This window comes from Moschus berezovskii, chromosome 2 (assembly GCF_049115385.1).
Source record: "Moschus berezovskii isolate FMDL1 chromosome 2, NW_MosBer_1.0, whole genome shotgun sequence".
NCBI classification, from domain to species: Eukaryota; Metazoa; Chordata; class Mammalia; order Artiodactyla; family Moschidae; genus Moschus; species Moschus berezovskii.
This window is the reverse complement of record NC_142461.1, coordinates 67,869,940-67,942,028: the sequence shown is the minus strand read 5'-3', so window position 1 is coordinate 67,942,028 and position 72,089 is coordinate 67,869,940.

Here is a 72,089-nt window from a genome sequence, read left to right as displayed (position 1 = left end):
CAGTTCAGAATCCACCTGCCGATGCAGGAGACACAGGAAATGCTGGCCCGATCCTTGGGTCAGGAAGATCCTCCAGAGGAGGAAATGGCAAACCACTCTAGTATTCTTGACTGAAAATTCCCATGGAAAAAGGAACCTGGTGGGCTACAGTCCAAAGAGTCACAAACTGAGTGCAAGCACAAATCAACCCATGGGATGGTAGGACAATAATTGCAAAGTTCAAAAATATTTATGTTGAGTTTCTCATGGAAAAGAAGAAGATGAGCAACAAGGACTCTCATCCAGAAAAAGCCCACCTAGATCAGGGAGAGCAATAGGTCCCAGACCACCAGGAGAGAAAGTGACAGCAATAGGGCCCTACAAGAGAGACAAGCTCAAAGCAAGAAAAAAGAACACTTTAAATAACCTTTACCCATACTGGAACTCTCTTACTTTCTCTATGATCCAGTGGATGTTGGCAATTTGATCTCTGGTGCCTCTGCCTTTTCTAAAACCTGCTTGAACATCTGGAAGTTCACGATTCACATATTGCTGAAGCCTGGCTTGGAGAATTTTGAGCATGACTTTACTGGCGTGTGAGATGAGTGCAATTGTGCAGTAGTTTGATCATTCTTTGGCATTGCCTTTCTTTGGGATTGGAATGAAGACTGACCTTTTCCAGTCCTGTGGCCACTGCTGAGTTTTCCAAATCTGCTGGCATATTGAGTGCAGCACTTTCACAGCATCATCTTTCAAGACTTGAAATAGCTCAACTGGAATTCCATCACCTCCACTAGCTTTGTTCGTAGTGATGCTTTCTAAGGCCCACTTGACTTCACATTCCAAGATGTCTGGCTCCAGGTGAGTGATCACGCCATCATGATTATCTTCGTAGTGAAAAACTTTTTTGTACAGTTCTTCTGTGTATTCTTGCCACCTCTTCTTAATATCTTCTGCTTCTGTTAGGTCCATACCATTTCTGTCCTTTATCGAGCCCATCTTTGCATGAAATGTTCTCTTGATATCTTTAATTTTCTTGAAAAGATCTCTTGTTTTTCCTATTCTGTTGTTTTCCTCTATTTCTTTGCATTGATCGCTGAGGAAGGCTTTCTTATCTCTCCTTGCTATTCTTTGAAACTCTGCATTCAGATGCTTATATCTTTCCTTTTCTCCTTTGCTTTTCACTTCTCGTCTTTTCACAGCTATTTGTAAGGCCTCCTCAGACAGCCATTTTCCTTTTTTGCATTTCTTTCCCATGGGGATGATCTTGGTGCCTGTCTCCTGTAAAATGTCACGAACCTCCGTCCATAGTACATCGGGCACTCTATCTATCAGATCTAGTCCCTTAAATCTATTTCTCACTTCCACTGTATAATCATAAGGGATTTGATTTAGGCCATATCTGAATGGTCTAGTGGTTTTCCCTACTTTCTTCAATTTCAGTCTGAATTTAGCAATAAGGAGTTCATGATCTGAGCCACAGTCAGCTCCTGGTCTTGTTTTTGCTAACTGTATACAGTTTCTCCATCTTTGGCTGCAAAGAATATAATCAATCTGATTTCGGTGTTGACCATCTGGTGATGTCCATGTGTAGAGTCTTCTCTTGTGTAGTTGGAAGAGGGTGTTTGCTATGACCAGTGCGTTCTCATGGCAAAACTCTATTAGCCAACATCCGCTGGATCATGGAGAAAGCAAGAGAGTTTCAGAAAAACATCTATTTCTGCTTCATTGACTATGCCAAAGCCTTTGACTGTGTGGATCACAAAATACTGTGGAACATTCTGAAAGAGATGGGAATACCAGACCACCTGACCTGCCTCTTGAGAAATCTATATGCAGGTCAGGAAGCAACAGTTAGAATTGGACATGGAACAACAGACTGGTTCCAAATAGGAAAAGGAGTACGTCAAGGTTGTATATTGTCACCCTGCTTATTTAACTTTTATGCAGAGTACATCATGAGGAACGCTAGGCTGGAAGAAGCACAAGCTGGAATCAAGATTGCCGGGAGAAATGTCAATAACCTCTTATGCAAATGACACCACCCTTATGGCAGAAAGTGAAGAGGAACTCAAAAGCCTCTTGATGAAAGTGAAAGAGGAGAGTGAAAAGTTTGGCTTGAAGCTCAACATTCAGAAAACGAAGATCATGGCATCTGGTCCCATCACTTCATGGGAAATAGATGGGGAAACAGTGGAAGCAGCGTCAGACTTTATTTTGGGGGGCTCCAAAATCACTGCAGGTGCTGATTGCAGCCATGAAATTAAAGGACACTTACTCCTTGGAAGGAAAGTTATGATCAGCCTAGATAGCATATTAAAAAGCAGAGACATTACTTTCCCAACAAAGGTCCAGCTAGTCAAGGCTATGGTTTTTCCCATGGTCATGTATGGATGTGAGAGTTGGACTGTGAAGAAAGCTGATTGCCAAAGAATTGATGCTTTTGATCTGTGGTGCTGGAGAAGACTCTTGAGAGTCCCTTGGACTGCAAGGAGATCCAACCAGTCCATTCTAAAGGAGATCAATCCTGGGTGTTCATTGGAAGGACTGATGCTAAAGCTGAAACTGCAATACTTTGGCCACCTCATGTGATGAGTGGACTCACTGGAAAAGACTCTGATGCTGGGAAAGGTTGGGGGCGGGAGGAGACGGGGACGACAGAGAATGAGATGGCTGGATGGCATCACCGACTTGATGGACATGAGTTTGAGTGAACTCCAGGAGTTGGTGATGGACAGGGAGGCCTGGCGTGCTGTGATTCATGGGGTGGCAAAGAGTCGGACACGACTGAGCGACTGAACTGAACTGAACTACCCATACTGACAATTTTGTCAAGGACAGTATTGTAAATAATAATAAAATAATATATCAATGATTATTTGAGTACCTACTATGCACAAGAGGCTTCCTTGGTGGCTCAGATGGTAAAGTATCTGTATGCAACGCAGGAAATCCAGGTTCAATCCCTGAGTTGGGAATATCCCCTGGAGAAGGAAATGGCAGCCCACTCCAGCACTCTTGCCTGGAAAATCCCATGGACAAAGGAGCCTGCTAGGCTACAGTCCATGGGGTCGCAAAGAGTTGGACACGACTGAGTGACTTCACTTTCACTATGCACCAGCCTTTGTAGTTTTCATAAGTAAATATCAAACTTAATGATAGCTGGGCAAGGCACTAATGACTCCAAGGCTTTGAAGAATCTTCAGTGTACGGTCTTTAACATGTTATGGAATACCTTTACCTAGGGAGTGAGGAAAAGAGAAGATGGCAGACTAAGCCTTCAGAGCATCTTTAAAGGACAAAAAGAGAAGAGGGATCTGGTGGAGGGGAGGAGGAGGAGATCTAGGGGAAGTGGTGTCCTAGGAGCCTTGAGAAGAAAATGCTTTAAGAAGGAAGCTGTTTCAAATGATGCTGCTGCTGCTATTGCTGCTGCTAAGTCACTTCAGTCGTGTCCGACTCTGTGTGACCCCATAGACGAAAGCCCACCGGGCTCCCCCTTCCCTGGGATTCTCCAGGCAAGAACACTGGAGTGGGTTGCCATTTCCTTCTCCAATGTGTGAAAGTGAAAAGTGAAAGTGAAGTCACTCAGTTGTGTCTGACCCTTAGCGACCCCATGGACTGCAGCCTACCAGGCTCATCCATCCATGGGATTTTCCAGGCAAGAGTACTGGAGTGGCTTGATGCTGCAAAATTGGTTAAATATGACGAGGTGGAAAAAACTGAGCATTGGATTTGGGCATGTTTGAGTATCAGTGACCTTGATAAGATCAGCCTAAAGGAGCATCAAGGACAAAAAGCTGCTGTGAGTTATTTCACAAAAAGGGAGGAGCTGAGGAAGAATTAACTGCACCACTTTGAGAAATTGTGCTATAAAGAAAAATAGAGGAGAAGTTGGAAGAGATTGGAGATAAAAGAGGGTTATTTCAGATGGGGGATATTAAAGCAAGTTGTGAGTTCAAGGAAATGATATAAGAGAATAAAAATATTGAGCATAAAACAGAAGGACTCATTGGAACTGCCCCCTTGGGTAGGGAGGAAGGGATGAGACCATACATGAGGGAGGCAGAAGAGGAAATGGGTATCCTGGACAGCAAACATGGGGCCAAGGACCTTTCCTAAGAGGAATCTCATCTGGTAAGGAAACTGAATCCCCCTCAGGGATTTTCTAATCATACAGCTAGTTAACGGCAAATTCACTCCTAATCTCTGGTGAAATTATACCACCACATCTCTAGCCACTAGAAAAAATTTGTTACTCTTTCTAATTGGATTGTCCCTATCAGACTCATCTTTGTTGTTGTTTCATTGTTTATTTTCTTTAGTGATCCTAAAATTCTTTTAAACTCTGGTCAAATTCCAAGCACTAATATACTCAGAAGTATGGAATCATGCCCTGAATGCCCATGTAGAGAGATTTTATAGTCCCCCACTGACTATTTGAGAAAAAGATAGATATATTAAAAAAAAAAAAAAACTGAATCCACCTAGCACATCTTCACAATGGGATCAAAACTCCCCAAATTTGGACTGCAGTTCCTGCAGAGTGCCCTGCCTACAAAGGATGTTTGTGGAAATCTACTGATGAAATCAGTGAACCATTCATATATTACAAGTGTTGGAACTTCTTAATCTGAGCCAGTTCTTTCTCAATCCTGATAGCAATTCCAGAGTTTCCAGTGCAAAATCAACATACCTCAGTTCAATTCAGTTTCTCAATCATGTCTGACTCCATGACCCCATGAACTGCAGCATGCCAGGTGTCCCTGGCCATCACCAACAGCTGGAGCTTGCTCAAACTCATGTCCATTAAGTCAGTGGTGCCATCCAACCATCTCATCCTTTGTCATCCCCTTCTTCTCCTGCCTTCAATATTTCCCATCATCAGAGTCTTTTCCAGTGAGTCAGTTCTTAACATCAGGTGGCCAAATATTGGAGTTTCAGCTTCAGCATCAGTCTTTCCAATGAATATTCAGAACTGATTTCCTTTAGGATTGACTGGTTTGAACTCCTTGCTATCCCAAGGACTCCAAGAGTCTTCTCCAAAACCACAGTTCAAAAGCATCAATTCTTTGGCATTCAGCTTCCTTTATGGTCCAACTCTCACATCCATACATGACTACTGGGAAAACAATAGCTTTGACTAGATGAACCTTTGTTGGTAAAGTAATGTCTCTGCTTTTAAATGTGCTGTCTAGGTTGGTCATAACTTTTCTTCCAGGGAGCAAGTGTCTTTTACTTTCATGACTGCAGTCACCATCTATAGTGATTTTGGAGCCCAAGAAAATAAAGTCAGCCACTGTTTCCCCATCTATTTGGCATGAAGTGATGGGACCAGATGCCATGATCTTAGTTTTTTGAATATTGAGTTTGAAGCCAAATTTTTCACTGTCCTCTTTCACCTTCATCAAGAGGCTCTTTAGTTCCTTTTCACTTTCTGCCATATGGATGGTGTCATCTCTATATCTGAGGTTATTGATATTTCTCATGTTAATCTTGATTCCAGCTTGCGCTTCATGCAGACAGGCATTTCACATGATGTACTCTGCACATAAGTTAAATAAGCAGGGTGACAAGATATAGCCTTGATGTACTCCTTTCCCAATTTGGAGCCAGTCTGTTGTTCCAATCTCAATTGTTGCTCCTCTCTCAATTGTCCTGCTAGTCTTGTCTTAAAGTTTAAGTCCACAGGGAATGAATCTTCAATTGCTTTACCCAGTGTGGGGTGGGGGTGGGGGTGTTGGGGGGGTGGGGAGGGGTTTATCTACCTCCTGCCTCAGTTGTGTCACCCTGAGTCATTCATGTAAATATCAAATGATTCAGGCCCTGCTGTTTACCACTTACAAAATCAAACTCATAAAGACTGGTATTCTGTCTTTCATCAGAATACTGGCAATCTGGGGAGATGGTGTACTCTGTGTCCCCAAAGAACCACCTCCAAAAAGTATTATTGGCTGTGAAAGTTTTAAAGGAAAGGAGAGAAGTACTCTCAGTTAATCGCTGAGATGGGTGGGGAGGAGGGTCAGAGTCATCGCCATCCCTTCACTGTGTTCAGGCTTGTGCTGGCTTGTGGACTCCTCGTGATCTTCCTCCGGATGTTGTCTTGTTCACACAGTTTGTTTGGGAGATTACTAAAGGCAAAGCTAGGGAAGAGATTTGGTCATCTGCTAATTACTTGTTATTCTTTTCTACTTCTTTGAAAGAACTAACAAGTTAGGCAAGATATTGTGTGATTAAAAGATTTGAAAGGTGTACTCCAGCCAGAGATGAGTAGAGCTTGTGGGTGCCTGGTTATAAGTTAATTACAAGAGCTTTGCTAAAGTGTCAAGGAAAGTGCCTTCCTGCTGAGGGTGGTTTCCTGCAAAGAGTTGCTTACAATACAACCTCCCTGAGCCTCAAATTCCTTGAGTATAAAATAGTATTTCTCTTCCAAATTAGTTGGGAAGATTAAATAACATAAAATGTGCAAAGAGAGGAGCTTCGTACCTCTCTCCCATTTGTACATCTGAAGTCTCAGCAATCTTGAGTTCTTTCCTCCACACTGAAACATTTACTTATCCACAAGAAACTCTCAAGAAATGTCAAGAACTTTTAAAACCACCTACTGTGAATGCATATATGGCCAGCAATGTAACTGGTGAATTTACAGGTAAATGGATTTTCCTTACCTTCTTATTCCTTCACTTCTTTTTTTATTATTATTATTTTCATTGGAGGATAATCACTTTGCAATATTGTGCTGGTTTCTGCCATACATCAACACGAATTAGCCACAGGTATCCATACGTCCCTTCACTCCTTAATCCCCCTCCCATGTCTCTCCCCAGCCTATCCAGCTTGACAGGGAATATTAACAAAACAGCTAACTGTCACATAAACAAAGACTGGTGAATATCATTTCTGATGTACAACTGCTGAAAAAAATATTTGGGGCACATTCTGCTTTTCCCTTGACTAAAGCATTGAGTAAATTCAGTGTAGCTAATATTGGAATATCAATTGCCCTGGGAGTGCATGCTAATTAAAAATGGAGAGAAGCCAACAGGGGCAAGTGGCGTGCGGCACTCAAACATTTGGGTTTGGTAAAATACTGCAAATCTGATTGTTTGTATTGCAAATCCTTAGGACAGGAATGATGTTTTTTTTTGAATCTGTACAACCCCAAGGATCTGTTGTTGCTCTATAAACATGAAATGAAATAGTAATATTCATAGTTTGCTATGTACATTTGTCAAACCTCCCGAGTCTGATATATCCAGTTGGGTTTATTTCTAGCAGCTGCTTAGAAACTAATTTCTAGGAAGATGACAGAAAGTCCTCTCTTTCTTTCCAGAACTTGTTGCTTTAGTCATCCTCCAAGAATAAAGAAATCACTCATCATCAGAGAGCCTTTCTGAATTGAGAAGCTTTCTGAGAAGCTGATAGTACCCGAACCCCACTTTTCCTGACCATGTATCTCTCTTGATTGCTCTTATAAAAAATGGCCCAAATTAAAGCTTTACACTTATCCTTCATTTCTCATAAAATAAAATCAATCCTGGATCTTCATTGGAGGGACTGATGCTAAAGCTGAAACTGCAATACTTTGGCCACCTCATGCGACAAGTTGACTCACTGGAAAAGACTCTGATGCTGGGAAAGGTTGGGGGCGGGAGGAGAAGGGGACGACGGAGAATGAGATGGCTGGATGGCATCACCTACTCTGTGGACATGAGTTTGAGTGTACTCCGGGAGTTGGTGATGGACAGGGAGGCCTGGCGTGCTGTAATTCATGGGGTCGCGGAGAGTCGGACACGACTGAGCGACTCAACTGAACTGAACTGAACTGAACTGAATGTGTTATATAGTACAATTAATCTAATATGCAATATCCAATTACTAGACAATGCATTGGGCTTGCCGGGTGACTCAGATGGTATAAAGAATCCTCCTGTGATGGAGGAGACCTGGGTTTGATCCCCAGTTCTATCCCCTGGAGGAGAACAGGGAAATCCACTCCAGTATTCTTGCCTGGAGAATCCCCATGGACAGAGGAGCCTGGCGGGCTACAGTTCACAGGGCTGCAAAGGGTCAGACATGACTGAGCAACTAAGCACAGCCCACAGACAATGCATAACCTTAACAAAACTGCAAGAAGGTCAAACCAGTCCATTCTAAAGGAGATCAATCCTGGGTGTTCATTGGAAGGACTGATGCTAAAGCTGAAACTCCAATACTTTGGCCACCTCATGCGACGAGTTAACAAACTACTCAGGCTCAAATCACAGCTCTTTCATTTATTACTTGTATGATTTTGCACAATTCTTCTAACTCTCTGTGTCTCACTTCTTCATGCATAAAATTTGGACAATAATGTTACTTACTTAACAGAGTGGTTAGAAAGACTAAATGAATTAACATTTGTAAAATATTTAGAATAGTGTCTGGAACACAGTAAGAACTGCATAAAATAAATATTGGTTATTTTTATAAGCCACAAAAGGATGACTAATGTTCAGTGCAAAACAAAAGACAGCTAATGCCCATGTGCAACAGAAATAATTTAGTTAATTCCATTGGTCACAGAAAACCAATCAACACAATCCGTCCATTTGACTTCCTTATCTGCCAAGACCAATAGTAGCTGAAATAACCACCACCTAAAACAAATAGGTGTCAATTCTAACAGAAATTGTCCATTTAGAAACCTGCCTTACTCTGATTTGAAGGAGTTGAACATAAGCAATTTGTTGGGGAAAAGACATGAAATGGAACATCTGCAGGACTAACGTGAGGCCCGTCTCTTTTGGTGACGAACAATGAGGAGCTCAGAGCATTCAGCAGAAGGGATTTCACAGGAGCACTGCCGCTCCCTCCCTCACTCTCATCCTTAATCCCGGTCACATCTGACTACTCACTCTCCCCTAACACACCCCAGGTTTTGTGTCTGTGGCCCTCATGAGTCATCCTCCATCCACCTCAAATATTTCTCTCTCACCCACCACCTTTTCCTCAGAGTAAACTCTGTTCACCTTGACTGAATAGTCACAGATGTAGAAAACAAATCTGTGGTCACTAGGGATTACAGGAGGGAAGGGACAAGCTGGGAGATTAGGATTGACACATACACACCCAGCTTCACTCACTTCAGCTGCTCAGTCATGTCTGACTCTTTGCGACCCCATGGACTGTAGCACACCAAGCTTCCCTGTCCATCACCAACTCCTGGAGCTTACTCAAACTCAGGTCCATCAAGTTGGTGATGCCATCCAACCACCTCATCCTCTGTTGTCCCCTTCTCCTTCCACCTTCAGTCTTTCTCAGCATCAGGATCTTTTCCATTGAGTCAGGTATTCACATCAGACGGCCAAAATATTGGAGTTTCAGCTTCAGCATCAGTCCTTCCAATGAATATTCAGGATTGAATTCTTTTAGGATGGACTGGTTGGATCTCCTTGCAGTCCAAGGGACTCTCAAGAGTATTCTCCAACACCACAGTTCAAAACCATCAATTCTTTAGCATTCAGCTTTCTTTATGGTCCAGCTCTCACATCCATACATGACTACTGGAAGAACAATAGCTGTGACTAGGTGGACCTTTGTTGACAAAGTAATGTCTCTACTTTTTAATATGCTGTCTGGGTTGGTCATAGCTTTTCTTCCAAGGAGCAAGTATCTTTTAAATTCATGGCTGCAGTCACCATCTGCAGTGATTTTGGAGCCCAAAAAACAAAGTCTCTCACTGTTTCCATTGTTTCCCCATCTATTTGCCATGAAGTGATGGGACCGGATGCCATGATATTAGTTTTCTGAATGTTGAACTTTAAGCCATTTTCATTCTCCTTTTTCACTTTCATCAAGAGGCTCTTTAGTTCCTCTTCACTTTCTGCCATAAGGGTAGTGTCATCTGCATATCTGAGATTATTGATATTTCTCCCAGCTTTCTTGATTCTACCTTGTGTTTCCTTCAGCCCAGCGTTTCTCATGATGTACTCTGTATATAAGTTAAACAAACAGGCTGACAATATACAGCCTTGACATACTCCTTTTCCTATTTGGAACCAGTCTGTTGTTCCACATCCAGTTCTAACTGTTGCTTCTTGACCTATATACAGATTTCTCAGGAGGCAGGTCAGATTGTATGGTATTCCCATCACTTGAAGAATTTTCCACAGTTTGTTGTGATCCACATAGTCAAAGGCTTTGGCATCATCAATAAAGCAAAACTAAATATTTTTCTGGAACTCTTGCTTTTTCAATCATCCAACGGATGTTGGCAATTTGATCTTTGGTTCCTCTGCCTTTTCTAAATCCAGCTTGAACATCTGAAAGTTCACAGTTCATGCACTGTTGAAGCCTGGCCTGGAGAATTTTGAGCATTACTTTGATAGTATGTGAGATGAGTGCTATTGTGTGGTAGCTTGAACATTCTTTGGCATTGCCTTTTTTGGGACTGGAACTGTGTTCTAAATAGATAACTAATAGCCTAGTGTATAGCACAGGGAATGGTATCAATACTCTGTAATAACCTATACAGGAAAAAATCTAAAAAATAGATATATGTATAACTGTAATATGGAGTACTCAATATTCTGTAATAACCCATACAGAAAAAAATCTAGAAAATGAATATACATATAACTGACTCACTTTGCTGTACGCCTGAATCTAACACATTGTAAATCAACTATATATCATGCTTAGTTTCTCAAAAGTCATGTCCATATCCTTTGTGACCTCATGGACTGTAGCCCACCATGCTCCTCTGTCCATGGAATTTTCCAGGTAAGAATACTGGAGTGGGTTACCATTTCCTCCTCCAAGGGATCTACCCAACACAGATTGAGCCACTGTCTCCTGCATTGGCATTTGGATTCTTTACCACTGCACCACCAGAGAATAGTACTCCAATAGAATTAAAAAACAAAACAAACAAACAAAAAAACTTGACTCAATAAACTCTCTAAAACACTCCCAGATCCCCAAGCAAATGTGGCAGCTCTCTCCTTTACATTCCACACAAATGAAAGACTTAATTTTCCTTCTTGCAGTTCACTCACTTGCCTCTGATTTCGATTAAATGCAGAGACTCTTGAAGGCAAAGATTTGTCCCTGCAATTCTTTCTCTACACCACCAACCTCCAGAAAAATGAAACATACACACTATCGATACAAGAGCAATATCTGTGTAATAATTTAATTAACTCAACTGCTGATTAGGAGGAGAAACTGAGACAAAATAAGGAAATTAGCAGCAGTCTTATATGCAAAGAACACAGATCACTCCTTAGCAATTTCTTGAAGGTTATTCCCTGCCAAGGAATTTTAATTCCTCAAATTCCCAAATTGCTTTGTGAACAAAAAAGATAAGAAAAAACTCTTATAAAGTCAGACTTATAGAATTCTAATATGTTGAAATTTATCCTGATTCTAACTTAGGACTCCTTTTCAGAAAACCAATGACATCAGTTAAACACCGTTTGGACTCTCCCATTAGTGTCCTAATGAAGAAAACTTGTTCTGGAAGTGAATGCCTGCACACAGAAGTTCTTGCAGGATCAGAAGTTCTAGTTGGTGTGTATTGACGTGGGAAGGGCAAAAAAGAAATCAAGAAAACATTAACTGCCCCAAACTACTAATCTGTGAGGACTGAGGCAAAATATACGGAATAATTATGACATTTTATGCCACTCTGCACTGATATGTCCTTGCCCAAAGTGATTTCTTTGTCTCAAAACAGTAGAATATTCAATTAGATCAATTAGTTGCTTTAACTGTGCCAGGAAATCAGACTTAAGTACTATACTTATATGAAAAAAATACATGTATCACAAGAGTTAGTCAAAAGCACTCTATAAAATCCATTCTGGAAGCCCTTTCTCAGATTCAAGTCTGTCTAGAGCTTATTTCAGTAAGTGCATCTCAACAGTGACACCTATAGATGCAGGAGGATATATGTTTGTCATCTCACTGATAGGGAAGTCAATGAAGTTACCTTTTGATTCCAAAGAAAATACTCCTTTGTACTTTCATAATTTAAAGTAGTTATTTATCATTCATCTGCCCTTATTTAATCTAGCTGGTTTTTTCTTTTCTGAAGCTGAAGTTTGAAGTATTGCAGAAAGTCAAAGATACACAATGCATTTACATTTGGGTTAAACTCATTTTCATAAATAAAACAAATAGCAGAAAAAGAATCACTGTTTGTCCATTCTAACACAGGAAGGATAGACTATCTGACCAAAGTTAATCTGCCTTAAGATAAACACAATAAGGAAAATTGAGGCTGAAGCAAATTAATCAACTGTAAGGTGCTAGTGAAAACAGAAGATACCTGATGTGCATCCTTGCCAAAGTTAAAATAGTTATAAGGATAAAGCAAGGTGAAGATTGCTATCTAAACTGCTTACATTTTGTCACGCAAACTATAAGGATTTATTCAATTGAATTACAAAATAGAAACTGATTAATTTTATGTTATCCCTCGTCTCGGTACCTCCAAAAACAAAATCTGTGGACCTTAAGTTCTTTGAATAGATGTGATTATACTTATCCTTCCTTTTCAGGGCTCCTTTGTGACTTGAAGTCAATGACATTCACCTCTCACATCACACAAGTGCTACATTCAACCTCACAGTACAGTACAAATGGGATCGGAGTTTTGCACATAGATAGTGTCTACACAACAGCATAAACAGTTGCAAGTGGAAAATTCAAACAGCATTTTCCGTGAAATGACCCAGAGCCACAGTTTGGGATAATTTTTTTCACTGAACTGATTGAAATAAGCTTTTGTTTTTAAAATCAAACACAAAAACCCAGTTTTCATTCAAACCCATCAAAATCAAAACTAAAAGGAAAACTACTACCATGTGCTACCCCCAAGTGAAAAGAAAGAGAAATTCATTTTCTGGGACTAACTACCTAAGTTCACGCATGAGCATACAAAAACATTAAAGTTCTAAAAAAGGCTGGAATAAATACACTGAAACCTAATCGCTGTAGTTTCTGGCAGGCAAAGAAGCATTAACAGTAATATAACAATAATAGCATGGAGTAATGGAGAGAGAAACTAGAAATCTGAAGGTATGGGTTGTGGTTCATTTGCATCTGTGGTAGATGACCTTGGAAATTTAAATTCCACTGAATAAATATCTAAACTTGTGTTTCCATACATAAAATAGAAGTCATAGCTGACCCCATTTAACTCTACAGGAATTAGCAGCTTTCTAAAGTCATCATCATCATTACCATCAACATTTTTATCATAACCCCCTCCAACACTGCCTTTAGGGAGAGGATGCATGGGGGTACGTTCAGTCACCAAGTCAAGACAGACTCTACTAACCCATGGACTGTAGCCCACGAGGCTCCTCTGTCCATGGGATTCTCCAGGCAAGAATCCTCGAGTGGGTTGCCATTTCCTTCTCCAGGGGATCTTCCCTACCCAGGGGTCAAACCTGCCTCACCTGCACTGGCAGGCAGATTCTTTACCACTGAGCCACCTGGGAAGCCCTAGAGAGAGCACAATTTCCAGTTTCATTACCTGTTAATTAATTGAACACAAATGACAAAGATGTAAGGCCTATTTTCATCTTTTAAAAACAGTCTGCAGGAAATTAACAATGTTAACATTTTTAGTAATGAGCTAGAATTCTTATAAGAGTAGATACCTTGAATTGTCCAGTTGACCTCTGCACCAAATTTATATGAATAAATGTATTTGTTTATTTTTCTGATCACCAAAGTGGTAGGACATGCTTATGGTTAACGAATCTGGAAACCTTTGAAAGGTTTAAAGAATAATCTCCACCCCAACTAATAATACTGACCCCCCCCAAAAAAAGTACTATTAACAATTTAGTGTTTCTACTAAGAGATTTTATTTTTATGCAGCTTTAAGTGGGTTTTTTTGTAAGAATTATCTGTATTTCTAAAGAGCAAGTTTTTTGATTGTCCCATTCCATCTTGTTATTTTATTTTCTATTTCATTAAATTGTGCTCATTCGGCTATAAAAACTAAGCGGACTGAAGTGTTTCAATAAAGCCCTTAACAATGCAGATTACGTTCATTTCAAAAAAAATGAAGAGGCAAAGGATTCTAAATTACTATATCTGATTCCATGTTTCATCTTAGTAACAAGAAAAAAGCTACCTAGTATTAATAAAAGGGTATGCTTAGAAGTGAGGTAAGGGCCCAGTAAGATCTAATACAGTCTCTATCATATGAAAGCCCTCAAAACAAAAGTCACTATGGTCACAAAATGTTGAAAACTGTCCTTTTTTACTCTTATTTCCCTCCCATCAGCAGAGTTTATTGTTGTTCAGTGGCTAAGTCATGTCCCACTATTTGTGACCTCATGGACTGCAGCACGCCAGGCTTCTCTATCCTCCACTACCTCCCAGAGTTTCATTTCCATTGAGTCGGGGATGCTATCTAACCATCTCATCCTCTGTCATCCCATTCTCCTTTTACCTTCAATCTTTCCCACCAACAGGGTCTTTTCCAGTGAGTCGACTCTTCACATCTGGTGTCCAAAGTATTGGAGCATCAACTTCAGCATCAGTCCTTTCATTGAATCTTCAGGGTTGATTTCCTTTAGGACTGACTGGTTTGATTTCATGCAGCCCAAAGGACTCTCAAGAGTCTTCTCTAGCACCACAGTTCAAAGTCTTCAACTCTTTGGCATTCAGCCTTCTTTATAGTCCAACTCTCACATCCATACATGACTACTGGAAAAACCAGTTCAGTCAATCAGTTCAGTTGCTCAGTCGTGTCCGACTCTTTTGACCCCATGGACTGCAGCACGCCAGACTTCCCTGTCCATCACCAACTCCCGGAGCTTATTCAAACTCACATCCATTAAGTCGGTGATACCATCCAATCATCTCATCCTAAGCTTTGACTGTATGGGCCTTTGCCAGCAAAGTGATGTCTCTGCTTTTTAATACACTGAAAGTCATACAAAGCTGAACATTGAGCCCTCACAGGATGAGAGCAGGAACCAGGACAGGAGGTAGAGCACTGGCAGCCAATTGGAAACACCGAAGCATAAGCTCTAGCAAGCCTCGGGCAGGTTGACCTCTCAGAATTGTCAGAGCCCAGGACTCTGCTGAAGCCTTGTCTGATTGTCACATCAAGGGGACATGGCCTTTGCTCCTGTGCTCCCTTCTACTGAAGCACCTGCTGCACTGAACTGTGTTCACGTCCGCAATACTTGACTGTGAACCCCTGAGCAGCAGACTCTACATGCATCTTCTGTGTATCTCTAATTAAACACCTGGCACTCAAGGAAATTGGATAATTAAATTAATGAACAAATGAAGTTTTGCCATTTAAGGTTACACCATGGCCATTCACAAAAATCTCAGTTCTACAACCAAAAAATCATTGAAAAGCATATTAGATCTTCAAAGAAGCCCCTTGAAGAAATGAAAAGGGAAATTACATTGCAGATCTCATCAGCACCTGACTCCCTCAAAGCCCAACTATCACACCAGCCCCTTTCAAACCCTTTCTTTCTCTCTCCCTCTTCTTCTCCTCTGCTCACTCAAAACTCCTGACTGGGCATTATAGGAGTTGTCCCCTATTTATTCCTAATATTTGAACTTTTCTCAGCACCAATCTAAAATTACACTGATTATTTGCAGCATCAAAAGTCCAAGCTTGACAGCTTCCTAAGAGCAAAGTATCCTTTCTCCTCAGAAGCAGGCTTGAGGGAAGGCTATAAATACTTAAGCATTAATATTATTATCCTTGTCACAGAAAAAAAAAGAATTAATGATTTCCTGGGCCCTCTCTGGGGATGACCTCAATGCCTCCATCCCTTGATCCTTTCATCTCATTACCATTTCCTCCCCAACATCTTCCCTCCTTCCAGTCAGAAACTGTCATATGTAAGTAATGGGCCATGTACACAGATCCTATTCCTTCAGTGAACAGGGACTCTTTCCGCTCCCACCCCCATGTCTCCACAGGGTGCTCAATGCCTGTGTGTCATCCCTGAGCAATTTTCATCAACTTGCTCAGAACTTGCCTGAGGAGAAGGGGGGCTGGAGCGGAACCGTCTCTTTAATGGGATTTTAATGTGATCTTCAGCAAACTAATCTTATTTAGATATCATAGGAAGCCATGTAATCTCATCTGGGCACTCTTATTTCCTCCAGAAAAGGGAAAGCTTTGTAATTCATTTTCAGCAACAGGAACACTTTAATAAAAGCTGCTTCTGAAGGTTAAATGATCAGACAAACAGCTGCCGCCCTGAGACCCTATATTCATTTCATTGATTGGGACAAGCATGACAACAAAATGACCACTACAGAGGTTGTTTAAATAAAATTTATGCTGAGAGCTTAAGTCACTGTCATAGGTCTCGATTTTTTGCCAGTGTTTTCAGTGCTGAGGGAGGCAGGATGCAATGAGTCGGGGTCTGCAAGAATCAAGTCCTCAACATGGTTCTGCCACCTACTTGCCAGTTGCAACCCTGAGTCTTCTAAGCCTCATTTCTTTACTAGAAATGACATGCAATGGCCTGTTTTCAGACATTTGGCAACCATGACAGGCTCATAAAATAAGTGCTCCTTCAAAACTATATTTTTTAAAGGTTTGTCCAAGGCATAGTGATGGAAGGGGCTGGAGACCACAGTGAAGCAGAAGCGCAAAGGAGCTGATCTGAGACAGCAACACTCATTCAGTCTCTCCATCATCAACTCCTGTTGATGGGCCCAAGCACCTGAAACCCTCTATCCCTAGGAGGAGTTCCAGGAAATACAGTCTTCTCTCTCACCCAGGGATGTTTTAGTACTTCACAGATGGACTTCCTGGAAACCCATCTAAATACTATATGCATAATCCAGTCCTGCCTACTTCAAAAATCATAGGAAAATCTGAGCATTACTATCCATCAAGCTGAACAAAGGGCTAGACTGAATGTTTGTCTCCCCCAGATTCACACGTTGAAACCTAATCTCCAATGCGATGGTTTTGAAGGTGGAGTCTTTGGGAGGTGATCGGGTCATGATAGTGGAGTCCTCATGAAAGGGGTTAGTGTCCTTATAAGGAGACCTCAGGAAGAGTCTGGGGGAGAATGTGTATGCTAAGTTGTTTCAGTCATGTCTGACTCTCTGCGACACCATGGACTGTAGCCCACCCAGCTCCTCTGTCCATGAGACTCTCCGGGCAAGAATACTGGAGTGGGTTGCCATGCCTTCCTCCAGGGAATCTTCCTGACTCAGGGATCAAAACTGCATCTCTTATGTCTCCTGCACTGGTAGGCAGGTTCCTTACCACTAGTGCCACCTGGGAAGCCCTTGGGGAAGAATGGATACATGTATATGTATGGCTGAGTCCCTTTGCTGTCCATCTGAACCTATCACAACATTGTTAGTCAGCTACACTTCAATACAAAATAAACAATTTTTTAAAAGGAAGCTCCCTTTCCCCTTCTCCTGCGTGAGAACACAGCAAGAAGGCAGCTGTCTGTAAACAGGAAGTGGGATATCATCAGACAGTAAATCTGCTGCTGCTTTGATTTTGGACTTCCCAGCCTCCAGAACTATAAGAAATAAATTTCTGCTCTTTGTAAGTCACTCAGCCTATGGTTGGGCTTCTCTGGTGGCTCAGTCAGTAAAAAACCTGCCTGCAGTGCAGGAGAACCGGATTCAATCTCTGAGTCGGGAAGATCCCCTGGAGAAGGAAATGGCAACCTATTCCAGCATTCTTGCCTTGAGAATCCCATGGACAGAGGAGCCTGGTGGGCTACAGCCCATGGGATCACAAGAGTCAGACACAGCTTAGCAACTAAACCACCACCACCACCAGTCTATGGTGTTCTATTAGAGCAGCCCAAGTGGACTCAGACAATCTTTACTACAGTTCCTTCTTCTTTTTGTGTATGTCTCTTACCCCAAAGCGTGAACTCATTCAGTTAGGGACTGGACTTGTCCATTTGTCTACCCCCAGCACCTAACACAGCATCTGATACAAAACAAATGTTTGATGTTAACAAAGATTTGTGCTGAGTAAATACTTGCTGAATGAAAGGATGAGTCCATGTGTCATGCTTAACGGCCACAGATGTAAAGATTCTATAGACATTATCATCTTTAATTCTCACCAGAAAAACTATGATGTAAGTATAATTTCTTTCTTAGAAATTTAAAAAGCTACTGTTCAAAAAGGACCATCTGTAGATACCAGACCACCTGACCTGTCTCTTGAGAAACTTGTATGCAGGTCAGGAAGCAACAGTTAGAACTGGACATGGAACAACAGACTGGTTCCAAATAGAAAAAGGAGTACGTCAAGGTTGTATATTGTCACCCTGCTTATTTAACTTCTATGCAGAGTACATCATGAGAAACGCTGGGCTGGAAGAAGCACGAGCTGGAATCAAGATTGCCGGGAGAAATATCAATAACCTCAGATATGCAGATGACACTACCCTTATGGCAGAAAGTGGAGAGGAACTCAAAGGCCTCTTGATGAAAGTGAAAGAGGAGAGTGAAAAGGTTGGCTTGAAGCTCAACATTCAGAAAACAAAGATCATGGCATCTGGTCCCATCACTTTCATGGGAAATAGATGGGGAAACAGTGGAAACAGTGTCAGACTTTATTTTGGGGGGCTCCAAAATCACTGCAGATGCTGATTGCAGCCATGAAATTAAAAGACGCTTACTCCTTGGAAGGAAAGTTATGACCAACCTAGAGAGCATATTAAAAAGCAGAGACATTACTTTGTCAACAAAAGTCCATCTAGTCAAGGCTATGGTTTTTCCAGTGGTCATGTATGGATGTGAGATTTAGACTATAAAGAAAGCTGAGCACGAAGAATTGGTGCTTTTGAACTGTGGTGTTAGAGAAGACTCTTGAGAGTCCCTTGGACTGCAAGGAGATTCAACCAGTCCATCCTAAAGGAGAACAGTCCTGGGTGTTCATTGGCAGAACTGATGTTGAAGCTGAAACTCCAATATTTTGGCCACCTGATGTGAAGAGATGACTCATTTGAAAATATCCTGAGGCTGGGAAAGATTGAGGGCAGGAGGAGAAGGGGACGACAGAGAATGACATGGTTGGATGGTATCACCGACTCAATGAACATGGGTTTGGGTGGACTCCAGGAGTCGGTGATGGACAGGGAGGCCTGGCATGCTTCGGTTCATGGGGTTGCAAAGAGTCGGACACAACTGAGCAACTGAACTGAACTGTATAATATACATTTTGTAGACAATCAGTTGAAATTTAAATCCTGGTTTCTCTGATTCCAAGGTAGTTTTTTTTTTCCATTTTATCATGATTTCTCACCAACTTATATGCAAACTCTGAGTAAAAGTCGTCAATTTTTTTAAGGATTACTTATTAGCCCTTTGAACTTGATTAGATGACTCAAAGTAAACATAATCATGAAGACAGTTCCCATTTGCTGAGTCTTGTCTATAGAGATTTCTTCTCTCCTGAAACTTCATCTCCATTCTTGTAAGAAAAACCTTTCCCTAAGGGAGGGCCAACCCTATGTAAGGCAATGAGGAGCCATGACCTACATTTGTGACAAGATTTGAAGGAAACTTCTACTTGTTCTCAAAATATCCCTACCACTCTATCTTAACCCAGGTCGCAGTGAACAGATTCTCACGTAAAGATTTGTATGTAGGAGGTCTAGAGGGGGTGGTATATTCAGAAACAATGCACGTAAAGAGTATGAGGATGGATTGGGATAAAGGGAGGAGTTGAGCCACTGTTCAATTTCAATAGAAGCCTCAGCTGATTCTTCAGGGACCTTTGGGCCTGTATAGCTCTTCAGAGTTGTCCCTAATTTAGGTAAGAAAGCTAGACCTTTATATCCCAGCATTGACCAATATTTGAGGCAAAAAGCTCCCTGCAAGGGTACTTAACTTGGTTGAGTCAGCTTCAAAAAGATGGAGACAATGCCAGGAGAAGAACCATCAAAACTGTCATTCTCAGTAACTGAGGAATGAGTGTGTCCATCATAAGTGGATAGCAGAGTGGGATGGGGTGGAGGATGACACCTGGACAGTGTAGCATCCATTACATCACTGTGTTTGGATCTACTTGCTATTACCTTGGGAATAGCTTCTCCAGGACATATCTCCTACTGCTATACCTGCTTTCAAGGCCACAGGGGATACTCATTGTCTCTGTTTTCTGCAACTCATGTCAGGTTTCCATCTCCATTTGTTAGCATCTTGCTGGGCTACATGGCTTACATAGTGGAATGACTGAGACCCTCATCCTGAGAGGTCTGAGCCTTCTCAGTCTCTGCACATATTCATTTATGTCATGTTGGGAAAGAAGTTATCAAGAGGAATTCCCACATGATGAATCACCTGGGCAACAAACTATTTCTCTGTCCCTGTTGTGAAACAGCAGCCCCACCTCTTCCTGACTGTCAGGATCAATGATCATTGCCAGCTAGTGACTCCTCCCGCTGGCTTCCTGATATGAGTAGCCCAAGGGAGGTTAGTAGCAACAAGAGATTAACACTTAATGGACTCTTCCTGTCTCCCCTCATGGAGGTATTCCTTCTCTCAAAATCAAGACCTCTAGACTTACAAAGTGAGGAAACAGGAGGGACAAACTCTCCAATGGTTCATCACTCCTTTTTCTAACCTGTTTTCCTCGGACCTTTGTAACCTTTCTAACCAAGAGCTGTTGGTTTAGAATGTATACTGCATCCCCCAGCTCATGTTACAGCTGCAGCTTTCAAAAGCCATTTCATCATTCTATCAAGCTCACAGCCTTTGTGGTATGCTATATGATAGGGCCATAGGATTTCATGATCACATGCCCACTGCCTCATCGCCTTTGCTGTGGGACCCTTCATGTTGGATATTGAAAAATTCCTTTGCCATTGAATCACAATGGCCTATAAATCTCTGGATACTAGTGCTGGCTGAGGCACAGAGTACAGGGAAAGAAAAATCACACCCAGATATTCACTGACCCCACTCAAGACAAATCACTGTCCTTCAAGGGTAAGACGGATCCAATGTAATCAGCACACCACAAAATGTCCAGTTGCTCTCTTCAAGGGATGGTGCTACAGCAGGGACTCAGGATCCAACTCTGTTGCAGAAAGGTTGACCCCTCAGCAGCAGCACAGTCACATGAGCCTCAGTAAAAGAAAGCCCATGCTGCTGACCTTTGGCATAGCTTCCATCCCTACCGCCAGGGCACTCATTTGTGAGCTCCTGCAATAGAGAGTCTGATGGCAGAGGCTGGCTGACATGAACTGTCAGAGACTATCTCACTCTGGCTGTTTACTACCTCTCCCATGGTGGATGCTCGCTGATGGGCATCAACATGGCTTACAAAGATCACCCTTCATGCCCACTTCTCTGTGTCCATCCACATGACTTCATACTCCCAATCTAAATAGTTTTGATTCCAGACCCCTTACCAACTAGCCAAGACATTCATGAATATTTATGAGTTTATGTATGTTTGTGTGTGTGTGTGTGTGTGTGCGCACGCGCACTCACTTGATTCTTTGTGACCCCATGGACTGTTGCTCTCCAGGCTCCTCTCTCCATGAGATTTCCTAGGCAAGAATACTGGAGTGTGTTGTCATTTCCTCCTCCAGGGGTTCTTTCCAACCCAGAGATTGAACCCACATCCCCAGTGTCTCCTGCATTGTAGGCATTTTCTTCACCACTAAGCCATGAGAGAAGCCCATGTATGTTTTTACATAGTGTCAATTCTAGTTTCCCAAAAAGTGGGTAATTGATTACAGCACCCAAATCTTTGCCCCTGAACTGTTTCCCAGTGCTGTCGCTTTTTAAAGAATGCCTTAACTGGGACTGAAGTGTAACATTAGTTCCTTTTCGCCATATATCTCTTGCCCTTAGGGACACCATGTTCTATTAACTATCTCTAGAATTCTCTGTGGGTTGTACCCCAGGCTGCCATTCTAACCTTGCCACTCATTACAATTTTACCCATTTTGCTTTTGATAAAGTGTCACCAGCCAGCCTCTATTATTTCAGGATCTGACCATCCCCATTGCAATCAGGGAGCCTGGTTCTGTAACAGCACCTCCTACTGTCAGCCCTGGTTTAATCTCAGTGCTGCTGGGTCCCCTCTCACCAGGGCATCCCTAATTGCTCTGGTAAATGGAGTGTCCTGCAGGCCCTCCTAAAGAACAATCAGTTTTCCTCCTTTTCATTGCATATCCACACTAGCATGCCTTCTTTTTCTGAGAATTTTGTGCCTTTCTTCTATTGTCTGCCACAGTAGTTGTGGTATTTCTACTTCCCATTGCTTTCTCTAAGCTTCCAAGAATCATTCCAGCAGCTTGTTAGCACGGTCTCCCAGGGTCCTTTTCTGTATCGTGGGAGAGCTGAATCCTATGTCACAGGAGAGGGCTCTCATTTTCATCAATTCTCCCTTATCCAACTTTACTGTTTATCAGCCCTTGATTCAGCACCCTCAGGATCCAATCCCATAAATGCTATCTCAACTCTGCAGGTATGTAATGGTTATGTCCTACAGTACCTTTGGTTCAGAGTCTGTTTTTCCCTCAACAGACCTGGCACCTCACTGGCCAAGTTATGTCATGATTTGACAATATCTATGGGTCTGGTGGTCAAGAGAGGAGAGTAAAGTTTCATCATAAGGTCAGCACATAGCATCTTGCAAGCAGAGGTCTCTGCATTGTCTTCAAGCAAGGCAGGAAAGGCTAGTCTTTTCAAGGAAGGAGTGAGCCACTTCTGCAAGCCAGAGGGTACAGGGAGAGGGATGATCTCAAACTTCTTGAATACACAGACACAGGTGTCACTGTCTCAAGACTTCGAGTCCCACTCTATCTAAACTAGAGTCCTGTCTTTGTTATTGAAGACTTGCTGAGGCTTCAAATTTAACCTTCTCTGGATTTCAGTGACTCTGGGCCTGATCCTTAGCCAAACATTTTTAGTGACTCGAGTGAGAATTTCTGTAAGAGTAGGCGTACTGAATTGTCCAATTGACCTCTGTATCAAATTTATATAAATAGGATTTATTTATTTATTTATACAAGTACCAAAGTGGTAGGACATATTTATTTTTAGCAAATTTGGAAACTTTTGAAACATATAAAGAATAAAGTTAATATCAGCTTTGTCTGCTCTCCAGCTACAAAAAAATGAAGAGTCTCTCTTTTATTTTCCTAAGAGTCTCTTTTATATTATCAAGGAGGTTTTCTCACTGGCACAGTTTGCCCTAAATTGGTGATTAATCACCTTCAGCCTTCTGTTATCTCTTTCCAATGCACTGATAGCACTTAGCAAGTCGTCTCATTCCATATTCTTTAGATTCACTACTTTCCCTCTACCTTCAAAACATCTGAGATATTACACCTTCCACTGATACTTGTGGACTTAAAAAGTAATTGCAACTTAAAAGTTGACAGTTATGTTTTATTTGGTGGGAATTTTAGGATTTCAAGCCCTGGAGACAGCATCTCAAGTAACCCTGAGAGAACTGTTCTGAGAAAAAGAGGGGAGGATCCAGGTTATATAGAAGTTTTTCAAGAAAGGGAAGGTAGTCTAAACATCAAAAGATTATTATTATTGAAAGGAAACCATATATCCCAAGTTAAGGAATTGAGGACTTTTCTACGTATGGGTAGATGCAAGAATCTGGACTCATTGAAATTATTCCTTCATATGCACCTCAGCTATCTGGGACAGTAGCCTGTGTTTTCACATCCTGAGTTTCCTCACGGCTCACTATAGGGAGTGGTAACAGACTGATGGCTGCTAGATGGCAGATGAAGCACAAGCTGGAATCAAGATCGCCAGTACAAACAACAATAATCTCAGATATGCAGATGGCACCACCCAAATGGCAGAAAGCAAAAAGAAATTGAAGAGCCTCTTGATGAAAAGAGGAAAAGGTTAAAGAGGAAAGTGAAAAAGCTGGCTTCAAACTCAGCATTCAAAAACGAAGACCATGGCATCTGGTCCCATCACTTCATGGCAAATGGATGGGGAAAAGATGGAAACTGCGACAGACTTTATTTTCTTGGGCTCCAAAATCACTGCAGATGGTGATTGCAGCCATGAAATTAAAAGAGACTTGCTCCTTAGAAAGAAAGCTATGACAAACCTCGACAGTGTATTTATTAAAAAGCAGAGACATCACTTTGCTGACAGATTCGTATAATCAAAGCTATGGTTTTTCCAGTAGTCATGTATGGATGTGAGTGTTGGACCATCAAGAAGGCTGAGTGCCAGAGAATTGATGCTTTCAAATTGTGGTGCTGGAGAAGACTCTTGAGAGTCCCTTAGACTGCAAGGAGATCAAACCAATCAACCCTTAAGGAAATCAACATTGGATAATCATTGGAAGGACTGATGCTAAAGTTAAAACTCCAATACTTTGGCCACCTGATGCAAAGAGCCAACTCATTGGAAAAGACCCTGATGCTGGGAAAGATTGAGGGCAGGAGGAGTATGGGATGACAAAGGATGAGATGGTTGGGTGGCATCATCAACTCAATGGACAAGAATTTGAGCAAACTCCAGGAGATAATGAAGGACAGGGAAGCCTGGTGTGCTGCAGTCCATGGGGTAGTAAAGAGTCAGACACAACTGAGTGACTGAACAACAAGATGGCATGTATTCTCTCTTTCCTGAGTTCCCTCAGGGCTCATCTGCTCACCATTGCTGATGGCTGCAATTGCTGATGACTATGACATCCTCTGTTTACTGATATGGCAGGAAATATTCCATTTCTCATATTCTATCCCTGTTTTGATAACTGTATCTACTGCATACCTTGGGATCCTCCTTACCAGCCAGTCAGTGGAGGACCTAGTTCCAAAATCCCATTTGAAAGACTGCTCCCTATGATCACGCCTGGTACCCACAGTCTTAGGTACAAGATTTGCATACAGCAGTTTCGTGGAGGAGTATGCTTAGGAAAAAAAAAAAAAACCTCTGAGGAAATTAAGAAAGCCATTTGAGCAGAGAGAAGGTGAGATACAAACCATTAGTAACACCGACTTCAACCATGCCCATAGGAAGCTCTGCCACTAGGAGGGCCTTTCAGAGTTGTTTCCAAATGGAACAAGGGGAACTGGCCTTTGTACTCCTGTGTGACTAGCCATTGAATATGGCTGCTGTGCCTCTTTGGGCCAGGTAGCCCCTGTGATTCTTAGAGAGGAATGCACTGTAAATCATTAGCAGTCAACCCTGAACAGCTAGGGGAATGAGAACCTCTATGTAGAAGGAGGGACCGGGGTCCTGCACCACAGCATCCATCATACCTTTCTTTGCATTAAGGCATCAAAGGATATTTTTCATGTGCAAAAGATAATAATACAGACTTGCTAATTGATAACCATTAACATGCCAGATCACAGGATCACAGCAGTTTATGGGATTAAACCCAACAAAGAGTAAGTGACTAAGAAACAGAAGATAAGTCTGGCAAATATTGATGAGACTACAGATAAGAACATAGTGGGCCTTGCAGAGTCCTTTTAAGACACTCCAGCTTGGACAGTCCCACAGCCAGGGGATAGGAGAAAAGCTCAAGTTTCCTAGTGTTAACTTCAAAAATATTCACAACCTAAAAGTTGAGAGTATGTTTTATTCAGTGGGAATTTTTAGGATTTCAAACTCAGATAATATCTCAAGTAACCCTGAGCAAACTGCTCTGAAGAGGCAAAGGGAGAAGCAGATTATATAGAAGTTTTGCAACAAAGTACAGGTAGTCTGAACATCAAAGATTATTATTAATGAAAGAAAACCAGATAGCTCAAGTTAAGGAATTTAGCGCTTTTCTGTACATGAAGATGTAAGCATATGCACTCACTGAAATCATTCCTTTCATATGCACCTCACCTGTCTGGGGCCAGAATCCTGTGTTTTCACATCCTGAGCTTCCTTGGGGCTCACCTCAGGGAGTAGCCGTAGTCTGATGGCTGCTAGATAGCAAGTATTCTTCTCCTTCCTGAGTTCCCTTAAGGGCTCACTGGCTCACATCAAAGGGCTGCAATCACTGTTTACTGCAACATGCTTGTTTACTGATATGGCAGGAAATAATTCCATTTCTTATCAGGAAAAAAGAAGACAAGGAGGAAAGAGAGAAGAAGGAACAAAGAATGGAAGGCAAACTTCTGTCAACTACAAAATGGCACAAATGCCAAGAGATTTTTCCAGCAACTGAACAATGACAAGGGCATTTGCCATCTGCCCATGCTGCTGCAGCTGATGACCTTCAACACTGTCCGAAGGGAATTCAGACTGGAGTGAGGCACTCTGCTCCAGGTAATCTGATGGGGCAGGTCTTTAGTTAGATATCTTCAGGAACCGATTTCATGGTGCCAAACATTACATCACCTCATATCTAAAAAAACACTAAATCTCTTCCTGGTGATGTTAGCTCCTCATGACTAGCAGAAAACCTTTTGTAAAATGAGTGCTTGGTTGCACTGAACTCCCCTTTCACCAAAATCTTATATATTAACCTTCCTCTACAGCCTTTTTGGAGTAGTCTCTCAGAGCTATCTGAGGTGCTGTTTCCCAGGCTGCAGATCTCATTTTGTCCCCAAAAAAGCTTAACTGGAAAATCTCACATTGTGCATGTCCATGCCCAGTACGGAACTCCCTGCAACAGACTTGAAGTCTTTATCACATGTTCAGTTCAGTTCAGTCATTCCGTCGTATCCAACTCTTTGCGACCCCATGGACTGCAGCATGACAGGCTTCCCTGTCCATCATCAACTCTGTCTGTAACCAATGTTACCTATCCTCATTTGTGGGGGAAAAGAAAAGAATCAAGGTGAATGAATACCCATGAGTTCAATCTTCTCCCTCAAAAGAGTCAAAGAAACCAAAGTACATATTCCTTTGAGATATACATATTTATGTGAACTACCCCTTGATTTTCTGGGTCCAAACTTCCTTCAGATAGACATTTCTTTATTTTTAATATTCTTACGTGATTCTGCCATTCTTTCCATCTGTTCTTAAATCATTTTTTAGATCCTAGAGAGTGTCAGGCTCACGACTGGCACCCAGGCATGCAGTAATAAGGTTGCTACCCTCAAGGGTCTCACAGCCTCATGAGAAAAGCTTCCTATGAAAAAATAAATTACAGCAGGATTAAGTCCTCTGGGCTTCCATGATGGCTCAGCAGGTAAAGAATCCACCTGCAATGCAGGAGACGCAGGAGGTACTGGTTTGATCCCTGGGTTGGGAAAATCCCCTGGAGGAGGAAATGGCAACCCATTCCAGTATTCTTGCCTGGAAAATCCCATGGACAGAGGAGCCTGGTGGGCTACGGTCCAAAGAGTTGCAAAGAGTCATATACAACTGAGGTCATAAGTCTTCTACTGGTCAAATACACATCACCTTGGGAGCAGAGAGAAAGAGCAACCTGGACAGCTGCACAAGGTAATTCAAGAAACATCTCTGAGCCACCTTGAGTGTGTTGACTAAACCAACCAAGTTCACAAAATATCTTTGTCATCTCATCTTCTGTTTTATTTTCCGCTCTGTCACTTTGAGACAGTTCAAGAACTAGTACGCTTCAGATGCTGTCTCTGAATTTTTATTTCCAATATGGGAACAGGAACTTCTGAAAAGTACAATAATCCTTGCCATATACAGATAACCTTTACATAAAATTCTAATATAAATGGCTTATCTCTATGTATAGTTCTACAATGACAATAATAATTTTAAGTTAGTTATTTAGTTCAAATCAAACATCAGATATTTCAAGTTGAGAAAATGAGAAAGATAAAGGGAGAGAGAGAGAAGAGAGAAAGCATGCTAGAAATGTGAAATTAAAATTGAGGAAGGAAAAAATGGATGGCAATGCTAGAGTAGAAATTTATATATTATAGCCTTGGAAGAACTGGAACAAATTAAACTTGAATCATAGAGTTTCACTCCTATGCTCTTTAGGTTGGCTGGAGTTAAGATACACATGAGGACCTAACAGAGCCAGGTCCAAGTTCCACATTTAAATTCATTCTATAATGAAACTTGAGAAAAGTGTTATGGAAATTTATAAATATGTTATTCAAAGGATACTGTTTCTGTATCACTTAGGAAGTCTATTTGCAAGTGACAGAGATTGGACCACAATAATTCTAACAAATAGCGGTTTCTTTTTCTCTTAGCACATGGATATAAGATGACCATTGCAGCCTCCACAATCCAGTCCGTACTCAGAGAAGAAGGAGAGGAGCAAAGTGCTACAGCTAATCCATTCTTATTTTCAGTAAAGCAGATGATTCCCCTGAAGTGTCTTCAGCAGATTTCTGTGTAAGTTTGTGGCAAGATTTGTGTCCCACAGCCATCAGTCACACAAAAAGACTTAGATAAAGGAATATTTCAATGTTCAGACTCTATATTGAGAAGTACCAATTAAGAATGGGTTGGGGGAGCCAATTAAGAGTATTATTCTAATTTTCATGTGTGAAGTTAAGACATTTCACATTAGGGTAAAATTTTAAGAAACATCTATTCATTCATGGCAACTAAGATATCTAAATAAAGGTTATAAAATATTTTCTGTCTCAAACATTCGTTACTAAACATCTCTGGGAATATAGTGGGGTCTTCAGTTCAGTTCAGTTCAGTCACTCAATCGTGTCCGACTCTTTGCAACCCCATGAATCACAGCACGCCAGGCCTCCCTGTCCATCACCGACTCCCAGAGTTCACTCAAACTCATGTCCACAGAGTCGGTGATGCCATCCAGCCATCTCATTCTCCATCGTCCCCTTCTCCTCCTGCCCTCAATCCCTCCCAGCATCAGAGTCTTTTCCAGTGAGTCAATTCTTCTCATGAGGTGGCCAAAGTATTGCAGTTTCAGCTTTAGCATCTGTCCTTCCAATGAACACCCAAGATTGATCTCCTTTAGAATGGACTGGTTGGATCTCCTTGCAGTCCAAGGGACTCTCAAGAGTCTTCTCCAGCACCACAGTTCAAAAGCATCAATTCTTCGGCAATCAGCTTTCTTCACAGTCCAACTCTCACATCCGTACATGACCACCAGAAAAACCGTAGCCTTGACTAGACGGACCTTTGTTGGGAAAGTAATGTCTCTGCTTTTTAATATGCTGTCTAGGTGAGTATGGAATTTATAGGATAAACCATAGTTAAGGGGGAAAATTACCTGTCTGATGGATCTATATATTATACTAAAACAAAAATTAGATAGCCTAATGCTAAAATTTCCAAAGAGTAATGTCCTAAAAAACTTCTAGAAAAATACAGAAAACAAATGAAGTTAACTGTACTTAATCAAATAATGTCAGTTGTAGAATACTTTCTCACAGATCATTGGACCCTATCCTAATGTAACTGAATCCTTGAGGTATTATGTTTAAGTTATATAAACTTATTCTTCTGTTGCAGTTAAAATTTAGCTTTGAATATAATATTTTCATTGTAAGAAGAATAATTGACTTTTCATAATATATACATTGAAAGGACTGATTAAATCAGCATGTGCCTAGGCTGCTCCAATGCCTGTCTGCTGCCATTGCTAAGAACCATGACCATACTCAGGTTACCCCATGAAAGTGAAGCTCCTTTCATGATTCTCCAGGAAGTTTTTCCCATGATGCTTTTCAGATCAGCCTTAAATGATAAGACACATGCTCAGATCTATGAAGATGCTATCACACTTGTTAGAATCTGTAGCCAGAACTACTACTCTCTAACTGAATGGGGCTGACCGGCCACAGCAACTCAAGACATGCTTGCTGCTGTTGCTGCTAAGTCGCTTCAGTCGTGTCCGACTCTGTGTGACCCCACAGACGGCAGCCCACCAGACTTCCCCGTCCCTGGGATTCTCCAGGCAAGAACACTGGAATGGGTTGCCATTTCTTTCTCCAATGCATGAAAGTGAAAAATGAAAGTGAAGTCGCTCAGTCATGTCCGACTCAGATGATACCAACTATTTCCCTCCATTATCAGAGCTTGCATACATTGTCTGTATTTGTGAGAACTATAACATGTACCCTTCCCTGGACCAGGGGCTCCCATTTTCTTCCCTTCTCCACTTCTAAGGAGGCTGAAAGCGACATTAAAACTTTCTTTTGTTTACTCAGTAATACCCCTACTTGTTTAGAGAAAGCATCAAATATTCTCTGTGGATATGGATGGATTTTTTTGTATGCTTGTTTCAAATCCACCTTGAACTGATACATAGTCTTACTAAACATGGCTAAACAGGACACAATAGGAACTCATCAACATCTAAACTAGTGTACATTCTACAGTAAGACAAGTCTAGTGGTCATGCAATTGAATCCCACAAAAACACTGAATCACTGTAAGAGTTTCTAAGTAATCTCAACTTCTATACTCGTGTGAATGAAAATTTTCCACAATGGACACATGCAGTTTAGAGAATCTTGTTTAAAGAAAGGGAAGCTGCTCTTAGTTTCTTTTTGAAACTGGCATTTAGTGTTCACCCACATAATCATATTGAGATCATTGACATTCTCAATTTTATCTGCAGAATCCATTCTTTCATTTTATGAGCACTAAAACATTTATGAAGCTTTACTTCTTGAAATGCCTAAGTATTTTATGTTTTAATTCTCTTACTTAAGTATAACCCTTGAAGGTGGTGAAAGCATCCTCTAGTTTTATCTACACATAGAACATTCTGGAATCATGATTAACCACCAATCTACTGGGACTCCCTACTAGCTAACTGCTTCCAAAAGGGAAAAGAATCCTACATTAGACAATGAATGTGTTGCTACAAGCCAAAGGCTGACTGAACATTATGGGTGTATGAATCAATTCATACAGCTGTAAAAAATATTCTGATGCATGTTCTGTGGATACTGTGTAATTGAAAATCCATTAACAACATAAATGGAGATGAATAATGCTTAAATGTACTGACCAGGTGTGCCAAAATAAATGTGTGAAATGTATTCTAGAAGTGAGGTAAGATACTCCCCATAAAGCTGTCCAATTTTTCCTCCCTTTTACTAAAAAATCATTGAAGGTGATTTAGATTGTTCTGAGACAAATCTGTTGACAGGGACACTAATAAGATGAATGAGAGTAGAGAAGTATTTGGCATAACAAGAGGAGCTTTAAAAAATGTGAATTTGTAGGCTACAAACAAATATCTAATACATTTCAGAGACAATTTCAACCAGGACTCAAAAATTAGTAGAAACAAAGTGAATTGCTGATGTTTCAAAAATAAGCTAAGCAAGAGGAATGGACAAGAATAATAGTGTCACATTACCAGAATTAGAATTCATTCAGAAGGATATTGGGCTAAATTTTGTTTTCCTTCCAAAGCGCCTTATATAATTAGAATGAGAGCATGTTTTCCATGTCTGTAAGCATGATTGTTCTCCAGTGATCCAATCTAAGAGAAAAAAGATGCTGGATAGAATTGCAATATTGTGCATTAGGGAAGTGACATTCATACTACTTTCATTTCAATTCATTCTATAAGACTTACCATTCTGGGGATCTGATTTTCACATCATAAAATGAATATTCAAATACTAATTTACATATCACATATGGTTTGGATTTGAGTCATTTCTCCCGAAACTGGAGGGATTTCTCTCAAGCAAATCTATGTGCATTCTTTTAGATACTTTTATTTAAAAATAAAAATCTAGAAAGAACTTAAGTAATCCAAGAAAAAAATCTGAACTGCATATGAACAACATTTCTTAACTGTCTCAAATTTATAAAGTAGCCAGTCTAACTTTTTTTCAAACTTTTCAATACCAATTTACTTAAAATCCAAAGTCATTTAAAGGAGAATAAAACTTAAATGTTGAAATTAAGATTTGGAGATTAAAACATCAGAGAAAAGAAAATACAAGTGAAAATTACCAAAGTGATTAATACAAAGCCTATGGCAGGATATAATGTGTTATTAAAATAATGCTAAATATTCAGTTAACTGCATGAGACTCTAGTTAACTTAAATTTTCTAGATAATTGAGACTTTCCTTAAAAATTTTTTCCTTTTTTTTGTGTGTCCATCCCTTAAAGAACCTTGAAATCATAACTGGATATTAACGCAAATGGAACAACGATTTAAAAAGTAAAAGATTTGGGTTGAGCATGATGCTTTTCTGCAGGGTCATACCTGTGTATGTTTAAGTCTATCACATTGTGCAGTCTGAAATTATACTGGCAAGGTCAAGTAGGAAGAACCTACCATTTAGTTTATGCTTATGATGTGCTGGGCACCCTGACAGGTACTTGAACTCATTTATTACTCCAGATAATCTTTGAGAGAGAAATTATCCTCATTTTACAAATAAGAAAATCATACTCTGGTTTCTCTTCAGATCATATAAATCTTTCACCTTTTACAAATAAGAAAATCAAAGCTCAGAAAAGTTAATAAATTCTGCCCAAAATCACAGTGAGTAATAGGCAAGATGGCAATTCTAACTCAGGTCTGTCTAAGTCCATAGTCTTTCCATCATGTCACTATTACCTAGTTTCTACACCTAATTCTACCATGATTGGGCTATAACATCTGAGACCATATCTTTTACCTTTATTGACCTTAGTTTATGAATCTCTAAAATTGGAATATTCCTATCTATAGCAGAAACTACTAGTTGTCCCCTATCTTTTTTTCATTGTATTAGAACTCCAACATTCAGGTAAGCACATGGCCTAAATGTTAACTTTCCCATGTTCCTTTGCACCTAGGCACGGTTATGTGACTAAGACAACTGATTAATCACCAGTGGGTTGTGCAGAAGTGATAGGTATAAGGGCCAGTCACATTCTTTTTTTTTTATTTTTTATTTTTTATTGGAGGCAAATTATTTTACAATATTATATTGGTTGGTTTTGCCATACATTGATATGAATTTGCCCCGGGTTACATAAGTTCCCCCTCCTGAACCCCCCTCCCACCTCCCTCCTCCCTTTATCCTCCCTCTGGGTCATCCCCGCATGCCAGCCCCGAGCATCCTATAACATGCATTGACCCTGAACTAGTGATTCGTTTCACATATGACAACATACATGTTTCAATGCCATTCTCCCAAATCATCCCACCCTCACCCTCTCCCATAGAGTCCCAAAGACTGTTCTATACATCTGTGTCTCTTTTGCTGTCTCGTATACAGGGTTATCATTTGCATCTTTCTAAATTCCATATATATGTGTTAGTATACTGTATTGGTGTTTTTCTTTCTGGCTTACTTCACTCTGTATAATAGGCTCCAGTTTCATCCACCTCATTAGAACTGATTCAAATGTATTCTTTTTAATGGCTGAATAATACTCCATTGTGTATATGTACCAAAGCTTTCTTATCCATTCATCTGAAGATGGACATCTAGGTTGCTTCCATGTCCTGGCTATTATAAACAGTGCTGCAATGAACATTGGAGTACACGTGTCTCTTTGAATTCTGGTTTCCTCGGTGTGTATGCCAAGGAGTGCGATTGCTGGATCATATGGCAGCTCTATTTCCAATTTTTTGAGGAATCTCCACACTGTTCTCCATAGTGGCTGTACTAGTTTGCATTCCCACCAACAGTGTAAGAGGGTTCCTTTCTCTCCACATCCTCTCCAGCATTTATTGCATGTAGACTTTTGGATAGCAGCCATTCTGACTGGTGTGAAATGGTATCTCATTGTGGTTTTGATTTGCATCTCTCTGATTATGAGGGATGTTGAGCATTTTTTCATGTGTTTGTTAGCCATCTGTATATCTTCTTTGGAGAAATGTCTGTTTAGTTCTTTGGCCCATTTTTTGATTGGGTCATTTATTTTTCTGGAATTGAGCTGCAGGAGCTGCTTGTATAATTTGGAGATTAATCCTTTATCAGTTGCTTCATTTGCTATTATTTTCTCCCATTCTGAAGGCTGTCTTTTCACCTTACTTATAGTTTCCTTTGCTGTGCAGAAGCTTTTGATTTTAATTAGGTCCCATTTGTTTATTTTTGCTTTTATTTCCAATATTCTGGGAGGTGGGTCATGGAGGATCCTGCTGTGATTTATGTCAGAGAGTGTTTTGCCTACGTTCTCCTCTAGGAGTTTTATAGTTTCTGGTCTTACATTTAGCTCTCTAATCCATTTTGAGTTTATTTTCGTGTATGGTGTTAGGAAGTGTTCTAGTTTCATTTTTTTACAAGTGGCTGACCAGTTTTCCCAGCACCATTTGTTAAAGAGACTGTCTTTTCTCCATTTTATATTCTTGCCTCCTTTGTCAAAGATGAGGTGTCCATAGATGCGTGGATTTATCTCTGGGCTTTCTATTTTGTTCCATTGATCTATATTTCTGTCTTTATGCCAGTACCATACTGTCTTGATGACTGTGGCTTTGTAGTAGAGCCTGAAGTCCGGCAGGTTAATTCCCCCAGTTCCATTTTTCTTCCTCAAGATTGCTTTGGCTATTCGAGGTTTTTTGTATTTCCATACAAATTGTGAGATTATTTGTTCTAGTTCTGTGAAAAATATCTTTGGTAGCTTGATAGGGATTGCATTGAATGTATAAATTACTTTGGGTAGTATACTCATTTTTACAATATTTATTCTTCCAATCCATGAACATGGTATATTTCTCCATCTATTAGTGTCCTCTTTGATTGCTTTCAGTAGTGTTTTATAGTTTTCTATGTACAAGTCTTTTGTTTCCTTAGGTAGATATATTCCTAAGTATTTAATTCTTTTCGTTGCAACAGTGAATGGAATAGTTTCCTTAATTTCTCTTTCTATTTTCTCATTATTAGTGTATAGGAATGCAAGGGATTTCTGTGTGTTGATTTTATATCCTGCAACGTTACTGTAATCATTGATTAGCTCTAGAAGTTTTCTGGTAGAGTCTCTAGGGTTTTCTGTGTAGAGGATCATGTCATCAGCGAACAGTGAAAGTTTTACTTCTTCTTTTCCAATTTGTATTCCTTTTATGTCTTTTTCTGCTCTGATTGCTGTAGCCAAAACTTCCAGAACTATGTTGAAGAGTAGTGGTGAGAGTGGGCACCCTTGTCTTGTTCCTGACTTTAGGGGAAATGCTTTCAGTTTTTCACCATTGAGGATAATGTTTGCTGTGGGTTTGTCATATATAGCTTTTATTATGTTGAGGTATGTCCCTTCTATTCCCACTTTCTGGAGGGTTTTTATCATAAATGGATGTTGGATTTTGTCGAAGGCTTTCTCTGCATCTATTGAGATAATCATATGATTTTTATTTTTCAGTTTGTTAATGTGGTGTATTACGTTGACTGATTTGCGGATATTGAAGAATCCTTGCATTCCTGGGATAAAGCCCACTTGGTCATGATGTATGATCTTCTTAATATGCTGTTGGATTCTGATTGCTAGAATTTTGTTAAGGATTTTTGCATCTATGTTCATCAGTGATATTGGCCTGTAGTTTTCTTTTTTTGTGGGGTCTTTACCAGGTTTTGGGATTAGGGTGATGGTGGCCTCATAGAATGAGTTTGGAAGTTTCCCTTCCTCAGCAATTTTCTGGAAGAGTTTGAGTAGAATAGGTGTTAGCTCTTCTCTAAATTTTTGGTAGAATTCGGCTGTGAAGCCGTCTGGACCTGGGCTTTTGTTTGCTGGGAGATTTTTGATTACAGTTTCACTTTCCGTGCTTGTGATGGGTCTGTTCAGATTTTCTATTTCTTCCTGGTTCAGTTTTGGCAAGTTGTACTTTTCTAGGAATTTGTCCATTTCTTCCAAGTTATTCATTTTATTGCCATATAATTGCTGATAGTATTCTCTAATAATCTTTTGTATTTCTGTGTTGTCAGTTGTGATCTCTCCATTTTCATTTCTAATTTTATTGATTTGGTTCTTCTCCCTTTGTTTCTTGATGAGTCTGGCTAGTGGTTTGTCAATTTTATTTACCTTCTCAAAGAACCAGCTTTTGGCTTTGTTGATTTTTGCTATAGTCTCTTTTGTTTCTTTTGCATTTATCTCTGCCCTAATTTTTACAATTTCTTTCCTTCTACTGACCCTGGGGTTCTTCATTTCTTCCTTTTCTAGTTGCTTTAGATGTAGAGTTAGGTTATTTAGTTGACTTTTTTCTTGTTTCTTGAGGTGTGCCTGTATTGCTATGAACTTCCCCCTTAGCACTGCTTTTACAGTGTCCCAGAGGTTTTGGGTTGTTGTGTTTTCATTTTCATTCATTTCTATGCATATTTTGATTTCTCTTTTTATTTCTTCTATGATTTGTTCGTTGTTCAGCAGCGTGTTGTTCAGCCTCCATATGTTGGCATGTTTAATAGTTTTTCTCCCGTAATTGAGATCTAATTTTACTGCATTGTGGTCAGAAAAGATGCATGGAATGATTTCAACTTTTTTGAATTTACCAAGGCTAGATTTATGGCCCAGGATGTGATCTATCCTGGAAAAGGTTCCGTGTGCACTTGAGAAAAAGGTGAAATTCATTGTTTTGGGGTGAAATGTCCTATAGATATCAATTAGGTCTAACTGGTCTATTGTATCATTTAAAGATTGTGTTTCCTTGTTAATTTTCTGTTTAGTTGATCTATCCATAGATGTAAGTGGGGTATTAAAATCTCCCACTATTATTGCATTATTGTTAATTTCCCCTTTCATACTTGTTAGTAATTGTCTTACATATTGCGGTGCTCCTATGTTGGGTGCATAAATATTTATAATTGTTATATCTTCATCTTAGATTGATCCTTTGATCATTATGTAGTTTCCTTCTTTGTCTCTTTTCACAGCCTTTGTTTTAAAGTCTATTTTATCTGATATGAGTATTGCTACTCCTGCTTTCTTTTGGTCTCTATTTGCATGGAATATCTTTTTCCAGCCCTTCACTTTCAGTCTGTATGTGTCCCTCGTTTTGAGGTGGGTCTCTTGCAGACAACATATATGGGGGTCTTGTTTTTGTATCCATTCAGCCAGCCTTTGTCTTTTGGTTGGGGCATTCAACCCATTTACGTTTAAGGTAATTATTGATAAGTACGATCCCATAGCCATTTTCTTTATTGCTTTGGGTTTGAGTTTATACACCCTTTCTGTGTTTCCTGTCTAGAAAAGATCCTTTAGCATTTGTTGGAGAGCTGGTTTGGTAATGCTGAATTCTCTCAGCTTTTGCTTGTCTGTAAAGCTTTTGATTTCTCCTTCATATTTGAATGAGATCCTTGCTGGCTACAGTAGTCTGGGCTGTAGGTTATTTTCTTTCATCACTTTAAGTATGTCTTGCCATTCCCTCCTGGCCTGAAGAGTTTCTGTTGAAAGATCAGCTGTTATCCTTATGGGAATCCCCTTGTGTGTTATTTGCTGTTTTTCCCTTGCTGCTTTTAATATTTTTTCTTTGTGTTTGATCTTTGTTAATTTGATTAATATGTGTCTAGGAGTATTTCGCCTTGGGTTTATCCTGTTGGGGACTCTCTGGGTTTCTTGGACTTGGGTGATTATTTCTTTCCCTATTTTAGGGAAGTTTTCAACTATTATCTCCTCAAGTATTCTCTCATGGTCTTTCTTTTTGTCTTCTTCTTCTGGGATTCCTATGATTCGAATGTTGGAGCGTTTAACATTGTCCCAGAGGTCTCTAATATTGTTCTCATTTCTTTTAATTTGTTTTTCTTTTTTCCTCTCTGTTTCATTTATTTCTACAATTCTATCTTCTAGCTCGCTTATCCTGTCTTCTGCCTCTGTTATTCTACTGTTTGTTCCCTCCAGAGTGTTTCTGATCTCATCTATTGTATTATTCATTGTATATTGACTCTTTTTTATTTCCTCTAAGTCCTTATTAAACCTTTCTTCCATCTTCTCAATCCTTTTCTCCAGGTTATTTATCTGTAACTCCATTTTGCTTTCAAGATTTTGAATCATTTTCACCACCAAAACTCGAAATTCTTTTTCATGTAGATTCCCTATATCTTCCTCTTTTGTTTGTGTTGGTGGGCATTTATCTTGTTCCTTTACTTGTTGGGTATTTCTCTGCTTCTTCATCTTGCTTATAATGCTTTGCTTGGGGTGGCCTTTCCCTCTTCTGGCCGTTTGTGGAGTTCTCTTTATTATGTAGTTTCCTTGCTGTGTGTGGGGTTGGACAGGTGACTTGTCAAGGTTCCCTGGTTATGGAAGCCTGTGTCGGTGTTCTGGTGGGTGGAGCTGGATTTCTTCTCTCTGGAGTGCAATGAAGTGTCCAGTAATGAGTTATGAGATGTCAGTGGGTTTGGAGTGACTTTGGGCAGCCTGTATATTGAAGCTCAGGGCTAGTTTCCTGTGTTACTGGAGAATTTGCGTGGTATGTCTTGCTCTGGAACTTGTTGACCCTTGGGTTTAGCGTAGGTATGGAGACGTTTGATGAGCTCCTATCGATTAATGTTCCCTGGAGTCAGGACTTCTCTGGTGTTCTCAGGATTCGGGCTTAAGCCTCTTGCCTCTGGTTTTTGGTCTTATTCTTGGAGTAGTCTCTAGACTACTCTATCTGTCATTTCCAAGGTGGTTCCGTCTGTTTTAGCTTCTGTCTGCTGGTCTCTTCAGTGTCTAATTTCCGCCCTGATACTAGGGGGTGGGTGGACACTTTTTAAGGCTCAGTTGTTCAGTCCTGTTCTGGGAAGGGAGGAACGCTGCAGTCGAATATCTCTGGCGTCTGTGGGGAGTGCTCGCAGCGTCTCGGCCACACTGGGTTTGCTCCCGCTCACAGCACGTATGCTGTCCCAGTCTATACTGCACAGGCTCTAGGTTGCTCTGCCGGGAACTGTCCGAGGCCAGCACCGGGTTGTATGCACTTCCCAGGTCTGAGCGGCTCAAGTTCAGGTTCTCAGGTACTCCACAAAGGCGCAGACTTGGTTGGGCCTGCGTTTTGTGCCTTCCCTGGTCCGAGCAGCTCAGGGGACCAGGTGTTTGGCGAGCGCGGTCTCTGTGACTTATCGCCTCCCCAGTCCCCGCCACTCAGTTTTCTGGGTGTACGACCGGCGCACCTTCTCAGGGGGATATCGACCGGCCCGAGCCCAAGAAGTCCTGATTAGCAACAAGCCTGTCTGCAGTTTGTATCAGATGCCTTTCTGGGACCGCGGTTGCCCGCTCCGGCTCTGGCTGCGCTCCCTGCCTGTCTCGGCGGGGGATGGGGGATGGGCCGACCGCAGCCGGCTCGCTCTGCTCAGTCCTTTATTCTGTGAGCGGGGCTGGCCGAGTCATAGGTTAGAGCTTTCCGCCTTTTCGTGGGGAAGCTATCCCACAGTCTGCTTTGCTCTCCCCAGTTCTCTCAAATGGTTCTTGTGGCATTCAAGCCCAGTCCTCTCTCTAAGCAGTTCAGCCGGCTCCTCCCTGCCCAGCCCCCGCTTGCTAATGGCGTATGCAGGCGTCTGCGCTGCTTCTCCGCTGGGAGTTACCGTTTGGCAGGTAATCTGTGGGTTTTAAAAAAATCTTTAAAAAAAAAGAGGGTTATGTGGCCCTCTGAGCTTCCAAGGCTCGCCACAGATTCGCCAGTGAGAATGTTTCCTGGTGTTTGGAAACTTCTCTCTTTTTAAAGCCTCCCTTCCCGGGACAGAGCTCCGTCCTTACTTCTTTTGTCTCGCTTTTTATCTTTTATGTTTTTTCCTACCTCCTTTCGAAGACAATGGGCTGCTTTTCTGGGTGCCTGACGTCCTCTGCCAGCATTCAGAAGTTGTTTCGTGGACTTTACTCACTTTCAAATGTTCTTTTGATGAATTTGTGGAGGAGAGAGTGGTCTCACCGTCCTATTCCTCCGCCATCTTGTTCCTCCTGTCGCCAGTCACATTCTTAAAGAAGCTTGTATGATCTTCTTGGTCCTTTTACTCTTTGAAAGCTGGAATGCAGATATGATGGCAACAAATTCTGAATTTGACAGACAAGCCCAACAATTGAGAGTTGCTTTAAGCAGTAAAGGAGGAGAAACTTGGGTATCTGAAAGCATAGAATGCCAAAGATCTCCATGTTGCTTATCTTGAGAAACATCTCTGTTTTAAGTTTTTGTATGTGTGTTTGTTTGTTTTTTTTTTGGGGGGGTGCTCTTTATTACATCTAACTCTAATTCTGATCAATACTGTTCTCCTCCTATTCTAGATCTTATAATTGCAAATTTTTGATAGCAATTGCTTTATGAACAGGAAATATGGTATGTTTGATGATTAGATAAATGAGTAAGTGAGCAAGAATTATTTTTGTTGGTTGTGGAAGTCATTTGAATCCTCCTCTAAAAGTGGCAAATAGAAATAACATTTTGTGATTTACTTTCACTTAATCAAAACTTTACTATTTTATACAATTTTCTGGGAAGAATGATCAATTTTCTCTTGTCTTTAAAGGGAGTTTTTTCTCAAGTATTAAGTAATCTAATTACTGAATGCTTTCTTATAAGTCATTTATTAAAAGGCTCAGAAAGGGCAAGGGTTTCAGATATGGTCAGTCATATTGGAACCAGGATGAAAATGTAAATCAAAATTTTTGAACTACATCTAATTTTTTCCCAAATATTTTATATCAAAGTACAAAAATCTCTGCTCTAACTATTCTGTATATGGAAATTTAAGACATACACAAATATACATGCCATGAGGAAATAAAATGTTTCATAACCAGGAACTCCAAAACAAGACTTAAGGATCTAACTGGAAAGCAGAGCAACTCAATCTTCCATAATGGATCTGATAAAATAAGGAGAACTGGATGCAGTAGGGGGAGAATGACTAAATTACATGTGCAGCATTTGATTTGACCAAGATGAGGTTTGGAATGGTTGTATGATTGCAATTGAGTTCTCAAAGACAGAGAAGATTGAGCTGGAAATCATGCCAAGAAGAAATGATTGTCTTCCCTCTGTTAGCAGAAGAAACTCTGGGAGGGAATGAATTTCCCACAAAGCATAACTTGAACCAAACCATCAGTCAAGGTAAATGCAGAGCAAAATTCCAACTCAACAGTCCTATTGAAGCAGACTGGCTCTGCTGCCTTGCTTGGCTATAAGCTGCAGTTCTTATTGGGGAAGCATTTTGAATTAAATGTAGAACAATTGATAGCCCACTTCTCTGTAGGGGAGCTAAACCCTCACATTTTCATAATGCCACTATCAAGACAGATGATTATTCATTCATTAATTCAATAAGTATTTACTAAGTAACTACCCTATGCCATGCGCTGTTCTGGAAGCTGGAGATACAGCAGGAAACAAAGCAGACATGATCAGTGTCCTCATGAAACTTACATTATTGAAGGAGAAAAGGACAGATAAGAAACAAATAAAGAATGTCAGATGCCAATAAGTACAATGAAGAAAATTAAGCAAAGAAGAAAAATAAGAACATATTGTGAAGGAACAGTGGGGTTTCATATAAAGGGATCAAAGAACGCCTCCCTAAAAGATGACATTGATGCAATAACTGCATAAAGGTGTTTGGGGAAATGATGCATTGGGAAGAGGAAAGACATAATTCCCAGACCCTAAAGCTGTTGCACAACCACTGAGCTCAAGGAACAGTGAGATGGTGAGAGCATCTGGAACTGAGCAAAGAAGGTGGAGGAGGAGAGGCAAGAAGTGAAGCCAGAAAACAAAAGATGCCAAAGGCTCAGTGTAAGGACTGGACCCCAGGCTACTAGGAAGATCTTAGATGGCTTTGAACAGAGAAAAAAACGTGATCCCTGTTATTTCCCAGAAGGAATCCTCTGGCCATTGAGTGGAAAATAAAGTAAATGGACAGGGTCAAAACAGTAAGACCCAGTTAGGGGCTACCACCACAATCCAGGTGGGAGGTGATAACAAATGAAGTAGTGGAAATAGGAGCTGAGGGGATGAGCATGGCTGGATTCTGGACAGATTTCTTAGATAAAGCTAATTCTACATTGCATTATGGGCTTCGCAGGTGGCACTAGTGAACCTGCTTGCCAATGCAGGAAACAAAAGAGACGCGGGTTCCATCCCTGAGTCAGGAAGATCCCCTGGAGGAGGGCATAGCAACCCACTCCTGTAACCTTGCCCGGAAAATCCTGTGGACAAAGGATCACAAAGAGTGATCATAGGGTCACAAAGTGTCAGACACGACTGAAGTGACTTAGCACACACACAAATATTGCATTATGAGAGAAAGAAAACTACAGAGTTCTTTCTTGGCCTGAGTAATCTAGAGTTGCCATATCCTGAGATGGGGAAGTTGGTGAGGGAACACAGTTTAAAGGAAAGAAACACAAGTTCAGGTTTAGTTGTGTCATGCTTGAGATAGTTATTGGATTCCTGGTAGAGACATAAAGCAGATAACCAACTATTCAATTTTGAAATTGAAAGGAAAGATTAGGACTAGAGAGATAACTTGGGGAGGGAGGACTATAAATCTAGTGGATGAGAACACCTGGGGAGCTAGTGTAAATAGAGAAAAGAAGCAGTTTGAAGACTGAGTTTGACATGTCATAATAATGATGAATGGGCAGAGACTTCTAGTTGCCTTTCCAGTGTCACTTTACTCTTCTTCCTAATAAAAGAAACTTGATATTAATGAAAAGCTGCAATGTTCCAAACTTAAAAATAAAAACTGCATTTCCCAGATTTCCTTGTAGAAAAGTACAGAGTGTTAAGGTAACTTTGCAAAGAAGGTTGACTCAACTGGAAAGCATATCCTTTTATACTTCCTCTTTCCTTTTTTTTTCCTGCCTAGAAGTGGTTATGATGACAGGCACTGCAATAGCCAGTTTTCTTTCCTGAGGTAATGTGGAGAGTAGAAGCCATGTGCTCAGAGAAGTAGGGCAGATAGCAGGAGGCTGGAACACTGATGATGCATGAGCCACCTTACCAGCCTAGACTATCTACCTGCAGCACTCAAGTCACATAAGAGAAAGGCACATGTACCTTTCTTAAGCCACTGTTTTTCTGAGTTCTCTTATTAGCAGCCAGATATAAACTCTAATTAATACAAGGATCAACCAGCAAAAGAGGTTGAGGATTGGCTGGGTACAGCAGTACAGAAAGAGAGTGGGGTTTTAGTGGCTTAGTGTTTTCAAGAGAAAAACTATGTCACATTGTGATAACAGGCTGTAACAGGAGGATTGAGAAACATCCATTGGTTTTGGTGACACAGAGGCCATTGGTGAGCTTGACAAGAATGATCTTGTTAAGAAGTGACAGCAAAGGTCTGAATAGAGTTGGTACGAGAAAAAATAAGAGTGGAGGAAGTGGATGCAGACAACTCTTCAGCTTGCTATCAGGGAAATCCTGGAGGAAGGATGAGGGATTCAGAGGTTAACTTTAAGATTACAGTCTTTTGGATACTGATGGGAATGCTACTGTAGAAAGTGAGAAGAGGTGATGCAGAAAGGGAGCAAGAACAGCTAGTAGAGCGGTGTCCTTGATGAGGTGGTAAGGGTGGATCCACAGGCCAAGCCCTTGCTTGGTGATGAGGCTCATTCTCTTTTCTCACTCTGCTCCAATTGCTTAAGTTTTGTGCCTCTGACACACAGGCGAAATACGTGCTTATCACTACGTTTTCAGAACAGCCATTGTGCCCACCATTATACCCTAGATCCACAAAGTTTAGCAGACAAAATGACACAAGAAATATATGAGAAGTCTGAAGCCAGACAGACCTGGGTTTGAATACTTGCTCTGTGTCTGTGTCCTGAAATGAGTTCTTCACCTCCCCAAACTTTATCAGCTGTATAACTTTGCTAAGAGAAAGAAAGAATACATGTGCAAGAAACACATGGCAAGTTGTTCTGCAGGGTAGATACTACAGTCGTCGATTACTCTCCTTCACGTGCACTTTTAACTAGGTGACTTCTAGATGCAGTGTGCGATGAGGCAGGAGCAAAAGTGGGAAAGACCATTAGTGTCTATGAACACATGAAGTTTCCATGTACCAAAGAGATTTTTTTATGACTTCATGATTTTTTCAAGTGATCTGATCAGATGAAAAAATAACTGGCTCTTTCTCTATTCGACTTTAGAAAAAAACTAGAGCAGGGACTTTGCCCTTTTAAATGTTTCATTAAGCAAGATGAGTGCCTGCTCTACACAACTTCGAAAATAACCACCATGGCACTTTGATGGGAGAAGATTCTAGCCTACTTGAGCACACTTGAATCTATGTGCTTTCCCTAGGGCAAAGACATGTCTGATATATTCATCACCTGAACCTGCAGCAAAGATTTTCTCTACCTTTATCTTGTCATCTCCAAGCCCTGTAACACCATATGGTCTATTGTGTGAAAATGATTAAACAGATTTTCTGCCATGGGTAAAAGCTGTATTTCCCACTGGATACAGCAAAATCCCTGTAACTTTACCCCAGCAGAGAGAGTCTAGAATTCTAAGTGACCCACTGGGACAGGTCAAAGAGAAAGCCAGTATGCTGACAGGCCCATAATTTATCCTGGGTGTTCATTGGAAGGACTGATGCTAAAACTGAGACTCCAATACTTTGGCCACCTCATGCGACAAGTTGACTCACTGGAAAAGACTCTGATGCTGGGAGTGATTGGGGGCGGGAGGAGAAGGGGACGACGGAGAATGAGATGGATGGATGGCATCACCGACTCGATGGACATGAGTTTGAGTGAACTCCGGGAGTTGGTGATGGACAGGGAGGCCTGGCGTGCTGTGATTCATGGGTTTGCAAACAGTCGGACATGACTGAGCGACTGAACTGAACTGAACTGAACTGATTGGCATAAAGAAAAATACAGTTTGTGTGCTATTTCTCCTGGACAAATTGGAGGTCAGAGGCTGCATTCAGAAATAATCTTAAACATCAAAGACTTTGCACAGGTGATCTCTCTCCCTAGAACGCCCTTTCTCATCTATTCACCTAGGTTTCTTAAACTCTTATTTTATTGGCCGCATCATGTAGTATGTAGGATCTTACTGCCCTGACTAGGAATAGAACCCCCACACTCAGCAGTAGAAGCACAGTCTTATCCACTGGATTTCCAGGGAAGCCTCATATCCTCAACATTTGCTGCAGTACTGTCACATGCTCCAGTGAAGTTGTCTGCCTTGGCCCAGTCTCCCTGTGATTTCCAAACTCTCGGGGCTTATCACTATTATAACATTTATCACACTGCATAATAATATTGCATTTACTTGTCTACTTCACACACACACACACACACATACCATGTTTCCCTAAGGATTATTTTAATCTCAAATTTCAATGCCTGCGTGCATGTGTGCCAAGTCCTTTCAGTCATGTCTGACTCTTTGTGACCCTATGGATTGCAGTCTGCCAGGCTCCTCTGTCCATGGGATTCTCCAGGCAAGAATACAGGAGTGGGTGGCCATTACCTTCTCCAGGGGGTCTTCCCAACTCAGGGATGGAACCCCTGTCTCCTGCATTGGTAGGCAGGTTCTTTACCACTAGCACCACCCAGGAAGCTCATTAAATACATTTGAAATAAATATACTTCATAATTAACAGACATACACAAACACACACCAAAATGCACTAAAATGGTACAGTATTTCTAGGAGGTAGTGCTATTTTCTTTTTTTCTTTGATTTTTGTTGAATTTACCAAAAGTAAAACAATAAATATACTACATTCAATTTTTTTCAATAATAATAAAGTATTTTGTTCTATTTAATAATGATGATAAGCTACTAACTGACTGACCACTAGTAAGATACCTGCTTGGAGACATATTGTTTAGTGATTGTATGGCTTTTCACAATTTTCTAACCTCTTGAAGACTCTGTTTCATCCGTAAAATATGCGGATTAAATAGATTATTATATGACATATATATTTATATATGATACATAGTAGATGTTCAATTTTAAAAGGTGGTAGGTTGGACATACTGTTTTTAGAAATGCAGTTTATAGTCAGGAAACAAAAATTTCTCTTTAGTAAAAATAGAGAAACTGCTACAAACCACCATGATAACTTTAATTTCTCAAGTGTAATATGAGGCAGTTTTTGCTTCACAAATACCTGCAATCACTATCACCAGCTACCTGAGTCCTTGTCAATCCCCTCCATTCTCCATCCCTGCTGGGGCCTGGGAGCTACACATAGCAGCCACCTCAGGCCTCTGTGACCATGTGAGTGCAAGACACCAGCCTAGATCCCCATGACTGACACCCAATGTTACGCGAGCTGTCAGGGCTAGACACTCTGGCTGTGTACTTACATCCTACCAGCCTGATATCTGTCAGCAGCCTCCACCTCTGTGTGCTCATAGCAAGACCCAGTAGCCACCAGAGGACATACTGACAGCCAGAACCCTCACACTACCAGTGCTCTTGCTGTTGACCCCAGCCTTGCTAACTTCTCTGGCCCCACCACTATATGTGCGTGTTTGCAACTAGATCCTGCTATGACACAGGCATCTGAAGCTGGTACCTATAGCCAAATGTGTGCACACCACTAGCTCTGATCACTATTGCTGCTTTTCCTTGTCCCTAGCCACTAGACTGAAGGTACGGTTGAAGAACCCAACAGCCCTTGCAGCCTCTGGGAACACCCCTGCAGCACTCACCAAGGATTACGCAGTTGTGGAAGCTGTGAATCCTTGGGGGCCCCCAGTCCCAGAGTCACCATACACCTCCACGCTTGGCACCCTATGCCACTAGACCCAATAACACCATGCTCTAACATGTTTCCACCCACAGATGAAAGTCATCCCGTACCAAAGTTAGTCCATAACGTCTGGGAAAAGTGACTGCTTCTTCAAATGTGCTATAGGGAATGAAGAAGCAGGGAGAGATAAGGAACACAGTAAACCTCCAGTGTGTGTGTGCTCTGTTGCTCAGTCACGTCCGACTCTTTAGGACCCCAAGGATGGGAGCCCACTGAGCTCCTCTGTCTATGGGATTCTCCAGGCAAGAATACTGGAGTGGGTTGCCATTTCCTTCTCCAGGTGATCTTCCCAATGCAGGGATCGAACCCACATCTCCTGTGTCTCCTGAATTGCAGGTGGATTCTTTACCACTGAGCCACTGGGGAAGACCCTAAACCTCCAGTAACTGATCCCAAGGATAAGAAGATACAGGACTTATCCATTAAAGTATTCAGTCACTGTTTTAAAGAAGCTTAGAGAGCTACAAGAGAAGACAAACTCTTTTTTTGGAGTATAATTGCTTTACAATGTTGTGTTGGTTTCAGCTGTACAATAATGTGAATCAACTGTAAGTATACACATATCCCCTCCCTCTTGAGCCTCCCTCTTACCCCCTCATCCCACTCCTCTAGGTCATCATAAAGCACAGAGTTGAGCTTCCTCTATTATACAGCAGCTCCCCACTAGCTATCTATTTTACACATGGTACTGCATATATATCAATACTACTCTGGAAAATAAAATGAGACATTCAACAGAGAGATATAAAACATAAAAAAGAATCAAAAAAAAAGAAATTTTGGTGTTGCAGAATATAATGACTAAACTGAAGAATTCAATAATGAGCCTTAACAGTAGACCAAACTAAGCAGAAGAAAGAATCAGTGAGCTCAAAGACATGTCTTTTCAAATTACCAATCATAAGAAAAGGAATGAAAAAAGCCAGCACGTCTTATGTGTCATGATGAAAAGAAATAAAGCATCATTGGAGTCCTGGAAAGAGAAGAGAAGGAGAAAGGGCTGGAAAGTTTATTTAAAGAAATACCAACTGAGAACTTCCCAAACCTGAGGAGTTTTGGATATCCAAGTTTATAAAGCTAATAGGTTGTCCTAAAATTTTAATCCAAAACCATCTTATGCAAGGCACTTTATAATTTTTTTAAAAAAATGAAGACAGAAACATTTTAAAGCAACAAGGAAAAAAACTCTAATACAAGTAAATTCTGTAGGGCTGTCATTAGATTTCTCAGCACAGACCTTTCGGGGCAGGAGACAATGAAGTAATAAATTCAAAGTGTTGAAAGAAAGAAACTGCCAACCAAGAGTACTGTCCCAGCAAAGCTGTCCTTCAGAAATAAAGATGAGATACAGACTTTTTAAAACAAACTAAAGCCAAAAAAGTTTATCACTATTAGACCTCCCATACAAGAAATGCTTAAAGGACTTTTTCAAGCTAAAAGATTGCTTACTAACATAAAAATCTTATGAATAAACAAGACACTGGTAAAGGCAAGTACACAGTCAAATTCAGAATACTCTAATACTGTAATATAGAGGTTATTAACCATTTAACACTAGTATAAAGGTTGAAGGACAAAAGTATTAGGGACAGGTACAGCTACTACAATTTGCTAAAGTATACACAATATAAAAAGACGTAAAGTAAGACAGAAAAAACATAAATATGGGTGAAAGGAGAATAAAGCATAGTGTATGTAATCAAAGTTAAGTTATCAGCTCAAAGCAGACTGTTATAAGATGATTCAAGTAAGCCTCAGGGTAACCTCAAAACAAAAACCTAAACAAAATAGTCAACAATATATATACAAAACAAAATAGACATTAATACATACACAAAAGATAAAAAAGGCAATCAAAGTATACCAGTAAGGAAAATCATCAAATCACAAAGGGAAATAACAAAAGAACAAAAAGGAAAAGAACTACAAAACATCCAGAAAAATAGTTTATCAAAAGGGAAAGTCCTTAACTGTAAATAACTACTTCAGATGTAAATGGATTGAAAATTTCAATCAAAAGGCATAGAATGACTAACTGAATTTTTTAAAGACAACTATATTGAAAAAGAATATGTGTGTATAACTGAACCACTTTGATGTACATGCAAAATTAATACAATATTGTAAATCAACTATACTTAAATAAAAAATAAAATTATGAAAAAGCATGATTATATACTGCTAATAAAAGACTCACTTCAGCTTCAAGGACATAATAGGTTCAAACTGAAGAGGCAGACAAAGATACTCCTGCTGCTGCTGCTAAGTCGCTTCAGTCTTGTCCGACTCTGTGTGACCCCATAGACGGCAGCCGACCAGGCTCCGTCGTCCCTGGGATTCTCCAGGCAAGAACGCTGGAGTGGGTTGCCTTTTCCTTCTCCAATGTATGAAAGTGAAAAGTGAAAGTTAAGTTGCTCAGTCGTGTCCGACTCTTAGCGACCCCATAGACTGCAGCCTACCAGGCTCCTCCGTCCATGCGATTTTCTAGGCAAGAGTACTGGAGTGGCTTGCCACCGCCTTCTCCGAAAGATACTCCACACACACGTAAATTAAAAGATAAAAAGAGTAACTATATTAATGTCAGAAAAAAATATACACTCTGTCAAAAACTGAAACAAGACAAAGAAAATCATTATATAATGATAAAGCGGTCAATTCATTAAGAGGATATAGCAACTATAACTATACATGCACTCAACGTTGAAGCAGCTAAACATAATAAGTGAATACTAACAGATCTGAAGGGAGAAATTGGCAACAATACAATACAAATAGGAAAATTCCGTATCAACTTTCAACAGTGGATAAATCACGTAGACAGAAAATCAGTATGAACCCAACAGACATATAAAAAAAATTCCATCCAAAAGCAGCAGAATACATTCTTCTCAGCATACACAGAACATTTTGCAAGATAAATCATATATTAGTTCATAAAATGAGTCTCAGAAAAATTTAAAAGACTGAGATTATAACAAGTAATTTTTTTACTTCCCTGGTGGTACAGTGGATAAGAATCTGCCTGCCAATGCATGGGACACAGGTTCAATTCCTGGTCTGAGAGGATTCCACATGTCTCAGAGCAAGTGGGCCTGTGTACCACAACTACTGAGCCCGTGCTCTAGAGCCCACAAGCCACAGTGACTAAATCCCACATGCCTAAAACCTGTGCTCTGCAATAAAAGAAGCTACTGCAGTGAGAAGCCCATGAACCACAATGAAGCGTGGCCTTCACTTGACACAACTAGAGAAAAGCCCACACAGCAATGAAGACCCATCACAGCCAAATATAAATAAAATAAAATTTAAAAATTATAAAGAAATAACAAGTATTTTTTTCACAACAAAATAGTTTGAAACCAGAAATCATAATAGAAAGAAAACTGAAAATTTCACAAATACATGGAAATTAGACAACAAACTCTTGAACAACCAATGGGTCAAAGAAGAAATCAAAAAATAAAGAAAAAATACATTGAAACAAACACAAATGGAAACACCGCATACTAAAACTTAAGGCATACAGCAAAAGCAGCACTCACAGGGAAGTTTGGAGTACTAACTGCCTACATTATGAAAAAAGAAAAATCTCACATAAACAACCTAACTTTATACATTAAAAATTAGAAGAAAAGAAAAAAGAGCTAAGCAAAAAGCAGAAGGAAGGAGATTTAAAAAAATCAGAGCAGAAATAAGTGAAACAGAGATCATAAAAATAGAAAAGATCAGGAAGTTGAGTTGGTTTTTTGAAAAGATAAAATTGACAAACTACTAGCTAGATTGAATAAGAAAATAAAAAAGAAACAACTCAAATAAAATTATAAATTAAAGAGAAGACTTTACAATTGATACCACGAAATACAAAGGCTCTTAAGAGATGACTATGAACGATTATTTTGAGCAAGCTCCAGGAGATGGTGGAGGGCAGGGAAGACTGACCTCCTACAGTCCATGGGGTCCACAAACAGTCAGACACGACTGAGCGACTAAACAACAACAAATGAACAATTATAAGCCAACAATCAGACAACCTAGAAGAAATTAATAAATCCCTAGAAATATACATCCTATCAAGTATTATCTATAGGAAAAAAATAGAAAATCTGAAATAGAAAATCTGAACAAACAAATAACAAGTATTTTGAATTTGTAATCAAAGTCCCAGCAAAGAAAATCCCAAAACCAGATGGCTTCACTTGTGAATTCTACCAAACATTTAAAGAGTTAATGCCAATTCTTCTCAAACTCATCTAGAAAAATGAAGAGAAAGCAACACTTCCAAATATATTTTACAATTACCCTGATACTAAAGCCAGATAAGGACACTACAAGAAAAGAAAACTATAAGACAGTACCCCTGATGGACATAGATGTAAAAATCCTAAACAAAATACTAGTAAACTGAATTCATCAGCACATGAAGGGGATCATACACTATAATTGAGTGGGATTTATCCCTGAGATACAAAGATAGTTTGATATATGCAAATCAACAAATGTGATAAGACATGTTAATAAAATCTAAGGCAAAAACCATACAATCATCTCAACAGATGCAAAATTTAACATCCTTTCCTGATAAAAACTCTCAAAATATTGGATAAAGAAAGACTACCTCTCAACATAATAAAGGTCACATATGACCACCTCACAGCTTACATCATGCTCAAGGGTGAAAGGTTGAAAGCTTTCTTCATAAGAACCCGGGTAGTACTGTGGTTCATACTCTTACCATTCTTATTCAACATAGTACTGGAAGTCCTAATTAGAGTAATTAGACAAGAAAAAGAAATAAAATACATCTAATATGGAAAGAAAGAAGTGAAATTGTTTCTGTTTGCTGATGACATGACCTTGTACATAGAAAATCCTAAAGATTCCTCCAGAAATTGTTAGACGTAATAAATGAATTCTGGGACATTTCAGGATAAGAAAGTAACATACAAAAATCAGTTATATTTCTGTACACTAAAATCAACTACCCGAAAAAGAAATAAAGAAAACAATCCCTTAAGAATAATAGAAACAATAAAATACTCAAGAATAATTTATCCAAAGTTAAAGATCTATATACTGAAAACTATAACATTGATGAAAGAAATTGAAGAAGACCCAAATAAGTGGAAAAAAAATCTCATATTACCGATCAGGAGAGTTAATATTGCTAAAATGTCCATTCTACCTACCTATCTATATATTTAAATCAATTTTTATCAAGATTTCAATGGCATTTTTCACAGAAATAGACAAAGCAATCCTAAAAAGCAATCTTGATAAAAAACAAAGTGAAGGCATGCTTCCTGATTTCAAACTATATTAAAAATCTACAGTAATTAAAATGATATAGTAACTGCATAAAAACAGACACAAAACAATGGAACAGAACTGAAAGCCCAGAAATAAACCCTAGCATATGTGGTCAGCTAATATTTGATAAGGATAAGGAAGCCAATAGTACTCAGTGAGGAAAGGAGAGTCTCATCAGTAAACGGTATTGGGAAAGCTAGATATCCATAAGCAAAAGAATGAATTTGGATGAATCTATATTACATCACTCACAAAACTTAACTCAAAATGGATTAAGGACATAAACACAAGACCTGAATGTGTAAAACTCCTAATAGAAAGCACAAGGAAAAAATCCCTTGACATTTGTCTTAGCAATGAGTTTTGGGATATGACACCAAAAGCACAAGGAACAAAAGCAAAAATGTCAGGACTGAGTGACTGAGCATACGTATACACACACACACACACACACACACACACACACACGTGCGCGCGCGTGCACGCGCACACATCCTTATTAAGACTAAACTGGATTAAACTGACTGAAAATGTTCTGTCCCAGGTAATTTCCTTGGCTCCTTGGTCAACTGCTGTTCATTCCACTTTCTCTGAGACTTCCGTGGACTCCACACAGAGCACAGAGATGCTGTAGAAAGAGCTGTGTGCTTTGTCTTGAGGAGGACTGAGGACTTCACTGCAACAAATCTTCCTGATAGTCATTAGAGTTCGTAATCCTTTGGGTATGTCATCCTTCATATTTAGGCAAGGGTTTTCAATAATAATTATACCTTGGAATCACCTGATGAGCTTTCAAAAAATTACTATCTCCCCAGGCCCCTTCAGGACCAACTTCATTAGAATATCTGAAGATGAGGACCCCCATCTCCAAGAGTTTGATAAAACTCTATGGCTAATTCTAATGTGTAGCCACAGTTGAGAACTCTGCTATCAAAGCTTCATAGTATTAATATTAGAAATCCCCCTGCTGAAATGCAAAAAAATAAAAAATAAAATGAGCAAAAGTGAAAAAACAATTACCAGTCATCAACATTTCTAGAATGAATTAATTTATGAGATAATTTCAAATCTGGCTGGTTAGCCAGAGCAGACAAAAGACTTCAGAGTGTTAAGGCATTGTCCATGAAAGACTAGGAGTGAGAAGATGGGAATATATAAAAGAGAGATGTGATATTGGGTATCAGGAAGCAGTATTAAGATTTCATAGGAGCATAATAGTGTCCAAGCTCACACTTGAGGTTAGCTCGCCCACAAGCCATAAGGCACTGGGTCCCAGGATGAAAAAGAGTTTATCTGTGGGCTTCCCTTGTGGCTCAGTGGTAAAGAATTCTCGTGCCAATGCAGGAGACATGGGTTCAATTCTTAGTCTGGGAAGGTCTCATATGCCTCGTGGCAACTAGTCCATGTGCCACTTCTACTGAGTCTGTGCTCTACAGACTGGGAGCTGTAACTACTGATGCCCTTCATCCTAGACCCCACGTACCACAACAAGAGAAGCTAGTACAGTGAGAAGCCCGCACACAACAACGAAGTGTAGCCCCCATCCACCACAACTAGAGAAAGCGCATATGCAGCAACGAAGACCCAGTACAGCCAAAACTAAATAATAAATAAAATTATTTTTGAAAAAGGATTTACCTGCTCATTGACTTTCAGCCGCACATAGGGCAGATCAAAAGCAGTATCACTGTATAGAAACTCCATTTTGGTGGATTGGGAAGAAGACACTGACTGGCTCCTACTGTAGAACAGATACAAAGGAGAACCACACATCCATTTCAAAACAAAGAAAACATTGTCTTACTGGCAAAGACGCCTCCCATTCAGCGCTATGCAAGCTCTAAAGGGCAGAGAGCAAATGCTTGGGTTCCAGCCCCCTTCACTTTACTGGGTAAATGGATGCCCCTGGGCTAGCCATTTAATCTGTCCTCACTGTCCTTGGTAGAAGGAGTTGTGTTCTGATCTCAAAGGCATTGTCTGGTTCTGGCATTCTGTTGTTCTCTGAAAGGTAAGTCATACTGAAGGGAAGTGGGTCAGCATGTTCACCCCTCGGCACACCCCTCCTAACTGCCTACTTGGTTACATAGCACCAGGCCATCGAGCCAATCCTTCACTTTCATCCTTGTACCTGAAAACTCTAACTCTGGAAACATTGCCATTATGTGTTTTCACCTACCTTTTGTCAGAGGTTTCATTTCAGGTGAGTGTGAAATGAATTGATTAGTAATTGAAATAGCAATTGAAAAAAAAAAATCAGAAAAGAAGGAGCCAGGCCTTCCAGAAATAAGACAAATATGAATATTAGCCAGAGCAAGAGAAGGGATCCTATTTGCACAGATGTTCTTAACTGAGAGCTTTCACAAAATAAGCAAAATCTACCCAATTTTTCATTATACTGTTTTGTTGCTTCACTCAAATTGTCTGATACCTCTTACCTGCTGCGGGGGCCTAGTGGGGGATCCAAGAAGTGTAGACCTCATATAAGGAAGAGTTGATGACGTGGGGAGCAGACAGATCTGTTACCCACAGTCAGGTGGGGACCAGCAGAACACTGCAAGATTAGTTCAGAGGACAGCGTGGGGTTTAGAGGTAGGGAAGCAAAGACAAATGGCCAAATGACCATCAACATGAAGAGTCTTGTTTTGAATATCAGAAGTTGATGTACTGCATGGAGGGATTGGGTACTTCCAATGAAGAGAGCAGAGGCCTCTCGGTTCAATAGAGAAACAGGAGGGTGTGTGGGCAAACACAGACGCATACAGCTAAGCTCAGAAGTACCCAGAGTGGCTTTTAATGTGAGTAGGTCACACCAACCAAGAGCCCCAGATGAAACAGACACAAATGACCAGCCCTTCTCAATAAAAACAAGGAAAACTTTTTCTTTCTTTAAAATCTTTATTAAATCAAATGAAGCCAGGGTCCCATGGCTGTGATTTATTGCACCGGGAAAAGCCAGAACAACCAAATGACACATTTTCTTTTACTCCTGGCAAGTAATTAGGCTCTGTGTTGCTAACGGGCCTGTCAGCAGCCCTGTCAAGAAAAAAGAAAACCCAGCTACTTAGAAATGCCAGGCTTTTTGCATTATTCACTTTCTCCTTTGTCCTTAAAGACATAGTCCTTCTTTGCTGGTCCACTGTCTCTGCATAAGTAAGACAGGGAAAGAAGGATCAGCAGTGGCAGCATGGCCAGTCACTGACCACAGACTGGAACTGTTGTTTTGGAGGAAAACGAAAAAGCACTTCCCCCTCTCCATTGGCAAATTTTGCATAAGAATCACTGATAACTCTTGCCAAGGTTCACCTCCGTTAATCCTTGCAGCCACCCTGAGAGTTTAGCTCTTGTTTACAGAGGGGGAAAAAAATGTTAAGTTTGCAGAGATTAATTCACCGAAGGCCAGGCAGATCCTGGGGGGGAAGGATTTGAACCCAAGTCGGCCTTATTCTCTAGGCCATTCTGAGTCCAGAACACAGTGCCTTAAAGCATACAAGGCTTAGGTGGTATCTAACACCATGCCTGGGGGCTTTCCTGGTGTTCCAGTGGTTAAGAATCCACCTTGCAGGGAGAATGGATACATGTATATGTATGGCTAAGTCGATTCTCTGTTCACTTGAAACTACCACAACATTGTTAATCGGTTATATACCAAAAAAAATTTAAAGCTAAAGTAAAAGAATCTGTCTTGTAATGCAGGAGACACTGGTTCGATCAATCCCTGGTCCAGGAAGATCCAACATGCCTCGGGGCAACAAAGCCCATGCACCACAAGTACTGAGCCCACATGCTACAACTACCGAAGCCCTAGAGCCCATGCTCCACAAGAGAAGCCACTGCAATGAGAAACCCATGCACCGCAGCTAGATTCTGGTTCTCTGCAACTAGAGAAAGCCTGCACACAGCAACAAAAACCCAGTGCGGCCAAAAATAAAATAAATAAACAAAATAAAACACCATGTCTGGAATGGAGCAGATGCTTCATTGATATTAACTGTCTTCTTCCCTTTCTTCTCAGTGATGACAATTGCTCAAATATCATATATATAAAGATTGTATACATTTGTGATGTTCAATTTTGCCCCGTGAGGGATATTTGGCTATATGTGGAGATATTTGGGTAGTAACACCTGGGAAGGGAAAGATGTAAATGTCATCTAGTGAACAGAGGCCAGGGACACAGCTCAATATGCCAGAGTGCACAGGACAGCCCCCCACACAACAAAGACATGCATGATGCAAAATGCTAATGGGGACAAAGATGAGAAACTCTGGAATAAATAAAATAAATTTACGGTAGTACAAAATAAAAGATATTCATACTCTTCCCCATTTATTCCCTGATGCAGACATTCCTCCCACTATCTAAATGAGAGCAAACTCCCAGAGACAGCCAGTGGCTAGTGACGGGTTGGACACCCGAAAAGAAACTGAGTCCATGGAGCTTGTGTGTGCCGACCATATTTCTTGAGCACGTTCCCTCTCCAGATACTCGGCTTCTACTGAGTTACTCACTTCTCCAACCACTGCTCCCTAAGCCCTCCCTTGATAGGTTAAAAAAAAAAAAAAACAGACCCAGTGTGCTAGGGTTCTGAATTCACATGTGTGATATATGGAAGGCAAAAGGGAGGCAGGCTTTTTTTTCTGGTTGCAGAGTTATAGAGAAGTTGGGTTTTTCTATATCCACGGCCATGATAGTCAGCAGCACCGTGGCGTGGAGAGGCAGTTATGTGGTGGCAGGACCTGGATGGCAGCAGCTCTGCCTCTCCTCCTCCCTCACTGGGGTGCAGGTGGATGCCCCCACATCGGGCCAGGGCAGCACTCAGTTTCAGCACCTGCTCCCGGATGCCAAGCCCAGAGCTGCTCCTCCACTCCTCCCATCAGTTGTTGCTGTGGTTCAGTTGCTTAGTCGTATCTGACTCTACTGCCCCATGAACTGCAGCACACCAGGCTTGCCTATCCTTCATTATCTCACTGAGTTCACTCAAACTCATGTCCACTGAGTCGGTGATGCCATCCAATCATCTCATCCTCTGTTGCCCCCTTGTCCTCCTGCCATCAATCTTTCCCAGCATCAGGGTCTTTTCCAATGAGTCAAGTCTTTGCATCAGGTGGCCTTATACTAGTTTTGATGCCATTCCTTGAGCTTATTACCATTTCATGTCAATCCCCTTAATCTCACTCATTTGCCCATAAAGTTCTTTTATTAAGCTATCTTCAATTAAACTTTCTGTCTGCACTTTCTACTTCTTATCAGTAACCTGACTGACTCTCCTCCTTGCCCCTTTATAAAATGCTCTGCATGGGCAAAGAAATCAATATTACTTTTTATACATTTTATCTATTTTTTTTCATGCACATAGATCCAGAGAAAAGGTTGATGACCTTATAGAGATGTCTGGCATGCAAGACTTGAGTAATCAGTTTATTTAGTGCAACAGTAGAGGTAGTTCAGTTCAGTTCAGTTCAGTCACTCAGTCATGTCCGACTCTTAGCGATCCCATGAACCACAGCACGCCAGGCCTCCCTGTTCATCACCAACTCCCGGAGTTCACTCAAACTCATGTCCATAGAGTCGGTGATACCATCCAGCCATCTCATTCTCTGTTGTCCCCGTCTCCTCCTACCCTCAATCGCTCCCAGCATCAGACTCTTTTCCAGTGAGTCAACTCGTCGCATGAGGTGGCCAAAGTATTGGAGTTTCAGCTTTAGCATCAGTCCTTCCAATGAACACCCAGGATTGATCTCTTTTAGAATGGACTGGTTGGATCTCCTTGCAGTACAAGGGACTCTCGAGAGTTTTCTCCAGCACCACAGTTCAAAAGCATCCATTCTTCGGCGATCAGCTTTCTTCACAGTCCAACTCTCACATCCATACATGACCACAGGAAAAACCATAGCCTTGACTAGACGGACCTTGGTTGGCAAAATAATGTCTCTGCTTTTTAATATGCTATCTAGGCTGGTCATAACTTTCCTTCCAAGGAATAAGCATCTTTTAATTTCATGGCTGCAGTCAGCGTCTGCAGTGATTTTGGAGCCCAAAAAAATAAAGTCTGACATGGTTTCCATTGTTTCCCGATCTATTTCCCATGAAGTGATGGGACCAGATGCCATGATCTTCGTTTTCTGAATGTTGAGCTTCAAGCCAACCTTTTCACTCTCCTCTTTCACTTTCATCAAGAGGCTTTTGAGTTCCTCTTCACTTTCTGCCATAAGGGTGGTGTCATCTGCATATCTGAGGTTATTGATATTTCTCCCAGCAATCTTGATTGCAGCTTGTGCTTCTTCCAGCCCAACGTTCCTCATGATGTACTCTGCATATAAGTTAAATAAGCAGGGTGACAATATACAACCTTGATGTACTCCTTTTCCTATTTGGAACCAGTCTGTTTTTCCATGTCCAGTTCTAACTGTTGCTTCCTGACCTGCATACAGGTTTCTTAAGAGGCTGGTCAGGTGGTCTGGTATTGCCATCTCTTTCAGAATTTTCTACAGTTTATTGTGATCCACACAGTCAAAGGCCTTGGCATAGTCAATGAAGCAGAAATAGATGTAGTAAGTAGTAATAAAAACAATAATAATAGTAGCTAAAATATTAGTGCCTACTATGTGCAAAAAACTATGTGCTTAGTCATTCAGTCATGTCTGACTCTTTGTGACCTCATGGACTGTAGCCCTCCATCCAGGGTTGTCTGTCCATGGGGATTCTCCAGGCAAGAGTACTGGAGTGGGTTGCCATGCCCTCCTTCAGGGGATCTTCCCAACAGTGGGATCCAACCCCAGGTCTCCCACATTGCAGGCAGATTCTTTACCATCTGAACCACCAGGGAAGCCCATAAAGTTCTTTTATTAAGCTATCTGCAGTTAAACCTGAAGCAAAAAGCTATAAGAAACCCTTTATGTACATTATCTTATTAAATTCACACAACCTTGTAGAGTATTTATCTTCTACCATTTACAGATGAAGAAATTGAGTCACAAGTAAAAGCCACATAACTAGTAAGTGACAAAAGCAGGGTCTGGACTCAGAAGTGATAGAAAAGTAATCAGTCTTTTCATTCTACCTCTTATTTATGTTTTTGGTAAATAGAACTCTTGCACTTTCAAGTGGCAGAAATCTAACCGGATCTGGCTTAAAGATAAAAGGAGGTTATAAAGGTACTGCAGAAGCTCACAGAATCAAAACAGGAGGTTAACAACCTGGATTTGGAAATCATGGGATCTGAACATCTGAATCCCCCCTCCAACCCTGTTCCAAACGCAGTTCCATTGAATAAAACTCAGATACAACCCCCCCCCCAACACACACACACACAGGACCCTGTCTGACTCTTTTAATCACTTTTCTGAGACCAGCTTCCTCTTCTCTCCTAGGCCTTTCCATGCAAGCAGATATGTGAGATGAAAAATCTGGAAGAAAAGCCCTTGAAACATATCTAGGCTTCATAATACAACAATTTAGCCAGCATCTCACAGACTCATCTATTTTGCCATCTACTCATTAACTTTGCCACCAGGCAAGAAAGGACTTTTCTCCAGTTACTCAAGTACAAAAAATTTCAGGAAAGTTCTCTGATTTGTCCACCTGGGTTACATGTCCAACTCCTAGAAAAATTAGTATAGTAAGAAGGAAGTTTTATTTGGGTAACATCTCCATCCCTCTAGGTGGGAAAGAGATGATGCTTTGATTGGCAGCTTGCTTGAAAAACAGAGGGACAAAAGGAGACAAAACCAGAAGAAGGGAAAGAGGCAATGGGCAAACAACCACAATAAATACACATTATGAAGTCCTTGCAAATCACCTTTGTCAATACATGCCTCATTTTGGAGATTTGAAAGGATGATGACTCAATCTGAACTCAGATAATACTTGAAACCTTGAAAGCTTTAATTCTCTATTTCTTCTGAAAACTACGTGAGATGAACTGTCTGGTACTAGCAAATCGGGGTACAAGAAGCAGTGATTAGGCCATTAACATTTTTAGTTCTTGACTGCTCAGTGTATTAGTCCCATAAGGCGACACGTGGATAAGCAGCCGAAGGTGTTATCAGTCTAGGCGCAGGAAAGCATGGAAAGAATGCAGATCTAGTGTCTCAGGTAGCCCCTAGAAATCCAGCCCAGAGGGAAACTAGGAAGCATCATGAAAAAATAATGCTAACGATAGTAGTAGATAAGAGTTGGCTGTCACAATATACCAGAAACTATTCCAAAGTGTTGCTCAGTCGCGGCCAACTCTTTACGACCTCATGGACTGTAGCCCACCAGACTCCTCTGTTCATGGAATTTTCCAGGCAAGAAACTGGATTGGGTAGCCATTTCCTTCTCCAGGGGACCTTCTCAACCCAGGAATCAATCCAGGGTCTCCTGCATTGCAATCAGATTCTTTACAATCCAAGCCACTTCTACAAATTTAATTTCCACAACAACCCTAAAAGGTAGACACTATAGTATCATCCTCAGAGTGAGTTTAAGTAACATGCCCAAAGTAAGTGATCCAAACACAAGAACTTTCACCCTAGAACTCGTACCTTGAAACACTGCACTATACCCTGGAAAATAATCTGAAATCATTAGAGCAAACCTTAACTTGCCTAACCATTGGGTTGCTATTGTAATTAAGAATTTAGGAACCAAAAGAAAAGCCCCTTCTCACCTCTCACATGTGCATGCATGCTCAGTCACTTCAGTCCATCCGACTCTTTGTAACCCCATGGACTATAGCCCACCAGGCTCCTCTGTCCATGCGGTTTTCCCATAGCAAGAATACTGGAGTAGGTTGCCATGCCCTCCTCCAGTGGATCTTCCCAACCCAGGGACTGAACCTGCATTTCCTGCTTCTGCATTGCAGGTAGATTCTTTACTGCCAAGCCACCAGGGAAGCCCCTTACCTCTCATGTGGGCTGTGTTTAGTTGCTCAATCATGTCTGACTCTTTGCAATTCCATGAACTGTACCCTGCCAGGCTCCTCTGTTCATGGGGATTCTCCAGGCAAGAATATTGGAGTGGGTTGCCATGCCCTCCTCCTTACCTCTCATGTATGCTCACAAATGTCATAGTACCAATGAAACAATGTCAATAGTGAGAGGTAGGTGAAGGATTTCTCCAACAAGACATGCAAAATATATATCATCAGGATGACAGCTGGTAAATTTGACATCAAAATTTAATATTTTTATATAATAAAAGACATAATAAAATCCAAAGTCACAAACCAGAGAAAGTGTTGCTAATATTCAAAGCTAACAAAAGATTACAATCCCACATACATATAAAAATAAAAAATCCTACAAATTAACAACCCAAGAGAAAAAATAGATGAATTATAAAAAAGCATTTCCCAGACACAGATGTATAAAAAGACTGTCAAGGTCATGTGCAGTCAGGAAGACATGAATACAGCACTATAGAGGAGTGCAACTTGCCACCCCAAAATGTCTTTTTGGTATGCAAATTACTTCAAACTGAAAACCATCCAGGCCCAGGGAGAAACTTCATCTTCCCTGATTGCCTAAAAAGTTTAGATAGAGGGCCTGTTCCCCCAATACAGATATCACCAGAAAAGTCTGCAGGAAATACGGGTGAGATGTGATGGGATAACAGGGCCTAGAGATCAGAGTCCATCCTGTGTCCCTATCTGCAGGCCCAAACATTTGCTTTGTTTACCAAACATTTGCTTTTCCATCTCCATGTGACTTGTCTTCCTCCCTTTTGAAGCCCCAGTCACCTATCCTCAACTTCCTCTTTAGTCTTTAACTAAAGATGGTGAAGGCAATGGCAAGCCACTCCAGTAGTCTTGCCTGGAAAATCCCATGGATGGAGGAGCCTGGTGGGCTGCAGTCTGTGGGGTCGCTAAGGGTCGGACACGACTGAGAGACTTCACTCACTTTTCACTTTCACACATTGGAGAAGGAAATGGCAACCCACTCCAGTGTTCTTGCCTGGAGAATCCCTGGGACGGGGGAGCTTGGTGGGCTTCCATCTATGAAAGCCCACACAGAGTCACACAGAGTCGGACACGACTGAGGTGACTTAGCAGCAGCAGCAGCAGCAAAGATGGTGTTTAAGTTCAGAACTTCATCCATTTTGGCAAGTTATTCAGCTCCAATTTTCTTGGTCTCTCCCATGTTAACATGTTATTAAACTCTGTTTGATTTTTTTCCTGTTAATCTATCTCATGTTGATTTAATTCTTAGACTATCCAAAAGAACCTAGAAGGGTAGTGAAAAATTTTTTCCTCTCTGATAGCACCAGTGAGAAACCAGTGCACACCCACCCAATTGGCAACGAACTGCAAGGCTCACAAGGTCCGCTGTTGGCAAAGATGTGGAAGGTAGGAGCTTCGTATCCTTCTGGTGTAGTGTGAGGGGATGGGACAAGCACACCTCTTTGGAGAACAGCCTAACAATACCCATCAATCCTGCATCCAGGGATCCCTCCTAAGACCATTCACATGTGTGCACAAGGAGACATCCCCAAGAATGTGGGTGGAAGCAATGTTTGCAATTTTGAGAAATTTCAAACAGTTGTACTTTGCAAACCTCAAGATAATCATAAATTAATTGAAGCATATTTCTTTAAAGGAATATTCCACAGCAGTTCAAAAGAATGAAGGGACACACATGCATCAAAATAGATAGAAATGAAAGTACAGTGTTAAATGAAAAAGCAAGTTATGCCATGATATGAAGAGTTTATACCAATTTTATAAAGTTTAATTTATATAAACTATATAAAGTATAAAATTGAATGTACATACAGCATTTACATATAGTAATAAATGTTAGTTTATGTTTATATAAATATATAATTCAATGTTTAATTAAAGGAATTATCATATTAAAACAAAGTTTATACAGTATATAAATATAATTTTATATAATTATATGTAATATATAATATTATATAGAATATAAAACTTCATTCATATATATATGAGTTTCTGTATTTTAAGTTGATAGTATTTTATATAAATATGAATATATCATAAAAATATGAAATACATGTAGAATATTTTTATTATTGCCATCATGCTTGCCTCTGGGAGAAACTGGAAGCCCGAAGGGATACAGAGGAGCTTTAATTATGCTTACAATGATTTATTTCTTAAAAAATAATACATCTGGGTGGAAGGTACATGGGTGTTTGTTATATTTATATTTCTAATATTTTTTATTTTTAAACATTTATGTAACAAAAATATATATAGATGCCTCCAAGTTTCATCCTTATGAGAGAAGTAAGGACTAGGCTGATGTACTGAGCGCAGTAAGGGGGTCATGTCTGGACCTTGGGGCCTGGCACAGGCCTGGTGAAGGGACAGGTCAGCCCATGGACCTGCCTGGTCAGGGATGGAAAGACTGCTAATGGAACAATCTCAGACACACTCCCAGAGGAGACTCAGGGCTCTGGGAAGCCAGGGAACTTCAGTGCAAAGAGAATCTTTCTGAACAATAGGAGATAATCCAAAAATCCATTTCAATTTGGCTTAGGAAAGAATATCCATGCCTTCATCTTAAGGCAGGGATATCTGATGCTCTGAAAAGTCATGCTGCGGTCAGATTCTGAAGTTGAGAGGTGCCCTCTCATGGGGCAGCCTCCCAGTTCTAGGCTAAACTAGAAATTGACAACTCTGTCTCTCCATCTCTCTGCCAGAAATACAACAGGGTCCCTCTAGACTTGGTATGTGAACCCTTGCACAAGTCACTTTCTTCTCTGGGTTTCTATTTCTGCATGTATGAAACACATGTTAACCTGTATATGTGTGTACATATGCATGTATGCAGGCTTCCCAGGTGGCCCAGTGGTAAAGAATACGCCTGGCGATGCAGGAGAAGCAGGTTCCATCCCTGAGTAGGGAAGATCCCCTAGAGTAGGAAATAGTGACCCACTCCAATATTCTTGCCTGGAAAATCCCGTGGACCGAAGAGGTCTGGTGGGCTAGAGTTCACGACTGAGCAACTGAGCATGCACACATGCCTGCACTTACGCACACACATAAACATGCTTGTGCAAAATTTCTCCAGAGCTACTATCTCTCTGTTTCATACAACTGTGTTAGGATCATTCCCATATGGTTTGTGCCAGTATTGATAAAAGGAGTAAAATGAGTTGAATAATGAAGGTTAAGGAGCAGGGGATGATTATTCAAATAAATCCATCTCCCATAACTACCTAGAGAGCAGTTGGTATTGATTACGCACAATCATACAGAAAGATCTTATTTCTTTGTAGCTTTGAGACCCTGGACAAATTATTTCATCATCTCTGCTTCAATTTCCTCTGTGTAAAAATGCATTAATATCACCCATGTTTTGTTGTTGAGGGGAGAAAAAAATGAGATAATATATGTGAAATTATATATAGGATCCCCCAAACTGTAAGTATTTAGTAACTGATAATGTCTGTATATTTACGTCTGCATTAGAATGTTCATCTGTATGCACTGAAGTCTGAATATGGGTATTTATCTCTGTGTATGGATATCCATTCCTCCAAGCAGTATTGAGTCTGCCCAAGAATATCCAGGGGGAAAAAAATGATTAGATTTATCAAGTGAAGTTTTCCAGGCTGCCTTTCTGACTCGAGGCAAGTGAGTATCTGGCAGAGTTTTCAGTTTGCACAGACACAGCAGTTTCAACCTCACCACCACAACAGTGCCTGGGGATACCTCTTTGTCAGAGATCCTCTGGTTGATGTTTTTGAAAGTCTAGGCCTCACTGTTATGCTTATAAGATGTTCATGGGTGGTGTGCTTGGAATTGAAAAAGCCCAGGACACAAGATCACGTAACATTTTTCTCCCGTCCTCATTGCCAACCAGTGTATTACAACCCTTCTCCACTGGGTCCTTCAAATTCCAGGAGCCACACCCCAGGCCCCAGGCTTTCCTTAGCCTGCATCTCCTTGACTCCTACACCCATTGTTGATCAATTGTATTGATTCTTTTACCCAGAGTTTTCACTTCTACTCCATAACATAAAGTAAATAAAAGTGTTAGTCCAGAGTTGAGCTATGCACTAAATATCACCTTTAAAACATTTTCCATAACTGAACTTTTTTCTTTTCTTTTCTTGTCCCTCTTCCAGGGCATTATTCCATATGGTTAGCCCCTAGTCTGTAGGATCAGGGAAATGCTGAGGTGTATCTTACTCAGCCAGTTTGGCCCCTCATTTCCAGTTACACCTAGGCCTGTTGGGTGTGTAAGAAAAGGTCTATGGCCTCTAGATTGGCCTAAGAGTGTGTGTGTGTGTGTGTGTGTGTGCTCAGCCACTCAATCATGTCCAATTCTTTGCAACCCCATGAACTGTAGCCCACCAGGCTCCTCTGTGCATGGAATTTTCCAGGCAAGAATACTGGAGTGGGTTGCCATTTCCTTCTCCAGGCAATCTTCCTGACCCAGGGATCGAACCCGAGTTTCTTGTGCCTCCTATATAAGCAGCTGGATTCTTTTGTCACTGCATCACCTAGTTTCCAGTAAATACTGACTTCCTATGTAAGGCCTCTCTACTTAGACTCACCACATGTCCTCTTCTTCCCCAGGGTCTTCCCTCCTAACAGAGGACCCACTAGGGTAAGACAGCATGGGCCTTCTTAACTCTTGGATCTCATAAGTCGATCTTGAGCTTCGCCCTGACCATCATCTTCCTCAAATCCCAGAGATTTTCAGAGACCCACCAGCTTCCTATTTCTCATCACCTCTCTCTATATTCTCACACTGGGGTATCATTTTTGCAGTCTCACAATCTGAAAAATACCAGGAAGAAAAACATTAGATTAATATTCTAAACATTTTATCCCACCCAAAATATCATTTGTGCCCAGGTCCCAATATATATGAAAGTCAAGGAGGAGGTGGACTTCTGTAGGTCACATGCATCATTGAGTTCACACACAGTTCCAGGAACTCTGCTGAGCACTGAGGATATAGAGATGAACAGGACAAGGCCCCTGCTCTCCAGTCACTCCCAGTATATTAGGAGAGGGAATCAGGAAAACAAATAGCTGCCATGCAATATGATGAGTGCAATTAAAAGGTATCATCAGATCAAGGAAGGAGAGTTCAGTTCTCTGGTAGACAGGGATGGTGTCTTGGTCGGTTAGGACTTCTATAACGAAGTACCACGTAGACTAGGTGGCTTATAAAAAACAGAAACTAATCCTCATAGTTCTGGAGGCTAGAAGTCCAAGATCAGGGTGCCAGCATAGTCGGGTTCTGCTGAAGACTCTCTTCCAAGTTGCAGACTGCCGACTTCTTATAACCTCAGTTGGTGGAGGGTAGAGAGAATTCTCTGAGATCCTTTTTATAAGGTTACTAATACCATTAATGAGGACTCCAGCCTCATGACTTCACTATCTCCCAAAATTCCCACCTCCAAATACCATCACACTGGGGATTAAGATTTTAGCATTTGAATCTGGATGGATACATACACTCAGTCCTTTGTAGATGAATAGGGTGACTCAGAAAGTCTTTCTGGAATGGATGTTGAAGAGCCCCTCTGACCAGAAGCATCCCTTCCTTCTCCTCCCTGCAGACACAGTCATGCACACTTCAACAATTCCATTGGCGTCAGCCCAACAGGATGCTATTTAAAGTCCTAGAAATAAATTATTGGTGGTAAGGTATCGTGTTATCATGAAAGTGTAACACATTAGCCAACAAATACACTAAGCAGATTTATTTATGATTGATTATTAACATGACCCAGTTCAGTTAAGTTCAGTCACTCAGTCAAGTCCAAATCTTTGTGACCCCATGAATCACAGCACGTCAGGCTTCCCTGTCCATTACCAACTCCCGGAGTTCACTCAAACTCATGTCCATCAAGTCGGTGATGCCATCCAGCCATCTCATTCTCTGTCATCTCCTCCCACCCCCAATTCCTCTCAGCATCAGAGTCTTTTCCAATGAGTCAACACGTCGCATGAGGTGGCCAAAGTATTGGAGTTTCAGCTTTAGCATCAGTCCTTCCAATGAACACCCAGGATTGATCTCCTTTAGAATGGACTGGCTGGATCTCCTTGCAGTCCAAGGGACTCTCAAGAGTCTTCTCCAGCACCACAGTTCAAAAGCATCAATTCTTCAGCGATCAGCTTTCTTCACAGTCCAACTCTCACATCCATACATGACCATGGGAAAAACCATAGCCTTGACTAGACGGACCTTGGTTGGCAAAGTAATGTCTCTGCTTTTTAATATGCTATCTAGGCTGGTCATAACTTTCCTTCCAAGGAGTAAGTGTCTTGTAATTTCATGGCTGCAATCAGCATCTGCAGTGATTTTGGAGCCCAAAAAAATAAAGTCTGACACTGTTTCCACTGTTTCCCCATCTATTTCCCATGAAGTGATGGGACCAGATGCCATGATCTTTGTTTTCTGAATGTTGAGCTTCAAGCCAACCTTTTCACTCTCCTCTTTCACTTTCATCAAGAGACTTTTTAGTTCCTCTTCACTTTCTGCCATAAGGGTGGTGTCATCTGCATATCTGAAGCTATTGATATTTCTCCCAACAATATTGATTCCAGCTTGTGTTTCTTCCAGCCCAGCATTCCTCATGATGTACTCTGTATATAAGTTAAATAAGCAGGGTGACAATATACAACCTTGATGTACTCCTTTTCCTATTTGGAACCAGTCTTTTGTTCCATGTCCAGTTCTAACTGTTGCTTCCTGACCTGCATACAGGTTTCTCAAGAGGCAGGTCAGGTGGTCTGGTATTCCCATCTCTTTCAGAATGTTCCACAGTTTATTGTGATCCACACAGTCAAAGGCTTTGGCATAGTCAATAAAGCAGAAATAGATGTTTTTCTGGAACTCTCTTGCTTTCTCCATGATCCAGCGGATGTTGGCAATTTGATCTCTGGTTCCTCTGCCTTTTCTAAAACCTGCTTGAACATCTGGAAGTTCACGGTTCACATATTGCTGAAGCCTGGCTTGGAGAATTTTGAGCATGACTTTACTAGCGTGTGAGATGAGTGCAATTGTGCAGTAGTTTGAGCATTCTTTGGCATTGCCTTTCTTTGGGATTGGAATGAAGACTGACCTTTTCCAGTCCTGTGGCCACTGCTGAGTTTTTCAAATCTGCTGGCATATTGAGTGCAGCACTTTCACAGCATCATCTTTCAGGATTTGAAATAGCTCAACTGGAATTCCATCACCTCCACTAGCTTTGTTTGTAGTGATGCTCTCTAAGGCCCACTTGACTACACATTCCAAGATGTCTGGCTCCAGGTGAGTGATCATGCCATCATGATTATTTTGGTCATGAAGATCTTTTTTGTACAGTTCTTCTGTGTATTCTTGCCACCTCTTCTTAATATCTTCTGCTTCTGTTAGGTCCATACCATTTCTGTCCTTTATCGAGCCCATCTTTGCATGAAATGTTCCCTTAATATCTCTAATTTTCTTGAAGAGATCTCATCACCTAATAGAGACTGGAAGTTTAAAGGAGAGCCAGGTCCTAATTGAAGGGAAAACAGAAGGGAGGCTTGAGCAGGGGCACTATCTTGGTTTCCCCCAAAGCATAGCCTGAGATGGGAATTCTTACTCAAGTGGTTTATGAAAGAATGCTTCCAGGAGAAGAGAGAAGGTAGCAGTCTAAGACAGGGGAACAGAGCAATTGGTTCCAGCTGGAGGTAAGATGGGAGCAGATGGGACAGTAGGAGGCCACCTTCTATCAGGAAAGTTCTCATTGGCTGAGAGGGAGACAGGAAAGGGAGTCAACAACCACTCCTCACAGCAGGGAATGAATGTCCATCAGGCAGGCACCAACAGCATACAGCACAGGTCAGGGACCAGCAGGGAGCCTAGGGTCCCCAGCATCCCCAGGGCAATTGGTAGAAGACTTGGAAGACAAAGAAGAGAATGATGCCAGAAAAGGAAAGACCCATCAACCCGGGAGATTCTTAAGGACAGTTCCTGGTAAATTGTATGTCTCCTCTGGTAGCGTTCTGAAAGGAGGAAGTACTTCCCCCACCTTATTCTGTACTTTCCCAACATTTGACTTAGAAAAGCCTTAGAATCTAGCAGTGGGAGGCACCCCCAAAACCTGATCTGCCTTCCCTCAACTGTGACTGCAAGATCCCATCTCCTCATTCTCCAGGTAACAAAGGTTTGTGAACAATCACTGTATCCATTACTGGTCTCCAAGATTACATTTTCCCCTGTAATTTCTAGCAATGCTAGCACTTCCTGGAGCGTGACACTTAAACTACAGCTGCAAGTGTGGGCGGGAGGTGAGATACTGCCAGCCTTCACCTCCAAATGATTCTCTTTAGTTTCTCCTCAGCAGGGCCAGCCTTGGGGAGCTGCTGAGAAACAGATCAGGCAGCCCAATTCTCAGCTGGAAAGTGTCACTATCATGCTGTGGAATTGATTTTGGCTTTGGCCAAGTTTCTGGGGAGAAAAAAGCAGAAGCAAATGTGAGGATTGGCTCTTCAGGAATCTGAGGGACTAATGGATGTGCCAAAGACCCCAAAAAAAAAAAAAAAAAACCTTTGTATATGTTGTTAGGAATTATGGCTCATAAAATATGCCCTATCCAGTCCTGGGGTTCCTTGAGCTAAACCAAGGTCTTTCCTTCTAAAATCAAATATTAGCCATTTTCTCAATTCAAATAAATTAACAAATATAATTTTCTCTATTTACATCTTCTTTCTACTATTTTCTTCTATAACTCAGTCATCTGCTGCTATAAAGCAAGTATCTACTAGCTATGAATTTTTTAAAAACCTGTGGGAAAATCAGTTATGTTTGGTTCATGCTTACTAAATGTGCGATCATGGTTCTGATCTTATATTCCATATAGAAAATGTTAGAACAGTAACTGCCATTTTCAGGCCTATTATGCTTTGAGATGCTAGATATTTTAACTCTAGTATTCTCACATGTAATTTAGACAGCATTACCCCTGTTTTACAAATAAAAACATGAATGGATAAACTGAGGCACTAAGAGTCTCCAAGTTAATAAAACATTTACACAAAAGATAATGAATTATTTACACACCAAAAATTTGATTGTGATAGTCATATAATAAAAAGACCTAAGTTAGTCTTGAAGGTGAGCTAAGGTGTCCTAAGAAAGTGATATTTTAAAAAATTTTTATGTTTGACTATAAAACATGGTATATGGGCTATACCAGTGGTTCTCAAACAAGGGCAGTGTTCCCTCCAGAGGATATCTGGCAACGTCTGGAACCATTTCTCATTCTCACAACTTGGAGAAGGGGTAGGACCTGCTTGGTGGGTAGGTGGCAGAAACATACTTTCCCAAGTGGAGAATGGTGTCAACTGGGTCCCAAATTGAACCATAGGCTTTGAAGCAGGCCTCCCTCTGAAAGACAATTCTATCATTTCCAGTAAGAAATAATAGAAAGACATGGATAGACAGAGAATGAGGGAGAGAGACATGAGCAAAAGTACTGGGCAGAGACAATCCCATCCAACACCATAAAACTTTCTACAAAATTTTCCTTTCCCCACATACATTCCATCCAGGGCTACTTTCATTCTGGGTCTTTCTCTATTCTACATCAGAAGAAATTCACCTTTTTGATACTTTCCTCAGAATGTTAGCATTTGATGGTGTTTGGTAAACCATGAAGACTGGATTGAGGTACATCCCCAAGTAGCTTCAACATGTTTGGGGCATAAAAGTCATCCCATGACAGAGATGAGCACTATTATTACACACAAAAGATAAGATGGTAGCCATGGGCTCTGAGCAAATGAAGAAAAGTCCAAGTACGGACCAGCCCTATGTTTTTCATCCAAAAATGTATCACCTTCCTGAAATTTCTATCATTACAGCCAATTTGGGGGTGATAGTTCCTTTAAACTTGATGAAGAAGAATCCATGCATTGCACTTTGCTCCTCATCCTGTATGCAAACAGAGTAGTCACTATGATTTATAGTCAAATTCCTTTCCATGTTACTTTCCTTAATATTATCTGCTGCCACTTTACCCATCACTGCTGCAGCTCCATTAGCTACATAGAGCAGTCCAAATGCAACACCTCGCCCAACTCCGCCCGCCCATAAAATTACCATTTGCTCTGTTCACGTTAAGTAATGATTTGCAATGTCCTTCTCCCTTTTCTTGTTCACAACTCTGCCAACAACATTTCTTAATGCAAATACTAAAAACTAAATTACAAGCGTGATCCAATTTTGCTCTGCATAATTAGTGCATTAAACATCAGAGAAAATCCACTTATTTTCACAGATTATCCAACTTCCTACCTCCAACTCCCAACACCACCACTCCCTACACACAGAAATAAAGTCTCCATAAGCACAAGGCGAGAAAGGTCTTCATTTCTAAAGGACAATCACAGCCTTCAAGTTGGTTTTCAGATGACTCCAAGTATAATCCTTTCATAGTTGGATTTTTTTCCCTAAGAAAACAAAGCTGGGGATCTGAATGACAACACCCCTGTCACAAGTATTCATTCAAGCTAAACATTTTTTCAGAGATTTTGGAATGCGCTCTTGGTAACTGAAAACACCAATCCACTCAGTTTGTCTCATCTTGGGTTGTGAAACTGGATTGTTCAGGTGTAATTCTTGGTTTTGCCAGCTGTATAATATTGGGCAGGTTACTTAACTTTTCTCCATCCATTTCCTTACCTCTAAAATGGGCAGGGTTGTGAGAGTTAATACCTACAAGGTGCTGAGAACAATGTCTGGCAAATAGTAAATATTCAAATTGGACTGCATTATTCCTCTATGCCTAGAGACCAGCTGAGGAGAACAGGAACCCTCAAACCAACCACTCACCACCCTGCATGTGGGGTGGGAATCAGGATTCACAAGTGTGACAGAGGCCTGGGCTGCATGTTACGCTCATAAACATGTGGTCCATCCACCCAGTACTGCCACAGGCTGATGTAGATGGATGCTGGAAACAACTATCCCCAATAGTTAAAGAAACAAATGAAAGATACTCATGATGTAAGGTCAGAATGTGGTCAGGGAAGGCAGAGAGAGCAAAAAAAAGAAAAAAGACTCCTCAAATTTTCTCCTGTATCTCTTCCCTCCCAAATGTCTACACTAGACACTTATAGAGTAAATTAAAACATCAACAGTTGAGTGGACAAGCACTCCTGTCACCAGAAAGCAATCATGATTGAGTAGCTCTCCTATTACCTTAGCAGCATAAGTATGATTGCTGTCATATTAGTGCTGTAGGTACATTTTCTCATCTAAAACTCAAGACAAGTGCTAGTGAGTGGGATAAGTGCTAGTATGACTTCAATTTTACAAATAAGGAAACTGAGAACTTAAGTACATACCCAAGATGGCACAACTTGTAACTGACAGAATTCGAACTGA